The sequence below is a fragment of the Elephas maximus genome, chromosome 19 (assembly GCF_024166365.1).
Source record: "Elephas maximus indicus isolate mEleMax1 chromosome 19, mEleMax1 primary haplotype, whole genome shotgun sequence".
Lineage (NCBI taxonomy): Eukaryota > Metazoa > Chordata > Mammalia > Proboscidea > Elephantidae > Elephas > Elephas maximus.
Genome location: NC_064837.1, coordinates 30,784,627 through 30,845,600, shown reverse-complemented (window position 1 = coordinate 30,845,600; position 60,974 = coordinate 30,784,627). Strand labels below are relative to the sequence as shown.

The following is a 60,974-nucleotide window of genomic DNA, read 5'->3' as shown; positions in this document are numbered from 1 at the left end:
TGCCTCTCTCTTATAATGACACTTGTGATTACATTTAGGGCCCACCTGGATAATCCAGGATACTCTTCCATCCCAAGACCCTTAACTTAATCACACCTGCAAAGTCCCTTTTGCCATTAAAAGGTAACATTCACAGGTTCCAAGAATCATGGCCTGGAAGTCTTTAGGGGCTATTGTTCAGCCTACCTGCTTCCTGCTCCCCCAAACTGTGGAAACTCACAGCTTGGCAAAATCTCTCTCCCAAGAAGATCACCAGACACATCCCTTCTCCTCCCCATTGTCAACCTTTTTATATTCTTACAGTGGGTGACGGGTTTAAATTTTGAATATGATGAACTGGCACTTCATTCTGGAATTTCAGGGTTTTTTTTTTTTAGCATTTTGGAACCCAGTCAAGACTTAATTTTTATTACCTATGGATCATCCTGACTAAAGTAAGCTTGGTCCCTACTCTAATCACATCCATTTTTATTTCCTTCAAAACATTTATCATAATCTGTGGTTATTTTGTTTATTTGCTTATTATCTGTTTCCTTTTCTAGAATGTGAGTTCTGTAAAGGTACAGGCACCACCTGTCTGATTCGCAGTTGTATCCCCAGAGCTAGCACAGCACCCAAGACATGGTGGGTGCCCCAGAATGTTTGTTGATAGAATGAATGAACTCAATATTTAATTATTTATTGAGGGCCTCCTATTTGCCACCTATTGGTTGATATGAAAATCAAATGGGATGTTTACAAAAATGCTTTGTGAACTGTAAAGTTCTATAAATCTTAGCACCCAAATGAGATGGATATTATTATTTTCACCTTTTCACTGGTAAGGAAATGATGCCAGAGAGCTTAATTGGTATATCAAGAGCCACGTGGGCAGTAAGTTGGTCAAAATCAGACTGGAACCCCGGGCCTGCTGAATCTTAAGTCTCTGTGTGTGAAAAATGTAGACCAGAAGTTGTAAGCCTGTCTTTCTCTCCCATATTTTGTAACAGGGAAAACCAGGAGAAAGCGTATCCCAATTAAACCTTGAAGTTCTAGAGGCATACAAAACTATGACTAAGAGTTATTGGCTCACCTCTTGATTGTAGTTAATATTGAACGTTTTGTATCTGTCAGGCACTATGCCAAATGCTTTACATGAACTAACCTCTTTTATTCTTGTAGGTCTACAAGGTATGTTATACAGATGGGGAAGCTGAAGCACAGAAAGGTTAGGTCACTCACTGAAGGCCTTATAGCTGTGTCGTGGAGTCAGTTTTGAAGCCCAGAGGAATTGAATTCAGGGTCTGAGATCCTAACCTCTCTGCTATAATGCCTAGACCTTGGAATTTGACCTGGGATTATAGTTCAGGCCCTGACATTTACCTGCTGTGTGATTTAGGGAAAATTACTTAATTTCCCCAAATCTCAATGTCCTTGTCTATAAAATGGAGGTCATAATAAACACAGTCACAGGGTTGTTATAAGGGTAAATTAGATGATGCTTGTGGAGAATTTAACATAGTCCTTGTTGCATAGCAAGCAATCAACAAATAGCATCTATCCCCCTCCACCTTCTCTTCCTCCTCCTCACCATCATCATCATCACCACCCCTAACCAAATACCTCAAGTAGTCTGGGTTATTTTAATGACGATAATTTATTAAAAGAAACAACTTCTTTTCCCTTCCCGCCCCCATGCCCTTGCGGTCTTCATCCTTGAACCCTCATTTTCATGTCTTCCTGGACAAGGAGCTCCAAACAGTCACATTGTCAAAGGTAGGAACTCTAGGAGATGATGAACAGTTGTTAAAAAAAGAATGACCCATAAGATAAGTCTTCATCTGGACAAAAAAATTATGTATGAAACTTATTGCTTCTGCACCTGGATCCACAGAATACAAGTGGGAGGCAAAATAGTTCCCAATTCTATGAATTAATAAGCAACTGCAAGGAGCCAGCAAGGCCATAAGCACCCCAAGTATTATGGATAGATTGAACAAATAATAACTTCTGAGCACATATGGATTATTTTTCAAGTCTCTGTTGATTCTGTTGTGTTTAATACAGCTTAACAAAACTGAATCATTGTAGTTTTTTATTATGCTTTTTTTTTTTTTTCAATAAATGGCTACTGAAAATGGATGGACCATCGTATGGCCCCTGAAATATTTTTACAAGAAAGGTCAACATGGCAAAGTTCATCGAAGGCCTTAAAATGAGCATGCTCTTTGATCAGTAATTGTACTAATTAGAATTTATCCCAAGGAAATTAGTAGAGACATGCCCACCCATTTAGTCCCCAGTACAGTCACAATAATCTAAGAATGAGTAATATCTTAAATGTGTATTAGCGGAGGTTGCTGAGTCAAAGGTGTTGTGTGCGTATAGGATAGATTTCTATAAGGCTATTACAGATGACCAGGTAGCAGCATCGGCATTGATATTTAAAGGTGTTTACTAGCTATTTTTAAGTGAAATGATCAGGGAACCAAAATAGGCACGATGTGATCTCATATTTACATAAAAATGAGATCACATTGTGCCTACTCTGGTTCCCTGATCATTTCACTGAAAAATATGAATGTGGTTAAAATAGGCATGAAGGTGTTAAGCAGACATCATTTTGGAGTAGGGGACTGCAGATGATTTTCATTTTTTTGTTCAACTGAATAGTCTGTTTATCCTCCAGGATTTACTAGGCAATGAAATTATTCTGAACAGTTGGAAACCACCATCCTGTGATGGACACACCTTTTTCTTGGGAAGGATGGGTAAAGAGGGAGAGGCAATAGGGAGACAGCTGGACTTCTGTTACACCCATTTCTGGAAAGTCCCGTTGGGTCCAGTGTACAACCTGCCTGGGTTGACAAGGTTTGGGGGAGCAGGGAAGAGCCTATACTTCTCACCTGTCCTTAGTCCGAAGCACAGATGTGGCCACAACCATTGCTGACACACCGCTCCCCTGCCTCACAGTCCCAGTCACTTCTGCAGAGTTCTACGCAGGAACCTATGTTAGAACAGACCCGGATGAAAACCACTGTGCTTTAGGACAGGTCCTGTGGGGAGCCAGCCCTTGATTAAGCAGTCAGTTGTCCTTTTTTTTTGTTGTTCAGTTCATGATACAATTTATAAATGATTACTGGCAGAATAATACTCTATATCTTATCTATTTCAGTAAAAAAACAATGCATTCACCTAAGTAATCTCATTTAATTGAAAGTAAGACCTACATTAAAGATGGGGATCATTGTGTTTGTGGAGGGGAAGCCCAAAAAGGCAAGACCAGGGATGACTTAAGTGGAAAGTCATCTCTCCACTCTGCAGGGAAAGGAGCAGAGAAAGATGGCCTCCCATTGACCGAGTGCCAACCAGGGTGCCTTACAGCCACCCTGTGATGTGGGACTTACTAGCATTGTTTTACAGGTGTGGAAGCTGGAGCTTGCAGAGATATGACCATTAGGTGCTACAGAAGTGGGATCCAACCCTAGCCCTGCCTGGGTTCTGGGCCCAATTTCCTTCTGCTGTGCCACATGGTAAAACTGACCCAGACATGAATTGTACATCTCCAAATTTCAAGGAGTCTTCCTAACCTGAGTGGAGGCTCTCCAAGTTCCCAGGGCCTCAAGGTTGGCTCTGAAGTTGGACAATGAAGTTGGTCCAAGAAACGAGGTAAGACTCTACAGGGGCTTCTAGCAAAACATGTGCAGAGCCCTGGGTGAATGAATGTGTGTTCTGCCTTGAGTGGATACTCAGCTATTCTCAGGAGTTTATCTGATTCTGTTTCTGGACCTCTCTGGGCCTTTGTTTCCTCGTCTGTAAAATGGGGCCCTTGAATCCAGCAGAGGAAATGGGTTTTATCCTCCAGTGTCAACTCCAGCCAATGAAGGTGGCTATCTGAATGGTGTTCTGAGAGGTCTCAGATGCCTTGGCCCAGCTCAAAGAGAAAGAGTGTTGTGACTGATTAGCAATTTCTGAGAGGTGTAAGAAGAGGGGCTGGTGGGATATCTGCAATGTACTTGTAGATTGGCCTCTGAGAAGAGCAATACCATCTCTCCTTGCTCCTATTAGCCGTTGTCGATTTGTGGTGAGAAGGTTGAAGATCCCTTGTCCCCACTTATAGCAGTTAGATCATTCATTAAGTATATACAGTATCTGTTAATTTCTTCCTAAGTGTAAAGCATACAGCCAGTTGCCGTTCAGTTGATTCTGATTCGTGGTGACCCTATGTGTGTCAGAGTAGAACTGTGTTCCATAGAGTTTTTGGTGGCTGACTTTTCAGAAGTAGATCACCAGGCCTGACTTCTGAGGTACCTCCGGGTAGACTTGAACCTCCAAACTTTCAGTTAGCAGCTAAGTGTGATAACCATTTCCACCACCCAGAGACTGTATGTATAATATAAAGCATAAACCAAAAAAAACCAAACCCATTACTGTTGAGTGGACTCGGACTCACAGCAACCCTATAGGACAGAGTAGAACTGCCCCATAGGGTTTCCAAGGCAGTAATCTTTACGGAAGCAGACTGCCACATCTTTCTCCCACAGAGCAGCTGGTAGGTTCGAACCACCAACCTTTCAGTTAGCAGCCCAGCGCTTAACCATTGTGCCACTAGGGCTTCTTGTATAATGCATCCCCTAAAAAAAACCCACTGCCATGGAGTCAATTCCAACTCATAGCAACCCTATAGGACAGAGTAGAACTGCCCATAGGTTTCCAAGGCTGTGATCTTTATGGAAATAGACTGCCAGGTCTTTCTCCTTCAGAGCCATCTTTCTCCTTCAGAGCCATCTTTCTCCTTCAGAGCCGTTGGTAGGTTCAAACCACCAACCTTTCTGCCGGCAGCTGAATGCTTAACTACTGCTCCACCAGGGCTCCCAGGTATAAAGCCTAGAGGTAAATTGTTGAGGGGTTACAAAGATGTAAGACACGGTCATTACCTTCAAGCAGCTTCTAGTCTAATAACAGAGGTAAGACTTAAGTTCAAAGTTCAAAAAACAAAGCAGTATGTGATAAGAAGGTATCTTTAGATGACTAAAGGGGCTCAGAGAGGAGAAGACCTGACTTCCAATTAGGTTAATCAGAAAAGGTGAGTCTTGAGATGCAGGCAGTTTTCAAGGCAGAATTCAGGGGAGTGGTGGAGTGTTGCAAGAAGAGAAAAGAACCACTAGCAATCACAAGGGGAAACATACAATGGGGGGAGGGGAGGGCTAGGGCGAAGTTCAGTTGGGTGCTTAGAGGGCAGAATTTAAGGAGGCACTTGCACAACCCTGAGAGCACATGCCTCCTCAGATTTTTGTACCCTGAGTGCCTCATCTGCCTCACCCTAGTTCTGGCCCTACAAAGCAATGTAGACAGGAGAAACGGCAAATGGAGACTTTCCATTTCAGCTGGAGGGCTGGATAGGTGTTGGAGAAGTGTTGGAAGTTAAGCAAGAAAAAAAGGGGCAAAGGTAGAGAGGGCAGATCTTGAGGGCCTCAGAGGTTTGGACTTCATTTGGTAGGCCGGAGAAGGATGGGATTGCCACTTGGGAAGATTTTTCTGGTTTGACGGTGCATTATGGACTAGGATTTAACAAGCAAGCAAATTTCAGAAGAAAAAGAGGCAGGCAGAGCTATTTGGAAATTATTGCAATGGCTCCGAAAATAAATAAATAAAAACCAAACCTGTTGCTGTCAAGTCAATTCCGATTCTTGGCGACCCCATGTGTTACAGAGTAGAACTGCTCCATAGGATTTTCTTGGCTGAGATCTTTACAGAAGCAGATCACCAGGCCTTTCTTTCATGGTGCCGCTGGGTGGGTTTGAACTGCTGACCTTTAGATTATCAATCAAGCACAAACCTTTTGCAACACCGAGGGACCTGCAATGGCTCAAGCATGGAGTAATCCGGGTAGGAAATACAGTGCGGCGAGGGGACATAGGAAGGAAGGAACACATGCAAGAGACAATTTCAAAAAATGGGCTGTATTTGGCAACCAGTTCAATGTAAGGAAAGAGGAGCAAAGAAGAGAGAGGAGCAAAAGTTAAATCCCATAATATTTTGTGAGAAGAAGGGAAAAACAAAAGATACAGTGAAAGAGAATCCCAGAGAGAAGAAAGCTGGAGCATTGAGGGAGTGGCAAACAGTGTCACATGTTGCAGAGGGTAAAGACTTTGGCAGCTGAAGAGAGGCAAGTGGTTTGTCAACAAGACCTAAGAGAGAAGTTTCAGGAGAGTGATGGGGCAGGGATGGAGGCCATAGTCAGTCTTCAAGGGGTTAAGAAATGAGTTACGGGGACTCGAAGGGAGGGAATAAAGTCTACTCCTTGGAGAATGTTGATGGTAAAGGGAAAGAATAGATTAAGATGATATTGTTTAGCGTGATTAAGAAAATGTTTTCTCCAGGTGATCGAATTGATTTGTAGCGAGAAGGAAAGAGCCGGGGAAGAAGGAGCTGCTGGAGAGATGGAGAGTGGCTGATGGAGCAGAGTTGCAGAGGGGGCAAGAGAGGAGTGGAAAGTCTGGATGGAGGGATGACCCAGGGAAAGGAGGGGCAGAAAGTGGGGCAGAAGCAGAGAGATTTTGGGCTGGGGAGCTGGTGGTGGCAGTCAAGGTGTGGCCCTGCAGTGGCTCCTTAAGGAGCATATTTTTGTCTTCCCTATTCTCCCCTCCTCCCCCTGCATACACTGGTCTCCCATTCCCCACTTTCTGGCTCCCTCATTCAAAGAAGAATGGGGTTGCCTGCTGCCTGGACTCACCCAGAAGTTTCAAGGATCTCACAGCAGCCTGAAGCTCTTGCACTTCTAGGCTGAGGGCGAGAAGGGTCACAAGGATGAGGAAGCCTATCAGCTTCATGTTGCTGTTGGAAGCCTTTGGTAGAAAGGCAGCAGGGTTAAGAGCTGCCAAAATTTATACGCTTCTGCCCGCCCACTGAGCAAGAATGCAAGGCCAGGGGTGGGACTAGGGAAGTCTAAACCCTGCCCAGAAACTGACATTTCTGGAGAACAGAAACCACGTATTCCTTTCCCTGGGTAACCATCCGTTCCCTAAGCAAGTCTCTGAGTCAGGGAAGCACCCTCGTCTGACCGGCAAACAGGACTCCTAAACCAGAAAAGCTTTGAGTGACCCAGAAAAGGAGCAGCGTGGAGAGATGGGTACGAACTTTTCAACACAAGTATTGAATGTAGTGTACTCAAGGTCCTGGCACATGCTTGGCATAAGGAATAAAATGATTAAAAAAAATTTTTTAAAAGCAGACACCCTCCTGGTCCTCATAGAAATTACAATCCAGGAGCTAGGTAGCTAGGTCCTTTATATACTTTTCTATTGGAGAAAAAGTCAAAGTTTTGCATTGTTTCTTAAAAATATTCTGATTATAATCTCCGTTTTATTTTTATTTGCACCGTAATTAACATAGGAGAAAAAGAGTTTCTTCCTCTCTAATCCTAAGAGGATCTGAACGGTCTTTATAATGGCTGAATTAATTATAAAATATCAATGAAATTATAGTCTTTGGGCTAAACATTACAAGGTTTTGGGAAAGCTCAATTTCTTATAAGAAATGTATAGTGAGTAAATGGAATTTCCCACACCAGACTAGTCAACTTTATAGTCTTAACAGTCTATTGCGGGTAAAGAATAATTTCATTACAAAAAGCTCCTTACAAATAAATTACTCAATTAGATGATAAGATAGAGAATATATGTACATATGAGATACAAAAAATTTTCACCCCACCTTATGTTATTTTAAAGCCTGGTGGCTTAGTGGTTAAGTGCTACGGCTGCTAACCAAAGGGTCGGCAGTTCAAATCCACCAGGCACTCCTTGGGAACTCTACAGGGCAGTTCTACTCTATCCTGTAGGGTCACAGTGAGTCAGAATCGACTCGACGGCACTGTGTTTGGTTTGGTTTTGGTTCTTATGTTATTAATGTTTTCAGGGTAACTTTCCAAGTTACACCTTTATCTATGTAATGGAATGGAATAACTGACTGATATTTTATTACCAAAGCCCAGCATCATCAGTGCCTTCCTTCCTACTTCTGTTCCTCCCTTCCTTACTCCCTTCTTTCTTTCCTTCCTTCCGTCATTCCTCCCTCCCTCGTTTCCTCCTCTCTCTTTATCTCCTTCCCTTCCCATCCTTTCAAGACTCTTTATTAAATGGCTAATTAACTCTGTGGCTTCTGACTTCACCTCTAACTTTAGCAAAGGACGTATCAATGAATTGGAGGCTTATGATCTTTTAGTTCTACACCTTACTTAAGGAGGAACCCTGGTGGTGCTGTAGTTAAGAGCTTGGCTGCTAACCAAAAGGTCAGCACTTTGAATCCACTGGCTGCTCCTTGGAAACTCTATGGAGAAGTTCTACTCTGTCATGTAGGGTCAATATGAGTTGAAATCGACTCGAAGGCATAGGGTTTGGGTGGCGCAACAATTGAACTGCTGACCGAAAGACTGGTGATTCAAACCACACAGACAGTACCTAACAACAACACCTTATTTAAGCTTCACAGCAACACTTTGAGGTAGTTATCACCATCATTAAAGGAGCCCTTGTGTCAAAAGGGTTAAGCACTAGGCTGCTAACTGAAAAAAGGTTGAAGGTGTTTCGATCCCACCTAGGGGCTCTGAAGAAGAAAGAGCTGGTGATCTGCTTCCATAAAGAGTATAACAAGAAAACCCTATGGGGCAGTCCTACTCTGTCACATGGGGTCACTATGAGTCGAAATTGACTAGACGGCACCTAGTAATAGCAACATCACCATTATTGTGTTAGTCTGAGTCCTCCGAGTGGCAGATGCCAAGAAAGAATCATCCGTGCAAAGATTTTATTAGGGCAAATGCCTGTGTGGGAGAAACTGGGGAGGGAGCCGGAGAAAGGCTGGGAGAGTCATCAGACTGTGATGCAAATGGAGTGAAGAAGAGAGGGAGAGACTGCTTGTGCAGTCTAAAAAGGGTTTGACAAGACTGTTTGAGTTCTTAAGCCAAAGTCAACTGTTAGAGGAATCTCAAGTCTCCCACGAGGAGGCCTGCTTTAGTATCCCCGCAGCACTCAATCATTGGCTGGAGTAGCCTGTGGGAAACGTAGTTTGAGTATTTGCTGTGATGGATTTTAGAGCTCAGCAGCTGGAGTCTGTGGTCAATTACACTCCCTACAGTTGGAGGTCTGCAAGACTTATTCTCAGGGCTGCCACAATCATCACCATTTTACGGGCAAATTAGGCAAACTGATGCAGAGAGATGTTACGTAGTGTACCCAAGGTCACACAGCTACAGCTAAGTAAAAAAATGCAAAATTTGAATCTAGTTTTGCCTGACTCCAGTTCTTATATTTCATTTAAAGGAGAAAAGTTCCTCTTGTGTCCATGTAGAAGAAAGCTGTCACATCCATGGAATTTTAACCTGGAGGGTACTTGTTGATCTTCCCTCCTAACAACACTTTTTAGAGATGAGGAAACTCGAGTGCCACAAAGAGGACTTGACTTATCCAAAGTCACATAGTGGTGACACTAGTCTTAAACATAGGTGCATTCAGTTATAACCAAGAATTCCTTTTTAAATAGTACCACCACTAATGCTGAAAACAGCAACACTGCGGGGTGCTTGCTATGCTCTGGGTGAGGCAAAAAGTTAATGCATTCAGGTGCTAACTGAAAGCTTGGAGGTTCAAGTCTACCCGGAAACACCTTGGAAGAAGGCCTGGTGATCTGCTTCTGACAAATCAGCTCTACTCTGACACGTATGAGGTCGCCATGAGTCAGAGTCAACTCGACAACAACTTACTTGGTTTTGATTTGGTTCTTTTTTCTGGGCATTGTGCTGAGTTCTGTGTATAAATTTTCTCCTTGAATTCTCACCCCAACACTGTGGGGCAGGTGCTATTCTTATCCCCACTTTATAGGTGTGGGAAAAGAGCCTTACAAGGGTTAAGTAACTTGGCCAAGGTCACACAGCTACTAAGTCAGGATCTGAGCACAGGTGGTCTGGCTCCTGAACTCAGACTCTTGCTTGCTACACTATCTTCCTCTGGTCCAGGTCTAGGTGGAGGATGTGTGGTTGACATTCTGATGATGTCCAGATCTTATCCTGCAGTCCTTGCCGGCAACCTAGCCTCGGTCTCACGCTCCGGTTTCAGAGCTCTGGGGACAACAGAGCTGCCCCTATAGCTCTGCTTGTGAGCAGTTAAATGCTCCCTATCATTACTGATAATGACCCTCTCATATTGCAAAGGGCCTCCTTGGGAGCAGGAACCTTCTGGGTGGGGACAGATCTCTGCAGACAATTGGCTATGCTCTTAACCACCTTAGGGAGAAATAACATAGGATTGTGACTTTATTGACTCTCCCTGGCTTGTGACTCTTTGAGCAGAATTTGCTCACTTACTAAGCTTCTTGACCTCAATATGGGAGCCCTGAACCCTCATGCGGTTACTGAGCTTACTGTTATACTAGATTAAACCCTGGGCTGTCTTCATGGTTCAGTTTAGAATTTCTAGCAGAATAAAAATTATGAAGATTAATAACAGGTTCTGACTCCCCATATTTATTTTTTTTACTATTTCCTTAACGAACTGATACACTTTTGCATAAGCTTCTATAAGAGTCTGCTATAGAAATAGATATAACTTCCCTTTCATAGAAATTAACAATAAAGTCACTGCCAATTTTGAGGACTATGTGCCAGAAGTAGATTTATTTAGTCTTCCCAACAACCCGATGAGGTAGGAACTATGAGCCTGCTTTGCAGGTGAGAGAAGTGAGGCTCAGAAAGGGCAATTATTTTTTCCAAGGTCACACAGATGCACACCAGATCTGCACACTCGAACTCTAACTCTTACCTACTGTGCTGTACTAGCATTGGTCTTATTTTTACAACCCCAGAATGGCCTTAGTACATAGCCAGAAATAGAGGCCACCTGCTGGTCCTCAACTATCTTAAAACCAAGTTATAATTTTTGGTCCATCTTGCTTCACTTTGATCCAGTTGAGCACTCAGAATCTTCTATGGCAAGTAGATTAGCTCAAAGCAAGATTTCTCTAATGAAATCTTGATAATTAGTGACATGCTAGATGAAGTAAAATTCTGTGTGCATTTATCTGTGCCCCAGAGAGGAGTCATAATTATTTTCTAAAGATTTGGACCAAGCCGGACACTTAATGTGTACTAGTTAAGAGCACTGTGTTTGGCATTGATCCTGGTTCTGGTATTAACTTTGGATATGTAAATAAACCTCTCTTGCATTAGTTTCCCCATCTATAAAAAAAAAAAAATCTATAGTATAGTGATAATACCTGCCTATAACAGAAACAATTTGGAGTGTCTTCCTAATTACAATGACTCCTTCAGTGGCACCCCCCCCCACCCCCACCCCAGAGGGCCTTCAGAAGCTGTGTTTGTATAACCAGGAAGATGTCTGACCCAAACTGGGTCAATCAAATTCTCTCTGTCCTGAGTGAAATTAGTCAGTTGCAAAAGGACAAATATTGTATAAGACCACTATTATAAGAACTCAAGAAATAGTTTAAACAGAGAAGAAAATATTCTTTGATGGTTGTGGGGTGGGGGGAGGGAGGGAGGGTGCGAGAGAAGTATTTACTAATTAAATAGTAGATAAGAACTACTTTAGGTGACAGGAAAGACAACACACAATACAGGCGAGGTCAGCACAATCGGACTAAACCAAAAGCAAAGGAGTTTCCAGAATAAACTGCTTCGAAGGCCAGTGTAGCAGGGGCGGGGGTTTGGGGACCATGGTTTCAGGGGATGTCTAAGTCAATTGACATAATAAAATCTATTAAGAAAAAAAAAAATTCTCTCCGTCAGCATTCTGGATTTGGGATTAAGAAAATCTAGTATGTTCTGGACTAATACTTGAACTTGGGGGTCGTAGGGTGACCATATTCCCTTTCCCCAACCCTGTGGGTCAAGAAACAGAGGAAGATGGTCAATAGGGAATAAAATCTACATCAATGTAATATTTTTAAAACTATGGGCTGGCTTTGCGAGTATATGAGCTATGCGATTGCACGGGGCCTCCTTATGAGGGCCCCACATTTGGTTTAATGCTCTGCTGTCACCATCTTGAAATTCTTAATAATTTTTGAATTATTATTATTATTAAGGGACCCTGCATTGTTATTTTGCACCGGACCCCACAAATTATGTAGCTATTCCTGCCCCAGCCGCAGACTATCACAGAGATGACACCAGGAAACTCAGTGATTAGTTGAGATAAAGAACATCTGCGAAGTGACAAGAAAAGACCCAGAATTTAGCACGTTGATTAGCCAACCCACCCCCAATCAATACGAACAGGAAAACTTTCTCCTTCCAGGTGCCATCTTGAGGAGGGAGAAGGCCAAACTCTGAGAGGGGAGAAATCGCCCTGGCAGGAAGTGTGAGCCTTGAATTTGACTAAATAGCAGGGCTTCAAACCAGTTTGCCTGGTTCTACCCCCGGCTGAGAATTTGCATTTCCACCCCGGATATACTGAATCAGAATCTACAGTTTAACAAGATCCCCAGGTGATACTTATATAAAACTTCCTGGGAAGTTGTTAGAAATGCAAATTCTCAGCAGGGAACTTGTTAGAAATGCAAATTTTCGGCAGGGGTTTGAACAGGAATGAACCAGTTCAAAGCCCTGGTCCAAAGTCAGCAAGAAAATTTATGCTAGTGCTTCTAAGGAGCATTCCGGCTGTATTTCCTCCAAGACTGATTTCTTTGTTCTTCTGGCAGTCCACAGCATATTCAATATTCTTCACCAACACCACAATTTGAATGCATCAATTTTTTTGGGGGGGGGGGTCTTTTTCACTGTCCAGCTTTCACGTGCATACAAGGCCATTAGAAAGACGCACCTAAAAAAAATGGTTAAGTGTTCAACTACTTGCTGAAAGATTGGCAGTTTGAACCCACCCAGAGGTATTTTGGAAGACAAAATACCTGGTGATCTGCTTCCGAAAGGTCACAGCCTTGAAACCCTGTGGAGAAGTTCTACTCTGCACACGTGGGGTCGCCGTAAGTCAGAATCAACTTGACATCAACTAACAACAACAGCAAATGGTTGGGTACCTGTTGCTGTCGAGTCGATTTCAACTCATAGCAACCCTATAGGACGGAGTAGAACTGCCCCATAGGGTTTCCAAGGAACGGCTGGTGGATTCAAACTGTCGATCTTTTAGTTAGCAGCCGATCTCTTAACTGCTGTGCTACCAGGGCTCCAGAAATGGTAGGATAGTTGGTGTGCATTGTCACAGACTATTTTCTTTCTGACTTTTACGTATTTTAAAAAACATACCGTCATAGTCACAGCCTACAGGAGACTAAGGAGACATGACTAAATGAATAAAGTATGGACTCGTGTAGGTACATTAATTATGACAAATGTACCATGAAAAAAAAATTGAGTCAAGTCCATTCCGACTCATAGCTACCCTATAGGACAGAGTAGAACTGCCCACAGGGTTTCCAAGGAACAGCTGGTGGATTCGAACTGCCCACATCTTGGTTAGCAGCCATAGCTCTTAACTACTGCACCATACTGCCTGGAAATTTTAATTACTCTTCCTGTTCAGTCATTGACTAGCATGAAGCTTTAGACCAACATGCGGATAATTATAAGATAAAGAGCGCCTCAGTGTTTATTTTGCACATTCTTATAGAGGTGTGTAAGTTTTGACCTAGTGAATTAAGCTCCAATCTTTGATGCAAGGAAGAGCTACGCCTTTTTAAGGAGCTGGGTCTTTAGCTCAGCAAATGATTTGATTTTTACAATGACTACTGCTGCAATAAGAATAATTTTCATCTTAGACAGCATGTTCCAATTAAAAAATACTTTCGTATGTGCAATCTGAACAAACCTTCTTACTAGTAAGATCTCATTTGAGGATGAGATTATTGAAGGGAAGGAAATCTTGAGGAAAAAAGGATATGTGTGACATAAGCATCTTCTGTCTTGTCCCAGGTTTCAGCTTTTTGGTGGCAGTTGTGACTCCTCAGGGACAAGATGAACTTCTCCTATGCACCTGGTGCTTTACACAGGTAAACAATAACTGAAGAAGCCTGGACCATGATGCTATCAAGAGTAAGTCCTTTTTTTTTTTTTGCCTCCCACTGTCCATTTAAACTTTACTGAGGGGTAGTCCTATAGTCATTTTTATAAATCTCAACACTTCCTGGATTCAGAAATTAGAATGCTGATGTAATAATTAAAACTCTAATTCCGCATTAGATGATTTAGTATTAAATCATCTCCCCTCTCTTCCTTCAGGTTGGAGACCTGTTTGGGAGGAGGATGGGGTTCTTGTATTCTCCAATCTCTCTCTGCTCCTGTCCTCCTTTCTCTGGTTGCCATTTAGCAACTGTCAGAGTTGAAATGGGGAAGAAGGAAGGAGAGGTGAGGGGAGGACGGTCTACTTGGCTGGGAGATTTGGTCCTTTGGGCCTGACAAATAGTTAAGATTGAAGTTATTGGGTGGGCCTGGCAGGTGGACAAAGCTACCTCTTTCTCCTGTGGGTACTTTGAAGGCTTTTCAGAGGCACTCACAGGGCCTTGTCCTGGTTTTGGTGGCTGCATTTCAATCAGGGTCATTTACTATGAGTCCTTCCTAGCCCTATGGACCTCTTTCTCATGAGGACTTTTTGCCTTCTTCAGACATGTTAGGGAAGTGGGTGAGGACAATGAATGAAAACTACTCTTGAGAAAGTTAGTAGTAAAAGCAAAGAAAAAAAGAAAGCAGTGACAAGATTCAGGAGATCTTTCTTAAGATAGAAGAGACCCAACTGTATCTGTGGCTAGAGGGGAAGAATCCAGTGGAGGTGTGGGCTTGGTGATGCTTAGGAGAGAGGGGTGGCTATGAAGTACAGGAACAGAAGAGGCCCAGGGGAGGGATGGAGGGTGCAGTTGGAGGAATGAGATTTGAGAAAGAAAAGGAGAGCTTGTGAGCAGATGTGGAGAGATGCGGAGATGGATAGACAGATGGTGGCAGCTGCTGTTCCTCCTAGTATAGAATGTCTTATGCCCCCTTCCTTTCCCACCCTCTTCTCCTCATCTTTGCATACATTGGACCCCTGACTTCTCTCTATCCAGCTCCTCCTTCTGACACTAACAGGCAGTTTCTGTCTGGACTGGACAATCAGCCTTGAGAGTTGAGAGGGCAGTCCAGTAGCCTGTGGCTCTGTGCTAAGGGTGGGGAGGGCTGCAAAGAGGAGGATGCCTCCCCATTATCTGTTGCTGAGTGATGTTTCCTTTTCTTTTTTGAAGCTCTTTTTTCTTTGTATTTTAGATGAAAGTTTACGGGACAAACTAGTTTTTAATTAAACAGTTACAGTTCTGTGTGGCCATTGCAATGAATTATCAAACCCAGCAGAGAAGTAGAGAGTGTCATGGGAGGATTGGTTGGTGTTAGAATTGGTAAAGATGGGGAAACAAGAGGCATATCTGACGGCCATCTCATAGGAATCAGCCTTGGGCTGTTGATCTTGAGTCTCCTTTCCCCTTGTGAAGTTAGAGGAAGTCAGATACTGCCCTCATGCCGTTCTTACACCCTCCCTCCCAATAAGCTGGGCCAGCTTGTGGAACTTGGTTAAGACAGAAGTATTTGGAAGCTTAAGACCTGGTAGGCAGCTGACCTTTCTGGATGATGCATATCCGTGTTTGGCATTGAGTAATGATGTATTTTCAAAGAAGCTCTCTGAGTCAAAGGAAATAACTTCTTCTGCCTAATAATTAAGACTACTAGTGAATGGAAGCTACTTTGAATGACAGAGAGAAATGGGGTGAAAGAAAGGTAACCAGTAGTTATCAGGTACTTTCTATGTGCCAGGTTTTACGACACACACACACACACACGCACGCGTGCACATTTTTTGTTATTTTTGTCATTAGTTGCCATCAAGTTGTCTCCTACTCGTGGAGACCTTATGTATAACAGAATAAAATGTTGCTCAATCTTGTACCATCCTCACAGTCATTGATATGTTTCAGTCCATTGTTGCTGCTACTGTGCCAATCCATCTCATACAGGGTTTCCCTCATTTTCACTGACCCTCTACTTTACCAAACATGATGTCCTTTCTAGACATTGATCTTTCCTGATGATGTGCCCAAAGTAAGCAAGATGAAGTCTCACTATCCTCGCTTCTAAGGAGCATCCTGGCTGTATCCTCCAAGACTCATTTGTTTGTTCTTCTGGTAGTCCATTCAGTACTCTTTGCTAATACCACAATTCAGATGTATCAATTCTGCTTTGATCTTCCTTTTTCATTGTCTATCTTTTGCATGCATGCGAAGTGATTGAAGACACCATGATGAAGCAAGACGGCAAAGTGAGTGGAGGCTCCCATTTACTCACCCAGCAACTGACCCACTGAACAATGAATAAAAACAAGCACAGATTGAGATCACAGAACTCCAGATGGCAACTGAGGTGTTAGGGAGTTGGGATGAGCCCAGAAGTGGAGAGAGGAGGTGCGGGGATAGCACAGAAGCTGAGAGAACCTACCCGCTAACATGGGCAGAGTTCGCTCATCACAGCCATTTCGGGATAGGGCTGAGTAATACACCGGACAGGGAGCACAAAGAAGAAGCTAATCTGAGCAAGCTGTAGCCTGATTCTTTTAAGGCAGTGCAAATTGAATGAGAGTTCGTGGGCCATGCAATTGGAACGGGGCAAAGGGAGACTGTGGTGCTGCAAGAAAGTGCTGTTGAATCTCACTGAGGCCTGAAACAGATGGACACTTGGACCAGGAGAAAGACCAAGGGCAGGAGGGCAAGAGGAATACTTCACACTGACAGGGTGACACAGAATGAAACAGCCTAAAGTGGGGGGACACCAAGGGAGAGTCTGTGCAGGGGTGCCTATGAGGGAAAGACATAGAGAGTCCCCCATCTTCATCACAGGAAAGTCAAGCCCCACCATTGCAACCTGCTTAGCGCCCCCTACTCCGCCCCATGCATTGTATTGAATTCCAGAGATCAAATATCCAGAACGCCTGAATCAGCACTGAAAAAAACCAAAGGATAAGAGTGCCCTCTAGTGGTTCTCGGGAGGAGATACCAAGCCCGCAGCTGCTGGGTCAATTCTAACTCACAGCTACCCCGGGGGGCTGAGCGGAGCTGCCCTGTGGGGTTCCCAGGTCTGTGAGTCTTTGCAGAGGCTGGCTGCTGCATCTTTGTCCTGTGGAACAGCTGGTGGGTATGGGCACTAGCCTTTCAGTTGGCAGCCAGGTACTTGGCCCCTGTGCCATCAGGACATCCCATCAGAAAAATTTCCCACAAAATCCAGGATACAAAATTTAAAGTAAAAAAAAATAAACCCAAAAAAGATAACAATATGCCTGCCTTGCTGCACCATAGCTGAGCAACCAGTCCTGCCCACCTGGATAAGGTGGTGAGAAGTATTGTGCCCACAGATGAGCAAGCAACAAAGCCCGCCCACCCCACCTGCCCAGACATAACCAAATAAAACAAAAAAGCAGGATGAAACAAATTTACAATCAATAAATGAAGAAAATAATTCCTGAAAGTCCTGAAGACAGCAGACAATATCAAAGCATATTAAAAAAACAGAACAAGATGACTTCAGAAAATGACCAAAATAAAACACCAGATGACCTCTGGTAGAAGAAAAGGCACTGGAACTATGTGACAGAGAATTCAAAACCCTAATATTCAGGGCTCTCCAAGAGATGAAGGAAAACGCAGACAAAAATAAGGAAAAAATAGACAAAATCATGAGAAATACAGACAAAATCAGGGAAAACACAGACGAAGCAATGGAAGAATTCAAGAAAATAATACAGGAACAAAACGTCAAAATAAAAAATAGAAATCATACAAAAACAGCAATAAGAAATCCAAAAGATAAACAACAACATTTCAGAAATGAACAGTGCAATAGAAGGTTTTAGGAGTAAATTTGAAACAATGGAAGACAGGATCCGTGAAACTGAAGAAAAATCCTTGGCTACCACTTTGTTTGAGAGAACATCGGAGAAAAGAATAAGAAAAATGAAGAAACCCTGAGAACGATGTGAGATACTATCAAAAGCAAAAATTTGCATATGATCAGCGTTCCAGAACAGGGGAGAAAATGGAAAACATAGAAAGGATTATTGAAGGTTTGCTGACAGAAAACTTCCCTAATATCATGAAAGATGAAAAGCTGACCATCCAAGAAGCTCAACAAACCCCATGTAGGATAGATCCCAAGAGAAAATCATCAAGATATGTCATAATCACACTTGCTAAAACCGAAGACAAAGTAAGAATCCTGAGAGCAGGTCAAGAAAAGTGAAAAGTCGCATACAAAGGGGAAACAATAAGACTAAACTCTGATTACTTGGCAGAAACCATGCAGGCAAGAAGGCAATGGAATGACATATATAAAACTTTGAAAGAGAATAATTGCCAACCAAGAATAATATATCCTACAGAAATCTCACTCAAATATGATGATGAAATTAGGACATTCCCAGATAAACTGAAATTAAGGGAATATGTAAAATCCAAACCAAACTTACAAGAATTATTAATGGGAGTCTATTTTTTTTTTTTTTTATTGGTTAGAGAGCCAACAACATCAGACAACAACCTGAAACTGGGACGCAGGACAGCATCAACCAGATACCAACCTAGGTAATGAACTCTCAAGGATAAAACAAAACTAAAATATTTACAACAGGGAGCCAGAGAGGTTAATCTATAAATGACAGCAATGTCAGAACAATAAAAAAGGGAATAAATGGGGTAGGTATAGAACTTTCAAATAGAGAGAAGTCAAGACGATATTAAGCAATAAAAGACTAGTTTAAACTTAGGAAGATAAGGGTAAATTTCAAAGTAACCACAAAGAAAGTTAACAAACCTATTCATCAAAATGAAGAAAAACAAAGTCTCAGTAAACTACAAAAACAAAAGAAAAAAAAAATCCACAGACAAAAGGAATTCAGCACAAGAGAGTATGGGGAACAAAGAAAATGTCAGCAGCCACACACACAAAAAAAAGCACTACAAAATGACAGCAATAAACTGACACCTATCAATAGTCACACTGAGTGTAAATGGCTTAAATGCACTCATAAAGAGACAGAGAGTGACAGAATGAATAAAAAGCACAGGACTCATCAATATGCTGTCTACAAGACATGTACCTTAGAATCAAAGACAAAAATATATTAAAAATCAAAGGATGGAAAAAAAAATAAATCAAGCGAACAACAACCAGAAAAGAGCAGGAGTGGCAATATTAATCTCAGATAAAATAGACTTTAAAACAAAATCCACCATAAAAATCAAGAAAGGACATTTTATAATGATTAAAGGGGCAATCCCCCATGAGGACATAACCGTAATAAATAGCTACATACCCAATGACAGGGCTCCAAGATGAATAAAACCAACTCTAACAGCACTGAAAAGAGAAAGTGACATTTCCACAGTAATAGTAGGAGACTTCAACATGCCACTCTCAGTGAAGGACAAAACGTCTAGAAAGAAACTCAACAAAGATACAGAAGATCTAAAGGCCACAATCAACCAACTTAACCTCATAGACATATATAGAACACTCCACCCAACAGCAGCAAAGTACATATTCTTTTCCAAAGCACACAGAACGTCCTCCAGAATAGACCACATCTTAGGCCACAAAGCAACCCTCAAAAAAATGCAAAACATTGAAATAATACAAAGCATCTTCTCTGATCACAACATCATAAAAGTAGAAATTAACAACAGGAAGAGCAAGGGAAAAAAAAAATCCAATACATGGAAACTGAATAACACTTTGCTTAAAAACCACTGGGTAATAGAAGAAATCAAAGGTGGAATCAAAAAATTCCAACAATCAAATAAGAATGAAAACACATCATACCAAAACCTTTGGGACACAGCAAAGGCAGTGCTCAGAAGCCAATTTATAGCAATAGATGCATACATCGAGAAAGAAGAAAGGGACAAAGAAAACAATATGGCCCAAGTTCAACAATAATGACAAAAAATAGTAAAGCACAAAAAATCACAAGAGAAGAAGGACCAGTCAAAAGCAAAATATGAATAAGAATAAATTTCTCCTATGAAGGCCAGAATAATGTAAAGATTTGATAATTTTCAGACTATGGTGCTAAATATATTTAAAGAAAGCAAAAAGCATACAAAAAACAAACTAGCAGAGATCAGGAGACAAAGGGAGGAAGAAAATGAGAGACTCAACAAGGAATTTCAAAACAAAAAAAACCTACTGGAACTGAAGAATAAAACAACTGAATTAGAGAGCAAGAGAAACACTCGACAATAGAGTTGAACAGACAGAAGATATAATAAATGAGCTGGGAGACAAAGAAACTGAAATTATCAAGTCTCAAGAGAAATAAAAGAATAGAACAAAGAAAAGTGAACTAACCCAAAAGGAAACATGGGATTCAATTAAGAAGTCTAACATTAGAATTATTGAAATCCCAGAGCACCATGGTAACAATAAAGGCATAGAAACAATTTTCCAAGAGATAATCAGAGAGAATTTCCCAGATCTGAACAGATAATCAAGCCTGCAAATACTGGAAGCTATACGAATCCCAATTAAAATAGACACAAAAAGATCAACTCTGTGCCATATCCTAATAAAATTCTTGAAAACCAGAGACAAGAAGAGAATTCTGAAAGGAGCAAAAGAAAAACGCCATAAAACATACCAAGGGGCTTTCATAAGAATCTGGATTTCTCTTCAGAAACTCTCGAGGCCAGAAGACAATGGAGTAATGTATACAAACTACTGAAAAAACACAATTGCCAAACAAGAATTCTTTACCCAGCAAAGTTGTCATTTCAAAACAAGGGGGAAAGCATGACATTCTCAAACAAACAGAAGCACTGGGAATTTGCCACCACCAGACCAGCTCTGCAAGTAAGTGCTACAAATGGAAAAGCAATAGCATTAAATAAATTCTCATACCTTTACACGGGGAAAAAATAAACAAAAAATAAGAGAGAGAGAGAGAGCGATCTCCAAAAAATGCGACAACATGGGCAATCATAAGGATCAAGTATATGATATTTTCAGGGAATAAACACAATAATTAAATCTCATAAATAATACAACATCAAGTTTAGATGAAATAAGTACAAAGTAAACTTATCGAATATAAGTTGTATATTAATGTTAATGGAGACACACCAACAGAAATGAAGGAGGGAGGAGCGTATCAGGAATAGATTTACTACGTAAAGGTTGTATGTTAACAGTTGTTCATATGTTAAATGTTCTTGCAACTGTAAGTTGTGTGATGTAACATATGTGTTAACCACTAAGAAATTACCAAGACAAAACATTCAGAAGAAGGAAATTAGCAAAAAGTATCATCACAAGAAAGCAGCCAAATACAAACAAAAACAGAAAAATCAGAATTAAAAAAAAGAAGATACGAAACACTTCAAAAATAGCAAAATGAGTGAGGTAGACATTTCATTTTTAGTAAAAACCTTGAATGTAAATGGTCTAGACATCCCATGCAAAAGGCAGAGAGTAGCAGAATGGATACAAAAAGAAGACCAAAAAAAATCCATCCTTTTGCTGTCTACAAGAAGCACATCTTAGACATAAGTACACAAGTGGATTAAAAATAAAAGGATGGAGAAAAATATTCCGTGCAAACAGTAAATAAAAAAAAAAAAAGAGCGGGGTGGCCATACTGATATCAGATAAAATAGATGTTAAATCAAAATCTATTATAAGAGATAGAGAAAGACATTACATAATAATGAAAGGGTCAATCTAGCAAGAAGTCATAACGATTTCAAATATATGTGCACCTGATGGCAAGGCACCAAAATACACACATATACACACACAAAAATACTAACATGAAAGGAGAAATAGACAACTCCACAATAATAGTAGGGGACTTCAACACACCACTTTCAATTACAGCCAGAACATCTAAAAAGAAGATCACTGCGGACATTGAGAACTTAAATAAAACCATAAACCAACTGGGCCTAACAGATATATATAGAACACTCTGCCCAGCATCAGAACAATACACATTCTTCTGCAGCACACACGGATCATTTTCCATAATAGACCATATGCTATTACGCAAAACAAGTCTCAACAAATTTTAAAAAGTTGAACTCATACAAAGCATCTTCTCTGACTATAGTGGTAGGAAGCTGGAAATTAACAACAGGAAAAATAAGGGGGAAAAAATACATGGAAACTAAATAATACACTATTAAAAAACTATCGGGTCATAGAAGAAATCAAAAGTGAAATTAAATTCCTAGAATCGAATGAAAATGAAAGCACAACAACATATCAAAACCTTTGGGACAGAGCAAAACAGTACTCAGAGGAAAATTTACAGCAATAAATACCTACACTAAAAAAGAAGAAAGATCCAAAATCATTAACTTAAACTGACAACTCAAATAGAAAGGGAAGAGCAAAAGAAGCCAAAAGATACCCGAAAAAAGGAAATAATAAAGATCAGGGCAGAAATAAATGACATAGAAAAACAACAGAAAGAATTGAACAAAACCAGAAGTTGGATCTTTGAAAGGATCAATAAAATAGACAAATTCCTGGCAAAAAAAAAAAAACAAACCCAGAAAAGGCAAATAACCAAATTAATAAATGAAATTGGTGACATTACAACTGATCCAACAGAGATAAAGATCATAACTGATTACTATGAAAAATTGTGCTCCAACAAATTTGAAAACCTAGATGAAATGAACCAATTTCTAGAAACACACTACCCACCCTAACTAACACAAACAGGTAGAAATTTTAAATAGATCCATTACAAAAGAAGATATTAACAATGTCATTAAAAAAAATACTACAACCAAAAAAAAAAGACCAGGACCAGGTGGCTACACTAGAGAAGTCTACCAACCATTCAGAGAAAAGTTGACACCAATCCTACTCAATCTCTTAAAAAACAGAAGAGGAAGGAACACTACTGAACTCTATGAAGCCAGCATAATCCTGATACCTAAATCAGGCAAAGATATCACAAACAAAGAAAATTACAGACCAATAATCCCTTATGAACATGGATGCAAAAATTTTCAACAAAATTCTAGCCAACAGATTTCAGCAACATATTAAAAAAAAAAAAAACATACACCATGATCAAGTGGGATGCACACCAGGATTACAAGGGTAGTTCAACATTAGAAAATCAATCAGTATAATCCATCCCGTAGATAAAACAAAGGAGAAGAACTATACGATCCTATCAGTTGATGCAGAAAAAGCATTTGATAAAATTCAATACCATTTCCAGGTAAAAAATTCTCAGCAAAATAGGGATAGAAGGGAAATTTCTCCACATAATTAAGGACATAAATGCAAAACTAACAACCAATATTATACCCAACAGAGAAAGGCTGAGAGCCTTCCCTTTGAGAAAGGGAACAAGACAAGGATGCCCATTATTACCACTCTTATTCAACATTGTACTTGAAGTCCTAGCCAGATAAACAAGGTAAGAAAGAGAAATAAAAGGTATCCGAATTGGAGAGGAAGAAGTAAAACTATCTTTATTTGCAGGTGACGTGATCCTACACATAGGAGATTCCACAAAAAACTGCTGGAACTAATAGAAGAATTTAGCAACATTGCTGGGTACAAGATCAACACACAAAAATCACTTCGGTTCCTCTTCACTAGCAAAGATTACACCGAAAAATAAATCAAGAAAACAATTCCATTTACAATAACCCCCAAGTTTATAAAATACCTAGGAATTAACCTAACCAGGGACACAAAAGTATTATACAATGAAAATTATAAAACACTACAAGACACTGAAAGAGACCTACAAAAATGGAAAGACATCCCATGCTCATGGATTGGAAGACTTAATATAGAAAAATGTCAGTTTTGCTGAAAGTGATCTACAGATACAATGCAATCCTGATACAGATCCCAACAATGTTCTTTACTGAAATGGAAAAAAGAATGACCAACTTTATATGGAAAGGAAAGAAACCCTGAAAAGCCAAAGCAATATTGAAGAAAAAGAGCAGAACCAGAGGCCTCAGACTCCCAGATATCAAAACATGCTATACAGCCACTGTAGTCAAAACAGTTTGGTATTTGTTCAACAACAAACACACAGACAAGTGGAACAAAATTGAAAATTCTGAATTAAACTAAGCAATCTATGGACAACTTATTTTTGACAAGGAGTCAAAGTCCATTCAATGGGGCTGAAACAGTCTCTTTAATAAACGGTACTGGCAAAACTAGATATCCACCTGCAGAAAAATGAAACAGGACCATACCTCACACCATACACAAAAACTACCTCAAAATGGATCGAAGACCTAAATGTTAAACCCAAAATCATAAAATTCCAGGAAGACAAACTAGGGAGACAACTGTGGGACCTAATCTTTTGTAAAAATTGAACAGCAAACATTGCAACAAATGCACAAATAGAAGAAGACAAAATAGATAAACGGGACCTCATAAAAATTTAAAACTTATGCTCATCAATAAGAAAAGAAATTTTTTTTTTTTTTTTTTATCAATAGACTTTATTAAAAGAGTAAATAGACAACATATAGACTGGGGAAAAAAATCTTTGGAAATGACTTATCCAATGAGAGTCTAATCTCTAAAATCTATAGACATTGCAACAACTCAACAACGAAAAGGCAAACAACCCAATCACAAAATGGACGAAGGACATGAACAGAACTTTTACCAAAGAGAACATTCAAGCAGCCCACAAATGTATGAAAAGATGTTCACCATCATTAGGCAATGGAGAGCTGCAAGTCAAAACTACAATGAAATACTATCTTACCCCAGTTAAAATGGCATTGATTAAATTAAAAAACAGATAACAATAAATGATGGTGAGGATATGGGGAGTTTGGAAGTCTTATCCATTGCTGGTGGGACTGTAAAATGGTACAGCCACCGTGGAAAATGGCATGGCACTTTCTCAAAAAGCTAGAACTAGAACTACCCTATGATGCAGTAATCCCACTCCTAGGTATATACCCTAAAAAGAGACCTAAAAATAATGACACAAACATGCACACCTATGTTCACTGATGCTTAATTTACAAAAGCAAATAAATGGAAACAATCCAAGTTCCCATCAACAGATGAATGGATAAGCAAGTTGTGGCACATATATACAGTAGAATACTACCCAAACATAAAAAACAATGATGAGTCCGTGAAACATATTATAACATGGATGGACCTGGAGGTCATAATGCTAAGTGAAATAAGTCAACCATACAAGGACAAACACTGTATGATCCCTCTTTTACAAGAAACAAGAATAAATATAGAGAGACCAATGTTTACTGGTGTTTTTTTACCAGGGAGAGGAGGGGGATGGGGAAAGTACACTTTATACTGTAGAGACTAGTTATTTTTGGCGATGGAAAAAGTGGCACCAAATGTGGATGTAGTAAACACAGCACAACCAAAGTAAAAATGAGTGTTTAAGCACATATGGATGAGTATAGGTAAATTGGTATATAGGTAGGTACAGGTGTGTGAGAACAGATAAAAGTATCCGTAGGTATGTGTAAATACAAATATGTGAGTATGGGCACATAGATTCATAAACTAAACCCAAACCCACTGCCGTCGAGTCTATTCCAACTCATAGTGACCCTATAGGACAGAGTAGAACTGCCCCCATAGAGTTTCCAAGGAGCGCCTGGTGGATTTGAACTGCTGACCTCTTGGTTAGCAGCCGTAGCACTTAACTGCTACACCACCAGGATTTCCCATAGATTCATAGGAGACACAAATACACATACTCCTCAGACATAACCAAATACCTTCCAACACTGGTTTTCTGAGTTTGAAGAGTTAGGACCATAGTTCTTAGTTGGCATAGTTCACAAAGATCATGATCTGCGTCCTAGTAAAATGAGTAGTGTCTAGATCTTAAAAGCTTGCGAGCAGGCATCTGAAACATAGCTATGGGTCTCTACTCACCAGGAGCAAAGTACTAAGAAGGTAAACAAAAGCTCAGAGGAAAAACAAGTCTAAACGAGCCACAACCTCATCCACCCTGAGACCAGAAGAACTAGATGATGTCTGGCTACTATCACAGTTGTTGGTCCTAGATAGAATGGGATAAAAATATGGCTCAGAACTCAAAATCTTATTTAAAACAAAAAAGAAGCCAGACAAACTGGAACAATAGAGAATAGAGGACTCCCTGAGACTATCACCCTGAAACACTCTTTAAATCTAGAATCAATCCTATCCCCTGAGATTACCTTTTAGCAAAATAGCAGAGTGGCACACAAAATAAAGGATATTGCCCATAAGGTCGGTGCCTTCCTTAAAAACCGTCAGTATGAGACCAAATGGTCAACAATTACCCAAAAGCAAAGACTAGACGATAAGGGGGGCAGGGAAACTAGAGTACTGGAAAGGGAACGAACTGAACACAATTAAAGAGAATGTTCACACATTGTAATAAATGTAACTAATGTCACTGAACAATTTGTGTGGAAATTGTCAAATGGGAACTTAACTTGCTATGTAAACTTTCACCAAAAACTCAGTAAAATATTATTAAAAAAAAAAAGACCATGTCTTGGGTCAGGCATTCCTTAGTCATCTAAGTGACATTTTTGCTTTTTAAACCTTTAAGAAGTTCTTTTGTGGCAGATTTTCCCAATGCAAACTGACAGATGGGTGGTGGAGATGTGTGTGTGTGTGTGTGTGTGTGTGTGTGTATAGATATAGATATACAGATATCTCCCCTCCTTTTGAAAAGCACAAATACTCTCAAGGATTATCTCCATCTCAGATGAGGAGACAGTAACTTGCCCAAGTTTACACAGCTACTTAATTAGCCAAGTCTTTCTGACTCTAAACCTCAAACTTCCTCTTGCACATTAAAACCCACACCCAGTGCCGTTGAGTCAATTCTGACTCATAGCAACCCTATAGGACAGAGTAGAACTGCCCCGTAGAGTTTCCAAGGAGCGCCTGGTGGATTCGAACAGCTGACCCTTGCCTATGCCTTTTCTTTACACACATTCCTAAACCAGATTTTAGATTCAAATATTAATATTACAGGGCTTGACCTAAGATTGGGAACTGGTATCCTTTTTTTTTTTTCCCCCCCCTTAATCTCCCCAGAACTATCTAGAATTCTTCATTTGGTCACGCCACCTGAAATGCCAGTAATTAGACATTTCATTGAGTAAATAAGCTTCCTGCCATATTCAGATGTGGGGGAAACTCCGTATCTGATAATAATAACTTTTACTTCCTCCTTCCAACTTGTACAAAAAAACTCAAGCCTTTTATTGCAGAAATGTTGATCCAGTTTTTACATGTAAGTTTGTATTTTTCCTCTGGCAAAAGCTGTTCAGGAGAAAATCCATTTTACAAGAGTGGCTCTGTTAAATGTCTGACTAATAAGGATTGGCCATGATTGGGAGGGGAGTCTCTTTGTGTGTGGCAGAAACTGGCTGACTGCTCACCAAACCCATTTCATCTTCCTGAGCACACAGCTTTCTTTGCACTTTGCTTGGCCCTGTGAATGAATTCTAGCCAATGGAATAGGATGTACACCAGCTCTGGGGCAAGGTCCTTAACCCCGCAACCTACCACCACCCGTACACAATCCTCCATTCTCTTCCCTTTTATTAATAGCCTGGAACACATAAGCAAATTATCCCAGAAGCTGTGTGCTGAGGTTGGTGAAGCCCACAAGATTGAAGGAAGCTGGATCCTGCTTCCTTCCACTTGGAGAAATGTTGCCTGCTACTCAGGAGCACACAGAATGGGACAAAATAAATTATGAAACAAACAAACTTCCATTGAGTTAAGCCAGTGAGATTTGGGATTTATCTGTCCCAGGAGCTAATCAATACCATTTGAATTCTAATTAGTCACATCACTCTCAAGAAATCCACTTGATCCTTTCCTTCTATACAACCCTTCTTTCCTGCTCCATTTCTGAAGAGAGTGGCTACTTTTGGGGATTTCTAATTTCTTGAAGTCACCGTTAACTTTTCTTAAATAATGGTGCCTTGCAGCTGTTACAAATTACTACGTTCTTAATGCTGTGTAGTATTAAAAATAAAAAAAGCTACCTTTTTTTACTGATTTTCATATAACTTACCTTTCTCCAAATATCTGGAAATATTCACCATCTTTTTTTTTTTTTTTTTTAAGCCAGAACTAATTTTAATCACTCCTTTTCAAATTAGTATTCCCATTCTGGTTCCAAGGGGCTGTTTCTGGCAGCCAAATATACATCTCTGCTACTGAATAAAACTAGTTTTGACTCTTGGAGCTCCCAGGCCCCTTTCCCACTAGATGACCAGGACTAACAAAGTAACTCTTTTTTTACTTTAGAAAAACAGTGTGCAAATCATGTCCAGGAGATTCCAAGGGGCTGTTTAAGACTTTGCAGTTCAGTAGAACTCTGGCCTAAGTAAGCCAAGTTTGACTAGTTTTTAGGTTTCCTTTTCTTATGGCTTGACTCTACCTAGAACAAAATATTCAAGTTTCTCCAGGTGTCTATTCCCTCTTCTGTGTTTGTATTAAAGTAGTCAAAAGGATTGGCGGGAAAGAATTTTCACTTCAGAGTTTGCCAGAGCCTTCCTTGTAATAGAATTTTCCCCCTCCTCTCTCAAATGGTTGACCACAATTTATTTATTCTTGTTTTCACCATCGTATTTGAATGAGAGTTTTGCAGGATATTTTATTCTTGATTGGCAACTTTTTTCTTTCAAGGTTTTTTCTATGTCACCCCATTGCCTTTTTGCCTGCATGGTTTCTACTGAGTAATCAGAGCTTAGTCTTATTGTTTCCCCTCTGTATGTAACTTTTCATTTTTCTCAAGCTGCTCTTGGTATTCTTTCTTTGCCTTTGGTTCTAGTGAGTGTGATTATGATATGCCTTGGTGATTTTTTGGGGGGGTCTGTCTTAGTTATCTAGTATTGCTATAACAGAAATACCACAAGTGGATGGCTTAACAAAGAGAAATTTATTTCTTTACATAAAGTAGGCTAGAAGTCCAAATTCTGGACAGCAGAGCCAGGGGAACTCTTTCTTTCTCTGTCTGCCTTCTCATCAATCTTACCCCAGACTAGAAGCTTCTCTGTGCAAGGACTCCAGTTCTAAAGGACGCACTCTGCTCCAAGCAATGCTTTCTTGGTGGTATGAGGTCCCCTCTCTCTGCTTGCTTCCCTTTCCTTTTTATCTCTTCAGAGATAAAAGGTGGTGTAGGCTATACCCCAGGGAAACTTTCTTTACATTGGATTGGCGATGTGGCCTTAGTAAGGGTGTTACAATCCCACCCTAATCTCTTTAACATAAATTTACAATCACAAAGTGGAGGACAACTGCACAATACTGAGAATCATGGCCCAACCAAGTTGACACATGTTTTTGGGGGGCACAATTCAATCAATGGCAGGGTCTATACTATATGGGGTTTGTTGAGCTTCTTGGGTGGTCAGCTTTTCATCTTTCATGGTATTAAGGAAGTTTTCTGTCAGAATTCTTCAATGATCCTCTCTGTGTTTTATGTTTTCTCCCCTTGTACTGGAACTCCGATTACTTGTAAATTTTTGCTTTTGATTGTATCCAACATAATTCTCAGGGTTTCTACATTCTTTTTTCTGATTTTTCCTCAAACAAAATTGTACCCAAGTGTTTGTCTTCAATTTCACTGATCCAGTCTTCCATTGTTTCAAACCTGCTCCTCTAGACCCTCTATGATACTGTCCATTTCTGAAACCTTATTGTTTATCCTTTGGATTTCTCATTGTTGTTTTTGTGTGATTTCTAGTTGTGAATTTATTTTGACATTTTGTTCCTGTTTTGTTTTCCTGAATTCTTCCATTTTTTAAATCTGTATTTTACATGAACTTTCCTATTTTTTCCTCATTTTTGTCTGCTTTTTGCTTCAACTCTTGGGTGGCTCTGAATATTAGAGATTTGAATTCCCTATCAGGTAGTTTTAGTGTCTTTTCTTCTACTGGAAAGTCATCTGGTGTTTTATTTTGAACACCTACTGGAAGCATCCTATCCAGTTTTTTTTTTTTTTTTTATATGTTATGATATTGTCTACTGTCTTCAGTACATTCAGTAGTTATTTTCTTCATTTATTGATTGTAGATTTGTTTGTTTTGTCCTCCTTTTTTGTTATTTGGTTATGTCTGAGCAGGTGAGCTATGCATTCTTTGTGGTTTGCTCATCTGTGGGCACGATAGTTTTCACCTCCTTGTCCAATGGGCAGGGCCAGTCACTCAGCTATGGTGTAGCAGGGCAGGTCCACCTGAAGGAGAGGGGCTAAGATGGGTTTGTAATGGCAAGTACTGGGGCGACAGAGCAGGCTGGGGGTCAGTGCAGGGCAGGCTCCTGTAGGTAGTAACTGTGCTGCTTGGGGGTGTGATGTTCAGTACACGGTACAGGTAGACGGGGGGGGGAGAAGTTGTGATGTGTGGAGCCGATATGGGTATGGTAAAGAAGAGAGAGAGGAGAAAGAAACAGGAGCCAAAAAACCAAACAAAAATAAGCACTGAGAGAGCTTGCTGTTGGAGTGGAGAGATGAGAAATAGAAATGAAAAAAGGAAAAATGAGAAAGAGAAAAAAGTGAATTAAAAAAAAAAAAAACCCCAGGAATCCCACACAGTGGCACGTACTCAGGAGACAGGAAAAGAAGGAAAGCAGAGAGAGATGAGAAACTGAGAAATTAAGAAAAACAAAAGGAAAAGAGAAAAGAAAAATAAATAAATAAATAAAAAGAAAGATCCCTCTGGTGTGGCTTCACAGACCGGGGAAGTGGCTCCCAAGCCGCGTAATACAGCCTGACTTGAATTGGCAGAGATGGCTCACAGCACCAGGTATTCAGGAGACAAGGAAAGAAGGGAAGTATAGAGAAATGAGAAACTGAGCAATGAAGAAAGACAGAAAGAAAAAAAAAGAAAGAAATGCCCTCTGGGATCCCACTGACGCGGCTTAACTGACTGGAGAAATGGCTCCTGAGCCACTCAATACAGCCGGCTAGAAGGGTTTTCCAAGCCACAAAAAAGAGAAAGAAAACACACAAACAGACAAAAGAAAAACAAAAGCAAAAAACCACTCAGGGATCCCAGGGTGACACTTTTAATACATCTGCTTTTAACTTACCTACTTGACCTGTGCAGAAGACTGACTTTTGGAGATGAAAGTAACTTAAATTTAATCAGATGGTAACTCAGCTTACAGCTGATGTTCCATATTTTTATCTTTATTGGATCAAATCGATGCTGCCCCTGGTACTTTATATGCAGCTATTAGTTTGGAAAATGCTCTAATTCTCTATCTGGATTAGTATATGCTATCAAAAGCCATATGCTTTGAGGTAGTTGAGACAGCAATAAATCTCTGTCTTAACCTAGGGCTATCTAGTCTGCGTGCACCTTAATTACCTCATTATCCCTGTATAAATTTGCTCATTTAAAAAAATTACACATCACCCCAAAACTCAGCGGCTTAAAACAACAAAGATTGTTTAGCACTTGATTCTGTGGGTGGTTGGGCAGTTCTAGTCAGGGCCAGCTCAGCTGATCTCTGCTGGGCTCACTCAAGAACCTGCAGTCAACTGGTAAGTAGCCAGGCAGTTAAATGAGTTGGGATGGCCTCTCTCACAGGCATTTTTCAAGATATTTCTTGCCTTATGTTTGCTGTTGTCTCATTGGGTAAAGCAAGGGACGTGATGGCTAAGCCCAGAGTTAGCATGGAGGAGGGTATCCAAGGGTGTAGATACAGGGAGAGGCAAAATTGGGAGCATTCATGCAATGATCTACTGCCAACTGCCCTCTGGGCCCAATGATTCACATTGCTGTTGTTATTAAGTGCCATCGAATTGGTTCTGACTCATAGCAACCTTATGTACTACAGAACCAAACACTGCCCGGTCCTCGGCCATCCTCGTTATTGTTATCTTTAAGCCCATTGTTGCAGCTACTGTTTCAATCCATCTCCTTGAGGGTTTTTCTCTTTCTCACTGACCCTCTACTCTACCAAGCATGATGTCCTTTTCCAGGGATTGGTCTCTCCTGATAACATGTCCTAAGTATTTGAGATGCAGTCTTGTCATCCTCACTTCTAATGAGCATTCTGGCTGTGCTTCTTCCAAGACAGATTTGTTTGTTCTTTTGGCAGTCCATGGTATATTCAATATTCTCTGTCAACAGCATAATTTAGAGCCATCAATTCTTCTTCAGTCTTACTTATTCACTGTCCAGCTTTCCCATGCATATGAGGTGATTGAAAACACCACGGCTTGGGTCAGGCACACCTTAATCTTAAAGGTGACATCTTTGCTTTTTAATACTTTAAAGAAGTCTTTTGCAGCAGATTTGCCCAATACGATGCATCTTTTGATTTCTTGACTGCTGTTTCCACGGGTGTTGATTGTGGATTCAAGTAAAATGAAATCCTTGACAGCTTCAATCTTTTCTCCATTTATCATGATGTTGCTTACTGGTCCACTTGTGAGGATTCTTGTTTTGTTTATGTTAAGGTGCAATCCATGCTAAAGGCTGTAGTCTTTGATCTTCATCAGGAAGTGCTTCAAGTCCTCTTCGCTTTCAGCAAGCAAGGTTGTGTCATCTGCATAACGCAGGTTGTTAATGAGTCTTCCTCAAATCCTGATACCCTGTTCTTCTTCATATAGGCCACCTTCTTGAATTATTTGCTCAGCGTACAGACTAAATAGGTATGGTGAAAGGATACAACCCTGACACACACCTTTCCTGACTTTAAACCACACAGTATCCCCTCATTCTGTTTGAATGACAGCCTCTTGAACTATGTACAGGTTCTTCACGAGCACAACTAAGTGTTCTGGAATTTCCATACTTTGCAAAGTTATCTGTAATTTGTTATGATCCACACAGTTGAATGCCTTTGCATAGTCAATAAAACAGGCAAACACCTCTCTGGTATGCTCTGCTTTCAGCCAGGATCCATCCGATATCAGCAATGATACCCTTGCTCCATGTCCTCTTTTGAATCTGGCTTGAACATCTGGCAGTTCCCTGTCTACATACTGCTGCAACCGCTTTTGAATCATCTTCAGCAAAATTTTACTTGCAAGTGATATTACTGATATTGTTTGACAATTTCTACATTTGGTTGGGTCTCCTTTCTTTGGAATAGGCACAAATATGGATCTCTTCCAGTCAGTTGGCCAGGTGGCTGTCTTCCAAATTTCTTGGCATAGTTGAGTGAGTGCTTCCAGTGCTGCATCTTTTTGTTGAAACATCTCAATTGGTATTCCATCAATTCCTGAAGGTTTGTTTTTCATCAACATTTTCAGTGAAGCTTGGACTTGTTCCTACAGTACCATCAGATCTTGATCATATGCTACCTGCCAAAATGATCGATGTGGTAAAAATCAGGTGAAATTATGCGGTACTGATCAGTAAGCAAGAACAAGCAAGCCCTTGTGTACCTTGCTTATTTGGGGTTATTTGGTATAGCCCCAATATCCCCTTGCTTCAACAGGCTAGGTAAAAATGAGGTTGCATTCTGTTTATTCATGCTCACATTTTCCTGTTAGCAGCTCTCCTCTCATACCAGCCCACTCCCTTCCCTATCCTTCTACTCTTACACCCATAACTTGGGGGTTTCCAGGGATTCTGCACATGAGAACTTCCAGGGGTTCTTTCTTATTCCTGATTGGGGCTGGAAGGAGAGGGGCCCCAGCATTCTTCCAAGCACCTCCATGTGTCAGACATTGTATTGCATGAGCTTCATGTACAGTCTTCTTTATTCCTTGTAAAAACTCATGTAGATATCATTATTACCATTTTAGAGATAAGAAAACTGGGACTCCGAGAGATCAAAAGGTGGATGCAGAGTGTGGGGACACTAGTTTTGTTTTACCCTTCTCATCTGTGATGTACATATGCCAATTTGTCTTACTTTAGCTGTTTTTTTCCCATAACTTTCCTATCCACACATGTCTATGTTGGAGTCACTAAACTTCTATCCCTTCCATCTTGCTTCTACTTTTCATTAATTTGGAATGTTGGGAGATCTTGTCTTGACTTCCCCCTTTATTTCTTGAAAAGAGTAAGTCCTTGACTATTCCAGGATGGCTGTGAAGGAAAGGAGGCTGTCAACATAAAGATTCAAGACCCTAACCAGCTGTTGGAATTTCTGACAGATGAGTACCCACCAAGTAGTTTGATATCATCAAGTCAATGGTCTTAATCATTGGAGAATAGGTAACAAGGCACATTGTGTAAAATTCAAAAGGCATAAAATGGTATCCAACAAAAAAAAAAGTCTCCCTCTTAGTTCTATCACCCAGGTATCCACTTCTTTTCTGTAGAAGCTATGAATGAATTGTTCATGAATTGCACTGTCTCAAGAATTCATTCAGAGATTCAACAGTTTTTTAAAAGTGTCAGTAAAGGAAAAACAAAAGTAACATTAAGGAGTGCCCAGGCCATAAGGGCCTTAGGTTTCTAGTCTTTATCAGGAAGGAACTATAAACTTCTCCTTCCACTGGCTTAGAATTACAAGGTTGTGCTCTGGGAAAATTTTAACTCAGACATAAAATGCTTCCTTCTCCCCTGTTTTACTCAATTCCTCAAACAAGGAGTTTCTGGAAACATCCTCAGCAACTTTCACAAGGCTACCTATTTCAGGTGATGTATATAAATTTCATAGACACAGAGTTTGATGTGCAAAAATGTAACTTTTTTTTCATAATTGAAGTCAACTCTTTAGTCCCCATTTCTTTTGGTGGCAGAAAATTTGATCTGGCCAACAAGGTAAACATAATTGCTTCCTGATTTTGTTCTCCATCTGCTATAGGACCCAAACAACATTCCCTTTGTTTCCATCCTTCTTCCTTTCCTCCCCTTCCCCCAATCTTCACAGGGCCCTTCTGCATTCTGGAGGACTGGTATGTGATGGGTTGTCAGTATTACCCAATGCAGGTCCTGCTTGGTGTGGCTTCTAGCCAATAAAGACACACCGAGGTGAGGAGGGAGGAAGAATGTTTATTGCAAGTTTGAAGACGTGGAGCAAGGAGGTATATACCTCAAATCAAGCTCCCCAAACAAAGGGAGGCAAAACCTTTCATACCGTCTCTCACAAGAAGTACATACAAATATTATGGACTACATAGGCTATCCTGGAGGACAGGCACAGTAAGACAAACTGCATTTTTTTGTTTGGCATGTAGGCTAGTAAACTGGGTTGACTGGCTTGAGCCACACCCAGGGCTTGGAAAGCGATGGACAGGAGGGGACAGGTTCCTCTTAGTTTGAGCAGCTCCCAAGTGAGCCACACCCATCGCCACCACCTACGGTTTTATTTGCTAATGGACAGGAGGAGCAGGTAAGCAGCTCCTGGCTGCATTGCCTGGCATCAGATACACCAGGATCTTGCTCCTTCATGGCCCCTGACCTCTGCTGACATCTGATGAGGTGCCTCTCAGCCCATCTGGTCACTGAGCACCATCCTCTCTGCTGCGTAGTTTGTTCTGCCGGGGTCTCCTGGTTCAGGTCCATGGCTCTGTTCCTTTTGTCCCACCCTAAGCTCTTCTGAGCCCACCAGGCCTGGGGCTTCTTGGAAAGGCTGGCAGTCTCTTTGAGCCACGCCTCCCTTCTGCTCCCACACCTCCTACACCTACATACCACCCTCATTCTAGGCAGGGTTGGGACCCCATTAGGGTCATTCTCAGATGTCTAACTCTTGGGCTCACATCTTTCACTTTCTTCTTCCACTAGCATCTGTTTTATTTTCTCCTCTAACGTGGAAAACTAGTTCCTAAAATCATCATGGATTTAAAGTATATATATGTGTATATAGGAGCCCTGGTGGAGCAGTGGTTAAGCGTTAGGCTGCTAAACAAAAGATCAGCAGTTCAAATCCACCAGCTGCTCCTTGGAAACCCTATAGGGCAGTTCTACTCTGTCCTACAGGGGCGCTGTGAGTCTGAATCAACTGGAAAGCAATGGGTATGGGTATGGGTATGGGTATGGGTATGGGTATGGGTATGGGTATGGGTATGGGTATGGGTATGGGTATGGGTATGGGTATGGGTATGGGTATGGGTATGGGTATGGGTATGGGTATGGGTATGGGTATGGGTATGGGTATGGGTATATATATATGTATATAAAGTTTATACTGTCAGACCTATCCCCAGCTTCCTTGGGGCTTTGACTTAGGTACGTCCTCACCTACAAATCATTTTCTCTCAAAAAGCCTAGATTCTTGAGATGAAAACCTATGCTTTCAGAACTATTATTTCTATTATGAGTTTTTAAGAACAACCCATAGTGAAACTTCATTGACTTTTTTTTTTAATAATTTTTTTTGAGCTTTAACTGAACGTTTACAAATCAAGTCAGTCTGTCACATATAAGCTTATATACACCTTACTCCATACTCCCACTTACTCTCCCCCTAATGAGTCAGCCCTTCCAGTCTCTCCTTTCATGACAATTTTGCCAGTTTCTAACCCTCTCTACCCTCCTATCTCCCCTCCAGACAAGAGATGCCAACACAGTCTCAAGTGTCCACCTGATACAAGTAGCTCACTCTTCATCAGCATCTTTCTCCAAACCATTCTCTAGTCCCTTCCATGTCTGATGGAATGGTTCCTGTCCTGGGCTAACAGAAGGTTTGGGGACCATGACCGCCAGGATTCCTCTAGTCTCAGTCAGACCATTAAGTCTGGTCTTTTTATGAGAATTTGGGGTCTGCATCCCACTATTCTCCTGCTCCCTTAGGGGTTCTCTGTTGTGTTCCCTGTCAGGGCAGTCATCGGTTGTGGCCGGGCACCATCTAGTTCTTCTGGTCTCAGGATGATGTAAGTCTCTGGTTCATGTGGCCCTTTCTGTCTCTTGGGCTCATAGTTATCGTGTGACCTTGGTGTTCTTCATTCTCCTTTGATCCAGGTGGGTTGAGACCAATTGATGCATCTTAGATAGCCACTCGTTAGCATTTAAGACCCCAGATGCCACATTTCAAAGTGGGATGCAGAATGTTTTCATAATAGTATTATTTTGCCAATTGACCTAGAAGTCCCCTTAAGCCATAGTCCCCAAACCCCCACACTTGCTCCGCTGACCTTTGAAGCATTCAGTTTATCCCAGAAATTTCTTTGCTTTTGGTCCAGTCCAGTTGAGCTGACCTTCTGTATATTGAGTATTGACCTTCCCTTCACCTAAAGTAGTTCTAATCTACTAACTAATCAGTAAATAACCCTCTCCCATCCTTCTTCCCTCCCCCCTCGTAACCACAAAAGTATGTGTTCTTCTCAGTTTATACTAATTCTCAAGATCTTATAATAGTGGTCTTATACAATATTTGTCCTTTTGCCTCTGACTAATTTCACTCAGCATAATGCCTTCCAGGTTCCTCCATGTTATGAAATGTTTCACAGATTCGTCACTGTTCTTTATCGATGTGTAGTATTCCGTTGTGTGAATGTACCACAATTTATTTACCCATTCATCCGTTGATGGACACCTTGGTTGCTTCCAGCTTTTTGTATTGTAAACAGAGCTGCAATAAACATGGGTGTGCATATATCTGTTCCTGTGAAGGCTCTTATTTCTCTAGGGTATATTCTGAGGAGTGGGATTTCTGGGTTGTACGGTAGTTCTATTTCTAAGTTTTTAAGAAAACGCCAGATAGGTTTCCAAAGTGGTTGTACCATTGGACATTCCCACCAGCAGTGTGTAAGAGTTCCAATCTCTCCGCAGCCTCTCCAACATTTATTATTTTCTGTTTTTTGGACTAATGCCAGCCTCGTTGGAGTGAGATGGAATCTCATCGTAGTTTTAATTTGCATTTCTCTAATGGCTAATGATTGAGAGCATTTTCTCATGTATCTGTTAGCTGCTTGGATATCTTCCTTAGTGAAGTGCATGTTCATATCCTTTGCCCACTTCTTGATTGGGTTGTTTGTCTTTTTGTGGTTGAGTTTTGACAGAATCATATAGCTTTTAGAGATCAGGCGCTGGTCGGAGATGTCATAGCTGAAAATTCTTTCCCAGTCTGTAGGTGGTCTTTTTACTCTTTTGGAGAAGTCTCTAGATGAGCATAGGTGTTTGATTTTTAGGAGCTCCCGGTTATCTGGTTTCTCTTCGTCAGTTTTGGTAATGTTCTGTATTCTGTTTATGCCTTGTATTAGGGCTCCTAACGTTGTCCCTATTTTTTCTTCCATGATCTTTATCGTTTTAGTCTTTATTTTTAGGTCTTTGATCCACTTGGAGTTAGTTTTTGTGCATGGTGTGAGGTATGGGTCCTGTTTCATTTTTTTGCAAATGGATATCCAGTTATGCCAGCACCATTTGTTAAAAAGACTATCTTTTCCCCAATTAACTGACACTGGGCCTTTGTCAAATATCAGCTGCTCATACGTGGATGGATTTATATCTGGGTTCTCAATTCTGTTCCATTGGTCTATGTGCCTGTTGTTGTACCAGTACCAGGCTGTTTTGACTACTGTGGGTGTATAATAGGTTCTGAAATCAGGTAGAGTGAGGCCTCCCACTTTCTTCTTCTTTTTCAGTAATGTTTTGCTTGTCCGAGGCTTCTTTCCCTTCCATATGAAGTTGGTGATTTGTTTCTCTATCACATTAAAAAATGACATTGGAATTTGGATCGGAAGTGCATTGTATGTATAGATGGCTTTTGGTAGAATAGACATTCTTACTATGTGAAGTCTTCCTATCCATGAGCAAGGTATGTTTTTCCACTTAAGTAAGGTCCTTTTTAATTTCTTGTAGTAGTACTTTGTAGTTTTCTTTGTATAGGTCTTTTACATCTTTGATAAGATTTATTCCTAAGTATTTTATCTTCTTGGGGGCTACTGTGAATGGTATTGATTTGGTGATTTCCTCTTCGATGTTCTTTTTGTTGATGTAGAGGAATCCAAGTGATTTTTCTTTGTTTATCTTATAACCTGAGACTCTGCCAAACTCTTCTATTAGTTTCAGTAGTTTTCTGGAGGATTCCTTAGGGTTTTCTGTGTATAAGATCATGTCATCTGCAAATAGAGATACTTTTACTTCCTCCTTGCCAATCCGGATGCCCTTTATTTCTTTGTCTAGACTAATTCCTCTGGCTAGGACTTCTAGCACAATGTTTAATAGGAGCGGTGATAAAGGGCATCCTTGTCTGGTTCCCGTTCTCAAGGGAAATCCTTTCAGGCTCTCTCCATTTAGAGTGATGTCGGCTGTTGGCTTTGTATAGATGCCCTTTATTATATTGAGGAATTTTCCTTCAATTCCTATTTTGCTGAGAGTTTTTATCATAAATGGGTGTTGGACTTTGTCAAATGCCTTTTCTGCATCAATTGATAAGATCATGTGGTTTTTGTCTTTTGTTTTATTTATATGGTGGATTACATTAATGGTTTTTCAAATATTAAACCAGCCTTGCATACCTGGTATAAATCCCACTTGGTCGTGCTGGATTATTTTTTTGATATGTTGTTGAATTTTATTGGCTAGGATTTTGTTGAGGATTTTTGCATCTATGTTCATGAGGGATATAGGTCTGTAATTTTTCATAATAATCTGATATGATTCTTTTAATTTCAGTTGGGTCTGTTGTGATGTGGCCCATCTCGTTTCTTATTCGGGTTATTTGTTTCCTTTCCTGTATTTCTTTAGTCAGTCTGGCCAATGGTTTATCAATTTTGTTAATTTTTTCAAAGAACCAGCTTTTGGCTTTGTTAATTCTTTCAATTGTTTTTCTGTTCTCTAATTCATTCAGTTCAGCTCTGATTTTTATTATTTGTTTTCTTCTGGTGCCTGATGGATTCTTTTGTTGCTCACTTTCTATTTGTTCAAGTTGTAAGGACAGTTCTCGAATTTTGGCTCTTTCTTCTTTTTGTAAGTGTGCATTTATCGATATAAATTGACCTCTGAGCACCGTTTTTGCTGTGTCCCAGAGGTTTTGATAGGAAGTGTTTTCATTCTCCTTGCATTCTATGAATTTCTTTATTCCCTCCTTAATGTCTTCTATAACCCAGTCTTTTTTCAGCAGGGTATTGTTCAGTTTTCAAGATTTTGATTTCTTTTCCCGAATTTTTCTGTTATTGATTTCCACTTTTATGGCCTTGTGGTCTGAGAAGATGCTTTGTAATATTTTAATGTTTTGGGTTCTGCTAAGGCTTGCCTTATGACCGAATATGTGGTCTATTCTAGAGAATGTTCCATGTGCGCTAGAAAAAAAAGTATACTTTGTAGCAGTTGGGTGGAGAGTTCTGTATAAGTCAATGAGGTCAAGTTGGTTGATTGTAGCAATTAGGTTTTCTGTGTCTCTATTGAGCTTTTTACTGGATGTCCTGTCCTTCTCTGAAAGTGGTGTGTTGAATTCTCCTAGTATAATTGTGGAGGTGTCTATCTCACTTTTCAGTTCTGTTAAAATTTGTTTTATGTATCTTGTAGCCCTGTCATTGGGTGCATAAATAAATAATATGGTTATATCTTCCTGGTCAATTGTCCCTTTAATCATTATGTAGTGTCCTTCTTTATCCTTTGTGGTGGATTTACTTTAAAGTCTATTTTGTCAGAAATTAATATTGCTACTCCTGCTCTTTTTTGCTTATTGTTTGCTTGATATATATTTTTCCATCGTTTGAGTTTTAGTTTGTTTGTGTCTCTAAGTCTAAGGTGTGTCTCTTGTAGGCAGCATATAGACGGATCGTGTTCCTTTATCCAGTCTGAGACTCTCTGTCTCTTTATTGGTGGGTTTACTCCATTTACATTCAGCGTAATTATAGATAAGTATGTGTTTAGTGCTATCATTTTGATGCCTTTTTATGCGTGTTGTTGACAATTTCATTTTTCCACTTACTTTTTTGTGCTGAGGCGTTTTTCTTTGTAAATTGTGTGTTCCTCATTTTCATAGTATTTGACTTTATGTTTGCTGAGTCGTTACGTTTTTCTTGGTTTTTATTTTGAGTTATGGAGTTGTTATACCTCTTTGTGGTTACCTTAATATTAACCCCTATTTTTCTAAGTAAAAACCTAACTTGTATTGTCCTATATCGCCTTGTATCCCTCTCCATATGGCAGTTCTATGCCACCTGTATTTAGTCCCTCTTTTTGATTATTGTAATCTTTTACATATTGACTTCAATGATTCCCTGTTTTGAGAGTTTTTTTCTTTTTAAAATTAATCTTAATTTGTTTTTATGATTTCCCTATTTGAGTTGATATCAGGATGTTCTGTTCTGTGACCTTGTGTTGTGCTGGTATCTGATATTATTGGTTTTCTGACCAAACAATTTCCTTTAGTATTTCTTGTAGCTTTGGTTTGGTTTTTGCAAATTCTCTAAGCTTGTGTTTATCTGTAAATGTTTTAATTTCGCCTTCATATTTTAGAGAGAGTTTTGCTGGATATGTGATCCTTGGCTGGCAGTTTTTCTCCTTCAGTGTTCTATATATGTCATCCCATTGCCTTCTTGCCTGCATGGTTTCTGCTGAGTAGTCTGAACTTATTCTTATTGATTCTCCATTGTAGGAGACCTTTGTTTTATCCCTGGCTGCTTTTAAAATTTTCTCTTTATCTTTGGTTTTGGCAAGTTTGATGATAATATGTCTTGGTGATTTTCTTTTTGGATCAATCTTAAATGGGGTTCGATGAGCATCTTGGATAGATATCCTTTCGTCTTTCATGATGTCAGGGAAGTTTTCTGCCAACAGATCTTCAACTGTTCTCTCTGTGTTTTCTGATATCGCTCCCTGTTCTGGGACTCCAACCACACGCAAGTTATTCTTCTTGATAGAGTCCCACATGATTCCTAGGGTTTCTTCATTTTTTTTCAATTCTTTTATCCGATTTTTTTTCAGCTATGTTGGTGTCAATTTCCTGGTCCTCCAGATTTCCCACTCTGCATTCCAACTGCTCGAGTCTGCTCCTCTGACTTCCTATTGCGTTGTCTAATTCTGTAATTTTATTGTTAATCTTTTGGATTTCTGAATGCTGTCTCTCTATGGATTCTTGCAACTTATTAATTTTTCCACTATGTTCTTGAATAATCTTTTTGAGTTCTTCAACTGTTTTATCAGTGTGTTCCTTGGCTTTTTCTGTAGATTACCTTATTTCATTTCTGAGGTCATCCCTGATGTCTTGAAGCATTCTGTAAATTAGTTTTTTATATTCTGCATCTGGCAATTCCAGGATTGTATCTTCATTTGGGAAAGATTTTGATTATTTAGTTCGGGGAGTTTTAGAAGCAATCATGGTCTGCTTCTTTATGTGGTTTGATATCGACTGCTGTCTCCGAGCCATCACTAAGATATTGTAGTGATTTATTCTATATTTGGTCACTGAGTCTTATCTTGTTTTGTTTTCTTTCAATATACGTAGATGGGGTACTAGATTGCGCTGTCTTGATTGTTGTAGTCCTTGAATCACTTATGTCCTATTACCTGCTGGTTTGGGCTGTTACCAGATATATAAGTCTAAGTGTCCATTCACTATTCTTGAGTAGAATCTGATTTTGTGTCACCAGGTGTGTGGTGCAGACTGTCACCTATCCACCTAGAGAAGTAGTGGTGGTAGTTGTGTGCACCAGATTCTATTAGCAGCAGGGGTTCACACTCTGGGGGGGGCAGGATGCTGACAGGCTTCCCCCAAGTGTCAGTGAGATAGGATTATCTCTATTCCTAAAGCACTTTGGTGGGTGGGCTCTGCAGCTGTACCTTAGGCCGCCAATGCAAGTACCTCTACAGATTGGTAGGTGTCACCCTCCTTAGACCCCTAAGTCCAGAGGCTAGGTGGTCTGGGGGGAGCTTCAGCCCTCAGTTCCCTGTTGTGGGTCAGTGTGGGCTCTGTTGAATATGCAGAGATATCAGACCTGGGAAATTTGTCTTTCCAGTAAATCCACTAAAACAATTACAGTCAGATCCCTATCAGAAATGTCGTTGCATTATAATAGCCACCTTGTTCTCTGTAGGGATGAAAGCCCGAGATATGGATCACATATGCTTGGCTGGAGCTGGTTCTGTGTTTTTAGTCCAATTAGGAAAGGATTTTTGGTCCCTGGGTTTTTTGTAGCTGCTTCTCTCAGGCCAGGAGAATGGGTTAGGAAAAGAGCAAAAAAAAAAAGAAAGGAAAGAAAAAAAAAATGCAGCCCAGTTCTCTTTCTGGCTCAGGATATTCCAATGTTAATGAAGCCGCCTGGGAAGGGGAGGGGAGGGTTCAGATGAACAGGAGAGAGTAGCACCCCAGAATATAGACAAAGTTACTTATCTTGCTTGGGATGACTGTTATATCTGAGATTCCCGAGGGGCGCCTTGACTGTGTGCCCTGGCTGGGTAGAGATTTGCCCCCGAGGGTCAGGCCTGCGTCCTGTGCTTGTGCTGTCTCAGAAGCCGTGGTTAGTTCCTCCGCTCCCAGTCCAAAGCCCAGCGCCAAGGTTCCCCGGCTGGGATGCCGCACTCCTGGCTCCAAAACCAGTCACTGCCTCCCGGTGACTTCTCCTCCTGTCAGCCATGTTGCTGTGCTGCCTGCGTGCACTGGCTGGGCTTCCCCCGAGGTCAGTTCAGGGGGCTGGGGCTGCGCCCCGTGTTTGCGCCGTCTCAGGATGCTGTGCTCAGCTCTTCTGTGCCCAGTCCAAAGCCCAGCGCCAAGGTTTCCTGACTGGGATGCTGGCTCCAGGCTCCGAAAACAGTCGGTACTTCCCTGTGGTTGTTCATTCTCAGTCTCTGTCACTCAGGTCAACTCTTTAGATCTGTGTTTGATGGTCAGGGTTCGTAGATTGTCATGTATGTGATCGATTCACTTGTTTTTCCGAGTCTTTGTTGCAAGAGGGATCCAAGGTAGCTTCTACCTAGTCAGCATCTTGGCCCCACCTCTGATTGACTTTTTCTAAGCTGTGTCCACCCTCTCCTGAGGGCAGTGAGTATGGTTTTTTTTTTTAAATAATTTTTATTGTGCTTTAAGTGAAAGTTTACAAATCTAGTCTGTCTCTCACACCTGATCCAAGAAGCTCACTCCTCACCTGCATCCCTCTCCAACCCATTGTCCAGTCCAATCCATGTCTGAAGAGTTGGCTTCGGGAATGGCTCCTGTCCCGGACCAACGGAAGGTCTGGGGGCCATGACCACCAGGGTCCTTCTAGTCTCAGTCAGACCATTAAGTCTGGTCTTTTTATGAGAATTTGGAGTCTGCATCCCACTGCTCTCCTGCTCCCTCAGGGGTTCTCTGTTGTGTTCCCTGTCAGGGCAGTCATTGGTTGTAGCCAGGCACCATCTAGTTCTTCTGGTCTCAGGATGATGTAGTCTCTGGTTCACGTGGTCCTTTCTGTCTCTTGGGCTTGTAATCGCCTTGTGCCCTTGGTGTTCTTCATTCTCCTTTGATCCAGGTGGGTTGAGACCAATCGATGCATCTTAGATGGCTGCTTGCTAGCATTTAAGACCCCAGACGCCACTCTTCAAAGTGGGGTGCAGAATGCTTTCTTAATAGATTTTATTATGCCAATTGACTTAGATGCCCCTGAAACCATGGTCCCCAGACCCCTGCCCCTGCTACGCTGGCCTTTGAAGCATTCAGTGTATTCAGGAAACGGCTTTTGGTTTAGTCCAATTGTGCTGACCTACCCTGTATTGTGTGCCGTCTTTCCCTTCACCTAAAGTAGTTCTTATCTACTATCTAATTAGTGAATGCCCCTCCCCATCCACCCTCCCTCCCCCCTCTCGTAGCCACAAAAGAATGTTTTCTTCTCAGTTTAAACTATTTCTCAAGCTCTTATAATAGTGGTCTTATACAATGTTTGTCCTTTTGCAACTGACTAATTCACTCAGCATAATGCTTCCAGGTTCCTCCATGTTATGAAATGTTTCACAGATTCCTTACTGTTCTTTATCGATGCGTAGTATTCCATTGTGTGAATATATCATAATTTATCCATTCATCCATTGATGGGTACCTTGGTTGCTTCCATCTTTTTGCTATGGTAAACAGTGCTGCAATAAACATTGGTGTGCATATATCTGTTCATGTAAAGGCTCTTATTCCTCTAGGATATGTTCCAAGGAGTGGGATTGCTGGATCGCATAGTAGTTCTATTTCTAGCTTTTTAAGGAAGCGCCAAATCGATTTCCAAAGTGGTTGTACCATTTCACGTTCCCAGCTGCAGTGTATAAGTGTTCCAATCTCTCCACAGCCTCTCCAACATTTATTATTTTGTGTTTTTTGGATTAATGCCAGCCTTGTTGGAGTGAGATGAAATCTCATAGTAGCTTTGATCTGCGTTTCTCTAATGGCTAATGATCGTGAACATTTCCTCATATATCTGTAAGCTACCTGAATGTCTTCTTTAGTGAAGTGTCTATTCATATCTTTTGCCCATTTTTTAATTGGGTTATTTGTCTTTTTGTAGTTGAGTTTTTGCAGTATCATGTAGATTTTAGAGATCAGGCACTGATCAGAAATGTCATAGCTTAAAACTTTTTCCTAGTCTGTAGGTAGTCTTTTTACTCTTTTGGTGAAGTCTTTGGATGAGCATAGGTGTTTGATTTTTTGGAGCTCCCAGTTATCTAGTTTTTCTTCTACATTCTTTATAATGTTTTATATACTGTTTATGCCATGTATTAGGGCTCCTAACGTTGTCCCTATTTTTTCTTCCATGATCTTTATCATTTTAGATTTTATATTTAGGTCTTTGATCCATTTTGAGTTAGTTTTTGTGCATGGAGTGAGGTATGGGTCTTGTTTCAATTTTTTGCAGATGGATATCCAGTTATGCCAGCACCATTTGTTAAAAAGAGTGTCTTTTCCCCCATTTAACTGTTTTGGGGCCTTTCTCAAATATCACCTGCTCATATGTGGATGGATTTATGTCTGGATTCTCAGTCCTGTTCCATTGGTCCATGTATCTGTTGTTGTACCAGTACCAGTCTGTTTTGACTACTGTGGCGGTATAATAGGTTCTAAAATCAGATAAAGTAAGGCCTCCCACTTTATTCTTCTTTTTCAGTAATGCCTTATTTATCCAGGGCCTCTTTCCCTTCCATATGAAGTTGCTGATTTGTTTCTCCATCTCATTAAAGAATGTCCTTGGGATTTGGATCGGAGTTGCATTAAATGTATAGATCGCTTTTGGTAGAATAGACATTTTTATAATGTTAAGTCTTCCTATCCATGAGCAAGGTATGTTCTTCCACTTATGTAAGTCTCTTTTGGTTTCTTGCAGAAGTGTTTTGTAGTTTTCTTTGTATAAGTCTTTTACATCTCTTGCAAGATTTATTCCTAAGTATTTTATCTTCTTGGGGACCACTGTAAATCACATTGATTTGGTGATTTCCTCTTCGATGTTCTTTTTTTTTTTGGTGTAGAGGAATCCAACTGACTTTTGTATGTTTATCTTGTATTCCGATACTCTGCTGAACTGTTCTATTAGTTTCAATAGTTTTCTGGAGGATTCCTTAGGGTTTTCTGTGTATAAAATCAAGTCATCTGCAAATAGAAAAAATAGAGATCCTTTTAATTCTTCCTTGCCAGTCTGGATGCCCTTTATTTCTTTATCTAGCCTACTTGCTCTGGCTAGGACTTCCAGCACAATGTTGAATAAGAGTGGCAATAAAGGGCATCTTTGTCTGGTTCCTGATCTCAATGGGAATGTTTTCAGGCTCTCTCCATTTAGGGTGATGTTGGCTGTTGGCTTTGTATAAATGCCGTTTATTATGTTGAGGAATTTTCCTTCTATTCCTACCTTGGTGAGAGTTTTTATCACGAATGAGTGTTGAACTTTGTCAAATGCCTTTTCTGCATCAATTGATAAAATCATGTGATTCTTGTCTTTTGTTTTATTTATGTGGTGGATTACATTAATTGTTTTTCTAATGTTGAACCATCCCTGCATACCTGGTATGAATCCCACATGGTCATGGTGAATTATTTTTTTGATATGTTGTTGAATTCTATTGGCTAGAATTTTGTTGAGGATTTTTTCATGAGGGATATAGGTCTATAATTTTCTTTTCTTGTGGTGTCTTTACCTGGTTTTGGTATCAGGGATATGGTGGCTTCATAGAAAGAGTTTTGTAGTATTCCGTCCTTTTCTATGCTCTGAGATACCTTTAGTAGTAGTGGTGTTAACTCTTCTCTGAAAGTTTGGTAGAACTCTGCAGTGAAGCCATCTGGACCAGGGTTTTTATTTGTTGGGAGTTTTTTGATTACCTTTTCAATCTCTTCTTTTGTTATGGGTCTATTTAGTTGTTCTACCTCTGTTTGTGTTAGTTTAGGTAGGTAGTGTGTTTCTAGGAACTCACCCATTTCTTCTAGGTTTTCAAATTTGTTTGAGTATAGTAATCTGATATGATTCTTTTAATTTCAGTTGGGTCTGTTGTAATATCGCCCATCTCATTTCTTATTCGGGTTATTTGCTTCCTCTCCTGTTTTTCTTTTGTCAGTTTGGCCAGTGGTTTATCAATTTTGTTGATTTTTTCAAAGAAGTAGCTTTTCGTCTTGTTAAGTCTTTCAGTTGTTTTTCTGTTTTCTATTTCATTTAGTTCAGCTCTAATTTTTATTATTTGTTTTCTTCTGACGCCTGTGGGTTTCTTTTGTTGCTCTCTTTCTATTCGTTCAAGTTGTAGGGATAATTCTTTGATTTTGGCCCTTTCTTCTTTTTGGATGTGTGCATTTATTGATATCAGTTGACCTCTGAGCACTGCTTTTGCTGTGTCCCAAAGGTTCTGATAGGAAGTGTTTTCATTCTCATTGCATTCCAAGTGTTTGATTTCTTTTCCGTGCTTTTCCTGTTATTGATTTCCACTTTTATGGCCTTATGGTCAGAGAAGATGCTTTGTAATATTTCAATGTTTTGGGTTCTGCTAAGGCTTGCCTTATGACCTAATATGTGGTCTATTCTATAGAAAGTTCCACGTGCACTAGAAAAGAAAGTATAGTTGATTGCTATTGGGTGGCATGTTCTATATATGTCTACAAGGTCAAGTTGGTTGATTATGGCACTTAGATCTTCCTTGTCTTTATTGAGCTTCTTTCTGGATGTCCTGTCCTTCACCGAAAGTGGTGTGTTGAAGTCTCCTACTATTATTGTGGACCTGTCTATCTCCCTTTTCAATGCTGATAGAGTTTGTTTTATGTATCTTACAGCCCTGTCATTGGGTGCATAAATATTTAATATGGGTATATCTTCTTGGTGTATTGTCCCTTTAATCATTATATAGTGTCCTTCCTCATCCTTTCTGATGGATTTAAATTTAAAGTCTATTCTGTCTGAAATTAATATTGCCGCTGCTGCTCTTTTTTGCTTATTGTTTGCTTGATATATTTTTTTCTATCCTTTGAGTTTTAGTTTGTTTGAGTCTCTAAGTCTAAGGTGTGACTCTCATAGGCAGCATATAGACGGATCTTGTTTTTTAATCCATTCTGCCACTCTCTGTCTCTTTATTGGTGCATTTAGTCCATTTACATTCTGGGTAATTATGGATAGGTATGAATTTAGTGCTATCATTTTGATGTCTTTTTTTGTGTGTTGTTGACAGTTTCTTTTTCCCACTTGATTTTACGTCCTGAGTAGATTTTCTTTATATATTGTCCTTTCCTCATATTTGTTGTTGTTGATTTTGTTTCTGCTGAGTCTGTATTTTTCCGTTGTATTTTATTTTGATGAGTAGGATAGTTCGTCTCCTTTGTGGTTACCTTATTGTTTACCCCTATTTTTCTAAATTTAAAACTAACTTTTATTTCTTTGTATCGCCATATCTTCCTCTCCATATGGAAGGTGTATGATTACATTTCTTAGTCCCTCTTTATTATTTTAATGTTGTTTTCTTTTATATAATAACATTGCTGTTACCCTGTTTTGGGCTTTTTTTTTTTTTTTTTTTAAGTAATGTTGCTTTGTGTTTTTGGATTTCCCTGTCTGGGTTGACTTCTGGCTGCTCTGCCCAGTGTTCTAGTTTTGGGTTGATACCTGATATTGATTTTCCAGCCAAAGAACTCCCTTTAGTATTTCTTGTAGTTTTGGTTTGGTTTTTACAAATTCTCTAAACTTGTGTTTATCTGGAAATGTCTTAATTTCACCTTCATATTTAAGACACAGTTTTGCTGGACATATGATTCTTGGCAGGCAATTTTTTTCCTTCAAATTTTTAAATATGTCATCCCATTGCCTTCTTGCCTGCATGGTTTCTGCTGAGTAATCCGAGCTTATTCTTATTGGCTGTCCTTTGTAGGTGACTTTTCTTTTACCCTTTGCTGCTCTTATAATTCTCTTTATCTTTGGTTTTAGCAAGTTTGATTATAATATGTCTTGGTGACTTTCTTTTGAGATCTACCTTATGTGAAGTTCGATGAGCATCTTGGATAGATATCTTCTCATTTTTCACAATATCAGGGAAGTTTTCTGCCAACAAATCTTCAACAATTTTCTCTGTATTTTCTGTTATCCCTCCCTGTTCTGGTACTCCAATCACTCGTAGGTTATTTCTTTTGATAGAGTCCCACATCATTCGTAAGGTTTCTTCATTTTTTAAAAATTCTTTTATCTGATTTTTCTTCAAATATATTAGTGCCAAGTGATTTATCTCCGAGTTCAGAAATTCTAGCTTCTACTTGCTCAATTCTGCTCCTCTGACTTTCTCTGGAGTTGTCTAATTCTGTAATTTTATTGTTAATCTTCTGCATTTCTGATTGTTGTCTGCCTATGGATTTTTCCAGCTTATTAAACTTTTCATTATGTTCCTGAATAATCTTTCTTATTTCTTCAGTTGCTTTATCTGTGTGTTCCTTGGCTTGTTCTGCGTATTGCCTCATTTTTTCCTGATGTCTTGAAGGGTTCTGTATATTAAGCTTTTGTATTCTGCACCTAGTAATTCCAGGAATGCACTTTCATCTAGAAGATCCCTGGATTTTTTGTTTTGAGAGCCTGTTGCGGTGACCATGGTCTGCTTCTTTATGTGACTTGATATTGACTGTTGTCTCTGAGCCATCTATAAGTTATTGTATTAGTTTATGCTTGCTTACTGTGTCATAGCTGCTTGCTTTGTTTTGTTTTGGTATACCCCTATGGGTTGCTTGAGTGAGCTAGCTTGATCATTTTCACCTTTGGAGCTCTGGTGTCCTGTCCCCAGCTGGCTGGAGCTGTTATCAGGTATATCGGTTTAGGAGTCCATTCAGTTTTCTTGTATGAATTCAGCTCAGGTTTCCAGGTAGCTGATCATCATGTGTGTGGTACAGGCTCTGTCCTACAGTCTTAGAGGGTCAGGGGTGATTGGCATATATACTCGTATCTGATTGCAACAGGGGGTCATGCTCTGAACAAGGTAGGGGGCTGACAACCGACCCCCACATGTCTCTGAGGAAAACACGTCTCTGTTCCCTAGAGCATGCTGGTGGGTGGGTTCTGCAGAGGGACGATGGGCACCCAAAGTTTTTGGTTGTAAGGACTGGGAGGTACCAGTTATCTTTGGACCCCTGTCGCAGGTGGCTGGATGACCTGAGTGGAGCTACCAGTCCTTAGGTCCCTGATGTGGGTAGGTGAGGACCTTGTTTAATAGGCAAAGCAATGTCAAACATCAAACACCCACCTCTCCACCGCACCGCTGAAATGGTTGGAGTTTGCCAACAAGGGCCTATTCTCCCGAAATAGGCCCACACAGGTCCATGCAGAAGGGAAAGTTGCTCAAGGTCCACAGACGGTTTATGCCTTGACAGGAGCTGCTTCTGTCCTGAGCTCCTCTGGTTAATGGGGCTAGCAAATTATCTTTTCCCCCAGTTGCAAATTTTTTCCCTCCCCAAGCCCGGGAGGAAGGCTCTAGATGCTCACCAGGGTCTATCTCTGGCCCAGGGATTCAGCTGCTGAGGCAGGCTTGGGTGTGGGGGTGGGGGGGTGCAGTAAAATATATGCAAGTACTTAGCTTTTGCTGAGAGTGCCGTTCTCCTCAGGTTCCGGAGGTGTGCGTGGGCTGTGTGGCTGGCTGCTTCTCCCTGAGGAGACTACGGCCAAACGCTAGTACCAGCCTGCCGCTGCCACTCCAGGAATGGTGCCTGAGGGCTCCCTTTGATTCAGGTCTGGTAACTCCTCTCCACTTCTAAACAGTCTCTTCCTCCCCCTGCCCCTCAGTTCATTGTCTAAGCTTGCCTTTGATGCTCAGGGCTCCCAGCTTGTCGAAAATATACTCATTTCACTTCTTTTTTCAGGTCTTTGTTGTAAAGAGGGCTCCCTGGAAGCGTCTGTCTAGTCCACCATCTTCGCTCCACCCTCGAGTATGGGTTTTAATTGACTGCTTGCAATGAAAGGAAACGGTAGGGAGACAAGGAAGTGGGGGATTAAGGGAAAACACCTTGTTAATTTTGTCAAACGATTATGTTACATAATTAAAGTAACAAAGAAAGGCAAACAGGGCCACTAGTGTTAAGGAAGCTTCTTTGGATGGATCTTTGCCATCTTTCTTTTTAAATGTCACTGTCTCTGACCTGAGTCTCCTCCTCTATCTCATCTTGCAAAAGAAAATTCCTGGTGCTCATTCTCCGTTTTTCATGAAATGAAAGAAAGATCTGGATTGGCGGGCTGAGCCTGTAGTTAGGCATTTGAAGGACTTGGCAGGGATAGGAAATGGTTATCTGGAAATCCCACGAGAAATGGAATCCAGGAAATTTAGGAGTCTAAAGAAAGAAGCCACAGTACCACAAGAACAAGACTTACATTCCAGCCTTGAAAAAGGAGGAATAAAACTTTTATGGCTACAGGTATGAAGGCTGGGTTTTGCAGACTGAGGACATCCAGGGATTCCCGGTGTTCATATTCAGTCTTCTCCCTTCATTTTTAGACACATGTGATGGCTGCTGTAGACATTTCCCAAGTGCTGATACGTCATGAGGCCTTCCCACATCCCCAAATTGTGATTGTCACTAGAGCACTAGAAATGAGCAATTTATGGAACCTTTTTTTTCTTCTTCTTCTTTCCTACAAAGAAATGAAGGTTTTATTGTTACTGGAATAAGGTTCTTGCCTCTCACTGGTCAAGAATGAGCAGGTAAGACACATAGAGTTTTCCACATGAGCAACGCTTTATTGAAGAGGCTTGCAAGCAGAGATGAGGTGGGCATAGAGCAATGCTTACCCTCGTCTCACAGAACAAAAGACGAGCCTGAGTTTCTAAAAGTATTGGGTGGGAAAAGATTCATGTTTATTCACAGGCACAGGCGGGGATATGTTAACTAAGGTGGTGTGCCCAGCAGCTTTCCAAGATGGCTTCTGTCCTGGAGGCCTCTGGGATTATTATAGGGTGTCATGCCTGCGCAGTCTCTCACTCCCCGGGTTCAATTACCCGGCTGGGGCTGCAGCCCCTCACTGCCCCTGGTGCAAGATCATACAGTGGTCACACGTGGATGTTCTGCATGTGTCCCTGGGGTTGGTTTTCTCCAGCAGCTTCTGAAAGGCAACTTTACAGAAGTTTGTGGGCTACTTTTAGATACCCTGCCACATTGTTCTGGGAAATGGCTTTGTTTCTGCGCCCTGGTCCATTTCTTGTTATTTTGCTTGCAGATTTGGGGGCCCCTCTGTTCACTGTCTTACTAAGTCTCTAGGCTCTACACTCAACCCCCATGACCTCCCTGATAGTATAGTCTATTTCTCTTTTACTTGCTTCTCCTCTAACCACACCAGTCTTTTTCTTATTCCTCAGACAGGCACCCTCCGATCTCAGGGCCTTTCCTCCCTGTCTTATTATTAGGTTGGTAAAGTGTTTTTCACTTCCATGTTGACGAAAAGCATACTTTTCAGTGGGTGTAAGGTGGAGTTGAAGTATTTGCAAGGTATGGACTTTCTCTGCATTTCAGTTTATTCACATGGGACATGGGGATGCCAATAGAAGCAACTCCCCAGGTTTATGAGAATTCCAGGATATAAGGCATTAATTATAAAGTACAAGCTCAGGGACTGACTCTAATTGGGTGCTTAGTAAAGGCTAAATTTTGTTGTTATTTTTCAAGTGAGTTCCTCCTCCCCTGCAACCTTGCAGCTCCCAAGACTGCAATGCTTGCTTCAACAATAGCAACGAAAAATGCCAAACAGGCCATTAATTACCCAGTGCTGGAAACTCCAAATGCTGAAGTAGCAAGCACCAGATTGTATTGTTTTATAGAATTTCTGCTAACTAAATTTCTTTATGTAACTGTGGTGAGAGTTCTTTGTCCCATATCCAGCTAGGTCTCAAGCCGGGAGGAAAAGGAGAGTATGGGAACATTCAGCTAAGAACTATTTCATCAAAAATTTACCTTGGGAAAAGTAAGGAAACAAATGTCATGGGTCAATGTGTGTGAAGTCAGTGTCTCCTCCACTGTGGGTGGCCTTGTGTATATTGGCTTAGTCTCTTTGGAGGATAATTTGGCAATATCGTCCAACTTTTCTGCATGCATAGCCTTTATATTTCTATGTATAGGCATCTATTCTGGGGACATACTGACATGTAAACAAAGAGGCATATACAAAGATGGTCATTATAGCATTGTTTGTGATAGCAAAAATATATATATATAGTCATTGGAGTTTGATTAAATAAACTATGGGACGTTCATACAATGGAAATCTAGGTAGCAGTTGTTAAAAAAAGAGAGAGAGATTGATTTGGAAATCTCTCCAAGACACAATATTAAGTGAATAAAGCAAAGAAATACCTACAGTATAACTTCACTGTGTCTGTACAGATTCTGAGATGCTAGGTGTGAGCTGGCTACCTGGGGTGGTATCTGAGCCTGTTCACATGGCTTGCTTAGTATTTCACTGCTTGTAGGGTGGCTTTTACAGGCCTTTCCACAGGTGGTCATGGCGGCGCTGTCCCAGCTCTGATCACCAAGGACAAGGCAGGCTTTCTATTCACTGTGTTTTGCAGTGGCCATTGGAGTTTCAACTCTTTCTCTGAGATTCTGTAACTGGGCTAGGTACTAGGGCAAGCTTCCAGCTCAGGCCCTTACTGAACAATCAGCACTATTCGCTTGCAGTTTGGCTCACTCTGGAGTTCACAAAGACAGCTGTCTCTCTTAGAACCTCTTGGTACAGAGCCTGAGCAGAGTAATTCAGTGACCACCAACCATAAAGATGGATTCTATCTCTCAACACTTAAGGGCCCTGGCCAGCCCTTTGAGTTGCATCTTCTTGGGTGAATGACTTCATTACCTAAGTTACTACCTTTGTGTTAAGAGGTGGCCATCGGCGTTTTACACCTGCCAAGAGATCTCTGTCCTGGGGGCTGACCAACCAATGACTCCAAAGTATACATTCACCATCTCTTCCAGAATTACTTCAAATCCTTCCAGAACTGGAATTCCAGGACTCCCAAGATGGTCCCTTACAAAAGGCATCTGACTCCATAGATTATGCTCCCACTCTGAGATCCTAATTTACACCAAGAAAATCCTTTTGTTTGGCCATGATTCCTAAAGGTACCAGGAAAACAAATGATTTAGCAAGTTGTGCTTTAGAGATGAACAAAGTCCTAAAAGGTGTTCCTGAATGTCTCATGTCGGGTACTTGCATCTTCCATGAACAATACCCTACTCAGAGGGAAAGCAGCTCTGAAATAGAACAAAGCAACTTGTGGGCACTGCCTAGATAGCTTATCATTTTTATTAAATCATCCCTGCTGTACTGTCTCTTGCCCCACCCTCCCTTCCAGGAACACTGAAATTATAAATTGGAGCTGAGCTTGCTGTGTACACCACATCAAAGGCCAGCATGAAGACAGGCATGATTTTAGTTCTGGTGATTTTCAGCACCCTGGGGATGGAGATGGCTTGTGCTAAGAGACTTCCTTCCAGAGAAGAGTGTGCTGAGGGCATCCTACCTGAAAGCAGGAATAGCTGAGTCTCCCTTGCACCTGGGGATGATTTGCCATAGAAGCAGGCAGTGTTTCCACTGCAGAGTAGAGATTTGGCATTGATCAAACCCATTTCCTTTAACCTTCAGGTGTGGTCAGGCTGCATGTCACATTTTCCTTATTTGATTGATTTGGGTCTGGTTAGATGTTGGGCTTAAAGAGTAGAGTCTGTCCTTTAAGCTGGGAGACATACCCCGGATGCGGGACTCGATGGGGGAGTAAATCCGGAATGAACCCAGGCATGTGTGATAGACAGCTGTCAGTGATCAGGGATAATAATGTGACCCTTACACTCCTTTTCAAAATGTGGGACTGAAGCCTTGGCATAACTAATGCCACGATGAACCTATAATTTTTTTTTTCTTTTTGCCTGTCTTCTCCCTTCTGCATACCTTTGTTAATGACTTCATTTTTCTTTGTCCAGCCACCTGTGACTTACAACCCCCCACAGGAAGATTAGGGCCCAGATGTCTGGCATGAGTATCTTTAGCCTGATAAGGGGATGTCCGGCATGTATCTCTTTAGTCTGAGAAAGAGTCTGTTATAATTCTCTTGTAATGAATAACTCATCAGGACATGCCATCTGCCAGCTACAAAGACACTTCTAACCTTTGTAAAAATCATATATAAGCTCTAAAGTAAAAATGCCTTTTGGGACTCCATGGAGACAGCCTGTGTTGCTGTTGGATTTTCCTTTGGTGGACACCTCCTAAATAAACTTTCTCGCTCTTTCTGACTTGGAGTATGTTTCATTGGCTCAACTTCTCCAGGGCACCGACCCTAATCAGGCAACAATATCTTCTTAGGAAGATGTAGAAAGGAGGTTTTTGCTTGCTGGGACTCCACAGAATTTTGGAACAGGGAAAATTTTCTCGCAAGGGCCAGACTGTGAATATAAGGCTTAAGAGCGAGAGGGGAGCTGACAAGGCTGAAGGAAGATCTCAGGGGCATGAAGAAAGAAATAGAAGAGGCTGGAGACCTGCCAGATATGAGGGCTTCAGACCTCCAGCACCAGTTCTCCTCCCTGTCTTAGTAACTGTTCTAGGCTGCAAAAAGACCATTGTATCTTTCAGGAAAACAAAGACCTGGAGTCTGTCCAAAGGTTGAAAAAGGTGTCTCTGGAATCTGTCTTAATGGGTGCTCAGCAGATGAATCGTGTCCCAGGAGAATGAAATCCTGCAGCAATGGGCGTGGCCAAGTCTGCGAAACTCCTCTTCTCCTAGTAAGTATAAGTAGTTAAGAGCTGTCTAAGGGGGCAGACAAGTCCCCCGTGGACTTTGCTCCAAGAAAAAGGGGCTAGAAGTTAATGGCAGGAGGACTTCTGGTTGCTGTAGCTAAGTCCTTCCCCTAAAAGAGAATCCCAGGGTAGCCCTGATGGGCTTAAATGAGACAATTATCCATGACCCTAGATTCACAGGTCATTATCACCAAAGATTTCTCATCCTCTCCCTTGCCTCCTGCCCCAGAGGGATCAAGCACATCCCTTAACTCTTTCTGGAAAATGGGTGATAGTAGGAGAAGGAGAGGAAGAAAAGTGAACCTCCAATTTATTGAATACCTCCTATGCCAGGCACGCATTATGTTGAAGTTGAGGTAAAAAAATAAACCAAGTCAGGGCACACATTGATAATCATAACCCAATGGAATAAGTATAGATTTCAAATATTTCTGTGGGAGTGAGTCATTAGCTTTGCCTGGGGGATTTGGGAAAGTTGTCAGAGAGTAAACTTTTAAATGGGAGCTTATAAAATGCATACAATTCACCAGATGAAGAGCAGTCAGTCCAGAGCACAGAAAAATGTGGGTCCTCCTTTAGAGATGAGAAGGTGATTATGGTGGTTAGACATAGGAGTGTCTTGGGGGGACTGTAGCAGGTCATACAAGCCAGAGTTCAAAGGACAATGAGCAGTCAGTCAGAGAGATTAATTGGTAAATAGCTGAAGATTTTTAAGCAGAGGAAATTTCATGATTTGATTTGTATTTTAGATGGGTGGCTCTGGTGGCCGTGTGAGAGATTGACTGAACCTTTATTAAGCATGCCTGATGAGCAGCCATGGAAGATTTCTCATGAATCCGTGAATCCCATGCTTGGCTTAACAAGAAGACCCTCTCCACACTTCATTCCTGGATATTCCCAATTATTAGAATTGTAGCCCTAGAAGATGAAGATCTATAATGAGCTTGTGCCCAAAATAAATAGTATCTATGGCATTATTCAGGCGGAATTCTTCTTTCTGTTTAAGAATTTGAATGGACCTTCTGTGGACCAGCAGTACCATGTGTGTTCACTGCAGTGAACCCCATGAATGCAAGGCACTTTTGACACCAATAGATCAGAGACAAGATCCTTCCGTCTAATTCCTTCTTTGCTTCCTTGTGTATATCTCCAGACAGGGCAAAGACCATAAGAATATTTTCTTGGGTGTTCTATGAACATAATTTTTGTCAAGCAAATAAAGTTAAAAGGCCAAGCAGCACACAGCTGTCCCATTGGAGTAGCCTTTGTTGAGGGGAGACTTAGAAGGAACAGAGCAGGTGTGGGGATACCCCATTCCAACCTCTAGTAGGACTGGATGCCCAACTCCAGGAGAGTGACCTTGACACTTTGGTGGTGGGGCTTCAAGTGGCATTGGTAGAGATGTTCCAGCTTCTGCTCTGGAGTTATTAGAGTCAGGATACAACAGGATACAATACGTGGAGGAACTTTGGCTTCAGCTTTATTCGATCATCTCAGCATTGATGATAGGGAAGCATCACCTCTCCTCTGGCCTGAAGAGTGGATTGAGGTCCAAACCCTTCCCTGGGTTGATCACCTGAAACTCTCCTGAAAGAGGCTAGCATGCAAAGGATCAGTCATGAACAAGTTAACCCATACTTCTCAGGTAAAAATACAATGAGGAAAAATGTGATGTGAGCCTCTGTATTAGGGTTGACTTGTGGGATGTCAGATTCTGAGCTCCAGGATGGAGTCTTTGACTCTGACTTGAGTCAGAGAATAATGCTAAATCTCCTAAAGAAGCCATGATAAAAATGATACTCTGGGTTAAACACTACAAGTTCTATGTCCCAGAGCTCTCTGTTTACTCCTACTACCTCCGTACCAAGATTCCCCCACTTAGCTTGCTGACCTTTGATATCCCATACTTGCTTGTCCTTGTCCCCAACACTGCTCTTTTGAACTTTGGATTTGCTCTCCTTGCTGTCATGCTTTTGCTGGTAGTACACCTATGGATTTATCAGCTTCCAAGCAACATTGTCTCTGATTTAGAAATGTATTTCACAGTATAATATGTGAGAAAACATGCTGATGTTCATAGGATTAACTGTTACTAACATACATTCCATTACCCAGGGTAATTGGCATTTTTGAGAATGTAATGACTTCTTAAAGATTCAGTTGGCTGCCAAGTGGGGAAGATCAGGGTACTGTCTGTTTATGAGGTATAGTTTTCTCCATAGCCAGAATGCACAGATTTAGAAATCAAGGGTGAGGTCATGGTAACATATTTCATAATTTTCTACAATCTCAAAATCCTTGTCTCTAGTTTCCGGACTATGAACTTTGTTGTCGAAGAGGCTTTTTAATTCGAGGGACAATTATGCCCTTCAGGGGCCATTTCAGATTACCATACTATCTGGGCACAGATTAACAAAGAGGGAATCAGTGTTGGCTGAAATGACTGACCTTGATCAGAATGGGGCAAAATGTTTGCTACTACACAGTGTAGGTGAGACCCAAGAGTCTCCCTGGTGCATCCATGTAGATCATTGTTGTAGGCAGGATAATGCCCTACCCCCCAAAGATGTCCATGTCCTAATCATCAGAACCTATGAATATGTTACTTCACATGGTAAAGGGACTTTGCAGATGTGGTTGAGTTAAGGATCTTGAGATGGGAAGAGTATCCTGGACTATACCAATTGAACTGAGGTAATCACAAGTGTCCTTATAACAGGGAGATAGGAGAAACAGAGTCAGAAGAAGATGTGATAACAGAAGCAGAGGTCAGAGTGATACAGGAACAGAAGCCAAGGACTGTAGGCAGCCTCTAGAAGCTGGAAAAGGCAAGGAAGCAGATTTTTCCATAGACCCTTGAGAAGGAATGCATCCCTGCCAGGTTGCTTGGATCCTTGACCTCCAGAACTCTGAGATCATAAATGTGTATTGCTTTAAGTCACTAAGTGTGTGGCAATTTGTTAAAGCAACAATATGAAACAAATGTTATCTCTATGCCTAGCAGTAAAGGTCATTGGAGACTAATGGAAACCCATATAGGCAGCACTTCTAATGGCTCAGACCCATAAAACTGAAGTTTTGGACAACCTTACCAGGAAAAATTCTGCCCAGCTGAGGGTCTTGGTAAAGGCCACTGAGGTATCAGCAGGTGGTGGAAGGATCTTCATGACCAATTGTAGAAATAAAGTATTTAGTCTCTCTTGTATTTTTCTGGTTTATGCTAGATTTAATCATGTTCACTTTTTTTTTCTTTGAAAATAAGAGCTATCCTTCCACTGACAGCTGTGGAGGGGTAGCCTTATCAGACCAACCCTCCCTCTTGACGACCACGTTGAGATCTGGGTAAAATGTGAGAAATAGTGTCTGAAGACACTGGATATCAAAAAAAGCAAGAAGGACAAAAGAGTAAAAGTTCTCAAAGAGAAGGAAAATGAATTGCAATAAACCAGACAGTGTGTATTCTCTTCTGATTTTTCCCTCAAGGAACTTACAAATTATATTTGTGAGGGACAAGAGTTTGAGTCCAAACAGGAAGTGGCAGGGCGGGTTATAAAAAGGTATGTGGAAAACTAAGCAGTCTCGTGATGCTGGTTGTTTTTTTTGTTTTTTGTAATATGTCTATGATTACAGACATTGTAGACCTTAACTCTTTGACCTCATTACAAAGAGTCTGGGAGGACAAAGTTCCCTAAGGCAACAATAATATTTATTTCAAATGGCAGTAAAACTATTGGAGCTTGGGACCCAGCAGGGAGACAGACCCTGGTTAAGAGACAAGGCTATTAGATGTGCTAAAGAATTATTCAATAATAGTAATAGCAAATCAGAAATAGGCCAACCCTCACAAAAACTGAAACCCAGTCATGAAGTACCTAAATCATGATTGGATCAGGTAATATTCCTTACTCCTAGGAAATAACTCCTTTCCTGATGAAGATTACATTACTCAGAGTGTACACAGTTTTTTCTACCTAATTTCCAGAATTTAAGCAAAAATTACTAGACATGCCAAGATACATTACAAAATGACCAAAAGACAAGAGAGAGAGAAAAAAGACAATACAAACCCCACATGGATAATCCAGATACTGGAGGTATAAAATATGAATTTTAAAATAATTGTGATTAACATAATCAAGACAATAAAAGCCCAAAGAAGTGTTTCATCAGAGAGTTCCAATCAATTAAAAAAAAAATTAAAAGTAAATTCCAGAAATAAAAAAGTGCAGTAACTGAAACTTTGAACTCATAATCTGGGTTTAACAACAGATTAGACAAATCAGAAAAAAGTATTAGGGAAATGGAAGATAGGTCAGTAGAACATATCTAGACTGGGTTCACTGAAAAAAAAAAAAAAAAGATGTAAAATTCAGAAGAACAGAGACCAAAAAAAAAAAAAAAAAAAACCCAAACCCACTGCCATGGAGTTGACTTCAACTCACAGTGACCCTAAGGACAGAGTAGAACTGCCCCATAGGTTTTCCAAGGAGCATTCTCCCTCAAAGCAGCTGGTGGATTTGAACTGCTGACCCTTTGGTTAGTAGCCAATCACTTTAACCACTGCACCACCAGGGCTCCTCAGAAAAAAGCATGATATAAATAAATAGAACGTGATAAAAAGACAAATATACATTTAATTCAAGTCCCAGGCCTTGACATCCAGCGTTTTGTGCCCTCTGGTACAGGAGAAGAGATTTTCTTTATATTCTGCCTAGAAGGGTCTCTGGTTTCTACATTTAGACCTAAACTGGTGCTGAGTTCTAGGTGCTTGTGCTGTTCTCATTATGAATTCTGAAGGGGAAATGTTTATGTTCAATATTTGGGGCTCTCTTGCAGTGGTTCTATATTTCCAGGATTCCTCCTCACTTTCCAGGGGTTATGGTTGCCCTGACTCTGTTCTCTGATTCTTTAAGCCAGAAAGATAACAAGTTTT

General features: G+C 40.7%; 2 long non-coding RNA genes across 2 annotated transcripts; one reads left to right on the top strand and one right to left on the bottom strand.

Moving 5' to 3' along the window:
• Positions 1-1,633: 1,633 nt before the first annotated feature.
• Positions 1,634-6,828, bottom strand: LOC126062952 (uncharacterized). The gene is made up of 3 exons (XR_007514179.1): positions 6,716-6,828; positions 2,886-2,986; positions 1,634-1,764 (listed from the first exon to the last, which is right to left on the bottom strand). It is a non-coding gene; the product is annotated as an uncharacterized LOC126062952 (long non-coding RNA).
• Positions 6,829-6,997: 169 nt separating this feature from the next.
• On the top strand, positions 6,998-56,877 carry LOC126063046 (uncharacterized). Its single transcript, XR_007514199.1, has 4 exons — positions 6,998-7,111; positions 13,925-14,044; positions 55,878-56,026; positions 56,791-56,877. It is a non-coding gene; the product is annotated as an uncharacterized LOC126063046 (long non-coding RNA).
• Positions 56,878-60,974: the final 4,097 nt, after the last annotated feature.